This window comes from Macaca mulatta, chromosome 2 (assembly GCF_049350105.2).
Source record: "Macaca mulatta isolate MMU2019108-1 chromosome 2, T2T-MMU8v2.0, whole genome shotgun sequence".
Taxonomy (NCBI): domain Eukaryota; kingdom Metazoa; phylum Chordata; class Mammalia; order Primates; family Cercopithecidae; genus Macaca; species Macaca mulatta.
Genome location: NC_133407.1, coordinates 61,065,328 through 61,137,416, shown reverse-complemented (window position 1 = coordinate 61,137,416; position 72,089 = coordinate 61,065,328).

Here is a 72,089-nt window from a genome sequence, read left to right as displayed (position 1 = left end):
ATTATGACATAAATAACTCAGGTTGTATCTCAGATCCTTGGATAATGAACTGACAAGCCTGGTTCTTCAGTATGGTGCTCCATCCTGAGTTCAGATACAGATAAATACTGCAAATAACAACTATCATGCATAGCATGTAGTGTGTTGGGCATGACACTAGGTACTTTACAAGACTTATGTTAATTTAATCTGTACCACAACTCTATGAGGTAGTTACTATTATTGGTTCCCTTTTACAAATGGGGATACTGAGATTAGAGAGAGTAAGTAACTTAATCAAAGCTATCTAGCTAGTAATTGACAGAGTTGGGATTTAAATCCATGCTTTGAGACTTAAATAGAGCTAAGTATGCTTAATTATTGTGCCACTGTGTAGTGCCAAATGCTGGTGGCAAATCTGTTGGAGGGGCATTTATATTGGCTTCCATAGACACCTGTCAGAATCAGAACTAGGATCAAGCCCTGTGGGTCACAACTGCAGGCCAACCATTCACACACTAAATGAGTCATCAAAGGAAGAGGAAGATGGCAAGGAATTTCCATTTTGGCAGTACCAAAAAGCACAAATTAAATATCAATGAATTAGTGTGTTTTCTTTTACATTAATCCTGACTATACATATTTTAGTGGATAGATTGTTATAATTACAGTTCTCAGTGAATCAGGCCTCCCTGGGTCTATGCCCCTTTCCTATGGAACTTTGACTCTTCTGTCACCATGATGTGGAATCTATTTCTCTACTCCCTTGAATCTGGGCTGGCTTTGGGCCTTTGTTTGACCAATAGAGTATGGTGGAAGTGATGTATGTTGTGTGCTCCAGAGTCTATGCCATAAGCAGAGTTTTGGTATCTGTTCTCACCATCTTGAAACCCTGAGATGATGCAAAGAAGTCCATTTTGGTTTATTAGAGGATGAGAGACTAGACTAGCTGTCATTGAACACCAAGGGCTTTTGTGTTTTTGTTTTTAATCATCTGATGCCATTAAGTTTTGCATATTTTTTGTTGTCAGAAAAACTGAGGAATAGACTAGAATCCTTGTTAACAGTTGGCACCAACTGCCAGACATGTAAATAGGGCCATATTAGACCCCCTATCTCAGTCAAGCCATCAGAGAGATGATAGTAGCCTCAGGAATGATCCCAGGCAAGATCAGCAGGAGAAATGCTCAAACCGCCACCTTGCAGAATCCTGCATGGTGACAAATCATTGTGGTGTTAAGCCACTGCATTTTGGGGTTGCTTGTTAGGCAACAAGAGATAACTGAAGCAGTTTTGGTAATCCTAATTGTACCAAATTATGTAATATTTTGCAGCTATTTTCATAAAAACCTTGTCAGGTAGACCAATCTGAAATGGCAAGTGATTGGCCCAGCGATACACAGCCAAAAAATAACAGAGTTGGTATTGGAACTTAGATCTTGACATTTGTCTAGCATGAACTCCAGTGCTCCTTATTTCCTTTGATTAAAGGAAAACATAATGTTGGTTCATTTCAAAGTTAACTTAATTATGTACATAATAGATTTGGATGACGGGTATAAATACAACTATTGGTAATCATTTAAATGTCTCAGGAAGGTGAATTGAAGACTGTCTATGCAGTCTCTCAAAAGCATGAATGTCCTCAGGCACTGAAGTCATCCACAATTCTTTCTTTTTGCTGTAAATCTTGATTCATGAGTTTATTTCTTACACAGAATAGAGATTTCTGAGCAAGGCATAATTCTTAGGAAGTTACTTCTTCCATTTAGAGCTTTTTAAAGTAGCAAAAATAAATTTTGTTCTTAAAGATCAATGCAAGCCAAGTTAACCATTTATTATAAAAATGCCATGGAACATTTCTGGAGTGTTATCTTGTAGTACCACAGGAACCATTCTATGGGCTTGTTTTAAAAACCAAGCAAAAGCAAAACAAAATAAAACTGAACTTGCTTTCTCTAGAAATAGAGCCTAACTTTTAACCAATGTAACACTCATTTCTAGCTGTCACTGAACACCAGGGGCGTTAGTGTTTTGTTTTTAAACATCCTATGTCATTAAATTTTGTATGTTTTTCGTTGTCAGAAAGATAGGCTGTCATTTTCCTTTAAAGTAAATCATAACACAATTGGCAAAAGTACAAGAAAAGGTTGCTCAAGTAGTATCCCACTCCTAAATGGGAAAGAAAAAGGTCCCTGAAATTTATACACAACCTCACTTCTGGTCAAGTCATTTGTTGTTGCATTTGTAGCAGTGTGGACATTTCCTTTTAGAAAATGGAAGTGATTTGTAGTAGAACTGTTTGCTATTAACTTGAGCATCTGCTTGTGCTGGAATACTTGCCTGATGTGAAAAGTAAGCACTTGTTTTAACAATGAACTGACACAAAATCAATAAAAAAGTAGAAAAGCTGATAATTTTATAAGCTGGTTCACCAAAATTGCATCCTATAGTATTGGTTGGCAGAATTGTTTACAATAATTTTGAACACAAACATTTGCATATTCTTAGGGCTTACTGAAGTTGTATGAATATCTTTTCTTGGCAACTCAAAATGGCATCTCGTGTGTAAAGCCAATTATTTAAACATGGCCTAGATATTGCATAATGTGTGGTATTATGATGACCATAATGTGATTTCCTAGTCTTCAAAAAAGCTACTTAAAATAATTCCACTGTTTGGCTCTGATTATGCAAATGAAAACAGATACGGACATTAGCTCCATCTCTTACTTATTAGGTGATGGTAGAAAATATGAAGATTTTCAAAAAATGTCCAATGTCTATTTGTTTCTAATTTTCCTTCTCCTAATGTCACTGTAAATTTCAATGTCATATTCCCTCACGTTGCTGCCCCTAATCTGACAGTGTCAGAGGATCTATCTTCATTTTCTCACTCGTTTCATAATCTAATCCTCAGCTCTAACATGCAATTAGTGCCCTCTTCGCCCCCTGCATACCAAACAGGCCGACTGCTACAGCTTTCCCTGTGCAATCCGTTTAGCGAGGCTGCCCGTAATGAATATGTACATTTAGAAGACCTCAGCGCAGAGGGTCACAGGCAATCAACCTTGAATTCAATTATGCGAGTCAAGGTTAATGACTCGCTGCAGTGGTCAGAGGCATTCAGAATCCTGCAGATTAAATCAGCCTGTCAGAGCTGACAATGTAGAAAGGACGGAATTACTTGTGTGAGAAACAGGGTATCGTGCAAAGATAAAATGGTGTCAGTCCTCGATGAAGATTACATGGACTTCTCTGTGGCAAATCAGATTGTAAATCTCCTCTGGACCTGCAATATGATTAGGCTACATAAAGATGTTTCTAGATTGTAATACGGAGCCACTAATAAGACCCCCTGAACTGCACCCTTCGTTACTTCGTTTTTTACCTCATCGTTTACGTCTTCTGATTGTTCTACATAAAAAAGTGAAATTATTATTTTTGTAGTTGTATTCATGAAGTGTACCCTATGTTATCTTCTGTAGCACTGCCCAAGATTTAGTTGGTAAAAAAAAAAAAATTTTGCCAGTTATTCTATACTGCATTTTCTGTGGTTTTCTTTCTTTTTCTAAAATTTTAATTTGTTTAGAGACAGGGTCCTGCTCTGTTGCCCAGGTTGGACTGCAGTGGAGTGATCATAGCTCACTGCAGCCTTGAACTCCTGGGCTATCAAGTGATCCTCCCACCTCAGCCTCCTGAGTAGCTGGGACTGCGGGCACATACCACTGTGCCTGGCTAATTTTAATTTTTTTCTTTTGTAGAGACAGGGTCTCGCTTTGTTGCCCAGGCTGGTCTCGAACTTGTGGCTGGAAGCAATCTGCCCACCTCAGCCTCCCGAAGTGTTGGAATTATAGACATGAGCCACAGTGTCTGGCCTACTTTTTTTTTATGTCCTTGTCTTGATAGTAGTAGATCATAGCTAGCTGGGAAAAACAAAATCAGAAATAGGTTAAAAACAGTATTGATCACAGAAACAGCTACCTAATGATTTAAAATAAAGTTTGTGAATTTTAACAATTTGTTATAATTATTTTGCTAAACACATAAATATTAATTTTATTTGAATTTGTTCAAGAGACTTATCAATTCTTTTGCGTGTTGAGATGTGCATGTGTTCCCCAAATTCATGTGGAAGAGAAACTTTCCTCTTTCCTTCTATAGTCTTATCTATGGCAGAGCTCCTGACTTAGACTCATTTCTCAGTGGAGAATCCCTGACTTGTGAATAATCATTGACAATACATTTCTTGCATATTAAAAATAATATTCATACACTTATACATTCCTTTGAACAACAGGCATGTCTTTAAAAGTTATGCTTCAATAATAATTTTGGAATGTTTAATAATATGTTAAATTCAATCGGAAAGTTATTCTTCCCTCATTTTCATTTTCTCCTTCTTTTCTTCCATTGCATCTTCCGTTCTTCCTGTATGTGTTGAGTATTGCATCTTCCGTTCTTCCTGTATGTGTTGAGTATTGCATCTTCCGTTCTTCCTGTATGTGTTGAGTACATACTATATGTCTTGTTTGTATTAAGGCAGGATCAAGGATAAATTGTCTTAATCTGTAGGGAACTCACAGTTAAGTGAGGGAAGAAGAAAATAAGTAGCTAACTGGGTAATACAGTATGGTAAATGTTTCAGTATAAAATGTGTAAAATACTATACTGGGCCCTAAGGAAGAGGCCATGGAGTGTACTTGTGTACATGTCAGGTCACAGCAGATAGTGTGTTAGTAGGTGGCGTTCAAGCAGCAAAGAAGACTTCACAGAGAAGGGACTATCTGAGTTGAGCTTTGAAGGATGAATAGGAGTCTTCCAGGCAGACATGTGGGAAATGGACTTCTAGGCCTAGCGAGCAGCATGAGTAAGGTGTAAGATGTGTTTGGGACGGTAGCAAGTGATGTGAGCTGGCCAGGGTATGCAGGGTACAGCAGGGACAAAGGGAAGACGTCATCTGGGTGCTTGAGTGCCCCATTCTCTAGTGTCAGTAAAACTGTTGGAAATTCTTAGGCTCATTATCTAAACGAAATCAGATCCCTCTTTCCTATTTATCTGTTCGATACATCTGGGTTTTTAACGCTGGACTTGCTAAAGTAGACTTGTGGCACCTCTCCATTTACATCTCATAGAGTAGTGCAATGGAGGGTCTGCTTCCCAGCTTCATGTGGGTAAGGGCAGATTGTTGGGGAGCGGGGATAGGTGGCTCTACTTTTCTCTCTTCACTTTGGGTATCTATTGGGAACAAGACTCTTGTCAACCTAAATGCTGAGCCATGGTTTTGTGTTGAGTAGAAGGTTTTTTGGGTGTGTTTAGCCCAGAAAAGTGGGAGATCACTCTTCTTTTGGGCCAATGAGACTGGGCTGACACCATTTCCTCTGACTGGGAGCGGTCTCTGTTTTCTCTGCTTATCTTTTTTGCCTGGACGTATCCTTCAAGTCTTGAGTTCTCATCCTCTGGGACAACCTTTCCAAGCCAGGGGGTCAACAGTGAGCTCTTCTGCTTCTGGCCTCAGAGCATTTGCTGCCCCGAATACAAACTTGGCCAATAATCAGGGCTGAGGTAGTCTCATTCCTCTTATGAGTCTTCTCTCTTACTTCCTGAGAGGAGTTTATTTAGCCACTCATTTAAAGCACTCATTGCATGGCCCACAGTGCTTGGTGTGGTGGGGCCTTGTTTGCCCCTATGCAGTGATCTTTAACACTGTGGGAAGAGGGGAAGGTTGGGAGCCCTGGCCTGGTGAGTGATTGCAGTTGAAAGCATATGGGAAAATTTTTTGCTGTCTCAGTGACTCGGAGGTGCTATAATGTACAGGGCAGTCCTGCAATGTACAGGAAACAAATGCAGATTGTATGACACTGAATTTTGGTACAGTGAGCCTTATTCTACATCACAGCCCTCATGCATGAAGTTGGCTGCCTGGAAGTCTTTATTTCCAATCCTCTCCTGGCTAGCAAATTTTCATCTCGCAGGTGACCACGTTGTACAGTATTGATGTTCACAACTCCATTAGTATTCACCATACAGCTCCCTTTCCATAGTATAAGTTTGTAATACGTATCATGTATTTATGATTACCTCTTTATTTTCGTATTTATTATTAGTCTCAAAGTCCATTAAAGCAGAGATTTTTGTCTGTCTTATTAACCTTTCTGATTCAAGAACAGTATCACTAGTACACAGTTGGCACTTAGTAACTATTTGTTAAATGATTCTTCTGCTCTAGGAAGAGTTTTCAGATTTAGAAAATAAAAATACAAGATGTTCAGTTAAATTTGGATTTCATTTAAATGATGAACAACGTTTAAAGTATAAGTATGTCCCAGATATTGTATAGGACATACTTATACTAAAGAGATATAGTAAAAATGATTCGTTGCTTATCTGAAATTCAAGTTTAACTTGGCATCCTATATTTTATTTATCAACAGCCTGAGGGCAGGCACCATATATTAGTATATATCTTACTGTTATTTCCACTGCCTCAGCTAAGTACCTTCCAGAAGTAGGCACTCAAACATGCACTGATTTGATTTGACTGAAAATATATACAATTTCGGAATAACTGAAAATTGACTCACTTTACTATTAATATTCTTAAGTGAAATCCCAGGACAGTACATTTCCTTAGGTTGAAACAAGGATGGAAAATATCTCTTTTTGTTTAGATGTCATTATTGGAGTTGCTTCCTGTAAAATTTTCCCCAACCTTATAGGTAAAACAAGGCCTATAGTTAAAAGCATGAACCGTGTTACGAGACATTTTAACTGCTAATCCAAAACTAAGCTCTATAAGTCACCCTCATTTTAAATGAACTTGTTACTACCAATAGACACTATTTTCTAGAAGGTCATTCTGAGTTATGTTGAAAAATGTCCTCCAAACAGACTTCAGTGATGGGAAGGGGCCAAGGAACTGGCAGTGGTTATATGGGCTCTGGGATTCTTCTCATTCAATTCAATCAGAATTGAAAGCAAGAAGATGAATAGCGTGGTGCTGGTTTTGTGAACCATGTAGCTCAGAAATGACAGAAATAACAAGAAGGCTATAGCTGGGTTCCCAGTCCTAAGTTTGGCAGGGTTCAGCCATTCTTGTACCCATATTGGATTGGAGAACAGAGCGTGACACCTTCTAACTCCTCCCTTCTTTTCTACTGTAGATGGATTTGTCTGAAGGAAGCGTGGGTGTCTGGAAGAAGACCCTGGCTTCAGGCATGTAATGCTCCAGGTCATTTGGCAGGAGGAGTGGCAGGTGAAGTGTGTGAATGCATTTGTCTGCTATATTCCCAACAGGAAATATAGTTGAGGGGCAAAACATATAATGGATGGAAGAATGAATGAAAAAAAGAAGGAAACATGAATGAAATTATTCTAGCTGAGGAGATATGGGTTAAATTAGAGATTCTGTTGAGTGGTCTGATGTACATCAATAAAAGGAATTGGAGTTATGTAAAGTTATATACTGACAGAAATTGTTATTATCTTTGTTACTATCACCATTGACATCCTCTTTTAACATAATTCGGTAGCACCAAAAGTAAACAAAATTCATAGCATCTGAAATTTAATCTGATTCTGCCCAGATATTCCAAGCAAAAGAATATCTATCTCTTTAAAAAAAGTGATTTTCTGTTCTTATTTAGATGTACACAGTTAAAGAACAGTTAACATTGCAGAAGATTTTTATATCCTTTATTCTGTATAAACAGTATTAATATTTCCAGGTTAATGCATGTATAATAAGCCAAAATTGTTCTGGGAGAGCTACCAAGTTGTCTTCGGGCTGTGTATGCTCCACTTATGTGATTCCTTGCCATGTCTTCGTGTTTTCCTTCTTTTCCCATGTCTTTAATATTATTCACCAAAAATCATTTTTTCTCTCCTTATTCATCCCCTGATCCTCTTAGGATTTCAATTTTTCAAGAAAGCCATCTGATTCTATTAAAAAGCAGACAATGAAACAAATACTTTCAAGCCCATCCTCGGCTGGGAGATCTGGCCGGCATAGCTACCACGGGACTCATGGAAGACCCTCGTGATATACGGGTCACATGCCCATTTTAATTTTATTTATGCTAAGTCAAGCCAATGTTGAATTAACTATAATGTCCTATTATTATTCCCCAGCTCCCTTCCTGATTGGTGTAGGTGATGGAGTTTCTAGTTCAGTCTTTCTCAAATTGTGGGAAAGACTTTCTGCTGTTGCCACATGAATGAACTCTGTTCTTTATGGTATTGTAGAAGCTTCTCTAAAGGACAATTGAAATTGGTTTTCTGTTTGTGCTCATAGTATAAAATTACCTTTACAAGTAAGCTAAGAAATTGTTTGATTTTTTTTTTTCAAATTAAGAAGAAAATAGTACAAAAGGTAAGTGGATATAGCCAAAGTAGTAAAGTTGTCCAATAATGACCTAAGTTTGAGAAACACTGGGTGAGGGTCCACTGGTTTGTCCATTCGGAGGACAACGCGCAGTTTGAGCCACATAGCACCAACTGATCAATCTCAAATTGTACTAGCAGAGCTGCCCTTGATAGAGGAGAGGAAGCAATGGAATTTTCAGGATCCATTACTATATGAATTATGGATTAAATCAGTAAAGGTTCTGAGCTATAGATTGACATGATGCATCCTGTCAAAGGACCACTTACAAAGTTGGAAGGTTCATTTATGATGTAACATGTCAAAAGCCCATTTATTAAAATCTCTATGCCCTGGATTGATGATATTGTCTTTTCTCAAAGTATATTTTAGTCTTAAGTGAAGGCAAGAGGAAAGAAAAGACAACTTTCTTTTTAAAGTGACAGGAGACTATTGCAATAGTCCAGTTAAGTAATGGTGAGGGTCTGAATTGGGTCAGTAGCTATGGAGATGGTTTGGAGAAGTACTAATGGATAGATTCAACAGGGTTTAGTTGCCAACTGGGTTGTCTCCCAGTTTAAAGGCCTTTGAAAATAGGTCTCCAACCTTGTTCACTCTTAGAGCTCTCCTCAGGGCTTCAAATGTATTTTGCACATTTTCAGGCTTTGCACAAATAAAGGTTTTGAAATGAAATCAGTGTCAGCCAGTTTTCCAAGGGGCTTCCTAAGTGAATGTTGATGTATATATAATAAAATACAATATATAAATTAAAAGCTGCGATATGAAAAATGCCATATTGAGTGTACAATGATATTAAAGATGACAAATTGGTGCATAGTTACCATGAAATAAAAGTTATGAAATACAAAGGGGTACCAATGGTGTTAATTAAATAGCATAACAGACAGTGAAGCAAGTTCTGTATTGGGTTAATTCTTCTGGTAAATAGAAAGATTATAAGGATTTACTCATTCCCCCGTGGAGTCTATAAATATTTATTAAACCCATTGCTTATGGTTTTATGGATCAGCAGCACCAAGCATGGAGGTGGCCAGAACAGGTGTGGACCCTGTATTTCAGAAGTAAATGCTCTGCCCAGTTACTGCTTGCTAAGTGGGATGTTATTTACTGATGTAGACAAATTAAAAACATAAATAACATTCCAATGTCTAAATGTTTTCTATAAACATAAATTATGAGTTTTGTATATGGAAAACACAATCTCCCAGTAGAAAAACACTTTATTGATGATTTATGTTGTACCGAGTATGGGGCAATTGCTAAAGTCAAAACCATTTCCCAATTCTGTGTGCATTTATAGCCCTTCCTCTCCCTCCAACAGCCAACACAAATATATTCAGAGATTAATTTGCGGATAATAAAGGAGTATCTGTTTGGTCAGCTCTCATTCATTCATTTCTAAATGGGTGGCTTTGGCATTGCATTCTGTGTTTAACTCCAAGTTTGATTCCAAGTATACCCTTAGAAATAACAACAAATAAAGGAGCTACCTCTGGTCTTACTCACACTCCTTCAAGTGTGACCAACCTCAGGCAAATGAATGAAGCAGGGATAAATTGTCTTTGATGGCTCTAGACTTGGATGGTAGTGCAGTGTGTGTGTGTGTGTGTGTGTGTGTGTGTGTGTGTGTGTGTGTAGAGGGGTATACGGTGGAGTTATCTTCCCCTCAAGCCCACTTCTCTCATGCCTACTTGCTACAGTTTGGATGTTTGTCCCTTCAAAATCTGATGTTGAAATTTGATTCCCAGTGTTGGAGGTGGGACCTAATGGGAGATGTTTGGGTCATGGGGTGGTTCCACTCATGAACAGATTAATACCTTCCCTGGTGGGGAGTGCATGAGTTCTTACTCGATTAGTTTCCTCAAGAGCTGGTGGTTAAAAAGTCTGGCACCTCTTCCCTCTTTCTTGCTTCTCTCTCTATGTGATCTCTGTACGTGTCTGCTCCCTCTCACTTCATCATGAGTCTGACACCCTTACCAGAAGCAAATGCTGATGCCATGCTTCTTCTACAGCCTGCAGAACCATGAGCCAAATAAACCTCTTTTCTTTATAAATTACCCAGCCTCAGGTATCCCTTTATAGCAATACAAAACGGACTAAGATACTACTCTTCCCACCTTTCAAATATCTTCTGTGCCCCAAAACCAGAAATATATTTTTAAAAACACACCCAAATTAAATTATCACCATTCTCTTAAAATATCACAATCAGAATAAACCCTGACTCTTTATCACAGCTGATGTGACCTAGGCTGTCTTTTTCTTGTTACAATGCCTTGGCCATGTTGGTCTTTATTCATTCCTATTACACCCTAAGCTCTTTCTTGTTTATGCTTTGCATATGCTATTCATTCTGCATCAAGCCCTTCTCCTAGCTTAATGTCTGGAAGGCTCTTACTGACTTGTCAGGCCTTGGCTAGGAAGGTCTTCCCTGACCACTAAATCTGAAGCAGACTACTTCTTTTTAACCATGATTAATATCACTCATAACATTCTGTACTTTTTCTGCATAACATGAATCATAATTTGTTATCATATCTTTATATGTTTGTCTATTTTTTGTCTCTTGTCTAAAGTCCTTGAGGGCAGGTAATATACCTCTTTTGTTGACCACTAAATATTAAATAATTAGCACAGAGAAAATAGCAGGTTATCAATAAATGTTTGTTGAAAATGTTGACTGTAAACATCTGTTCATTCATATTTAATAAGACCCTTTGTGTTGAGGCGTACACTTCAAGTTGTGCATCAGTGGATGGAGGAATTGTGAAATTCAGGGTACAGTTTGTGGTCACAGAGAAGGTATTTTTCTGTACTCCTGAAATTTTGCCATGTGGTGGGGCCTTTGGTGTCTAGGCAGTGTGTGGTTTTTGGCTCTGACATTTTTCTTTGTGACTTTTATACTTGCTGAGGGACAGCCTGAATAACGTGTTGTTTGGAATTTGGTATCTATTATGGGTAAAGGCACAGATGCCTTGTTTGCCCCCAAATCTCTGAAGACATACCATATCTGTGTGCTGTCTGCTTTCAGCTGGAATCCTGGCTGACACAGGGTGTGAGCTAATAAACTAAGATTAGGGAGAGTTCAATAGTTAAAGAAAGAACTCAAAGGAGACCGATTTTAGTTTAAACCACGAACCAGAGCAGGAGAAAGAATCTTTGCAATTTCCATATGTTCCAGTCTAGCTCTTTCCTATTTGGGGGCAATAGAGAAGTACTGGGGTTTACCTTTTCGTGGTTCTCCTGATTCCCACTTTACCTTAAGGTTTGGAGGTCTCTATGTTATCACCAGAGCTCAAGGAAGAAGAGAAAGAAGAAGGAAGGAGGAAAAAGCAATATAATACAGGGAAGAACTTTAAGAAAAGAAATGACCAAGAGATAGATTCCCACAATGGCATTATTATTACTATTTTAAACAGAATTAAATTCAATAACAGCATTTAATCTCTTTCCACATTCCACTGAGTGCTTTGTCCCCTACTATCAGGGCCCCAAAGTACCCTTGACCTTAACTCATGCTGCCTTTCTCTTTTGCATGGCTGAACTGAGGATGAACTGAGACCTGTGTTCCCATTAGAAGTTGAGGGTATGCTACAGTATTAACCATTATACTGCACACCTATCTGTCCATGCTTCCAAAAGATGCCATGTGTGTGCTTTGGATTTTAGATGGATTTGGATGGCATTTCTTTCCCTCTCTTATCTGCTCCTGGAGAGAATAATCTGGCTCATGAACTCTTACTCATCTTTCAGACCTAGTTAAGAAGCCAACCCCTCTGTGATGCCTTCTTTGACTCTCAGTCACTCTTTGCTTCCCTTTTGTCCTTCTCAACAAAATATCACATGTTGGTTTACTTGTCTGTCTCTCGCACTGAATTGTGAATGCTTTAGGTAAATGGACTGTGTGTTATTTATCTCTGTGTCATTAGCACCTAGCACTGAATGAACTCATTACTGAATGAGCAAAATATAGAAAATTATAAACTTTTTGAAGCAGTAACTTGCCTGGAGCTTTCTTGTTTCATAGCAAATACTGTTGGCCTCTGGCCCACACCCTCTTAGCTCTCTTTTATTATTTCCCTGTATTTCTCCCTGACTTCAATGTGCTTTTGCATCTGATGACTTGAACCTGTGACTCATTGAAAGTCTGCCCCTCAACTACTAGAGTCATTTTGTTTGCCAGCTCAAAAGACTGGAAGTGTCTATGAGTTTATAGTTCAGCTTTAGGGACTCACTTATAGCAGTTTCTTTCAGGATTGTGCTGGGATAATTTCATTAATAAGTTATTATTTGCATGTGAATCTTCATCTTAACGTCTATTTTTAGGGAGCCCAATGTAAGACAGATTCTTTCCTTCTTGTCTAGCTTTTCAGAAAGTACACTATGATTGGGTCACAGTTGTTCTTTTAAGTGACCACAGCTGAAGAATGGTTGTAGAACCACCCAGGAGGCAGGTCTTTGTTGGCAGACACAATTCTCCCTGAGTCTCTTGCATTTGTATATATCTTGCAAGAAAGACACTGATTGTCTTTTGTTCCTATCTTTTCAACATATTTGTATGGTGACCATCCTTGGAAGACAAAGATAGTGTCTTCCTCCAGAGCAAAGAGCCAGCAAGCTTGCAGCCCATTATAAGAGATTCATGTTCCCTAAGCTCAGATTTCCCTTCCCATAATGTAACTCATGCATGTGCAGACACTTCTGAGGGTCTATCTACATTGCCCCTGGGAACTTGGAAGCAAGATAAATTGATGTAAATATGCTGATGCTAATGTTGCTTGCTGTGCTCTGCATATAAAGTCTTTTGTTTCTGACCTAGGAGTCTCGTGTCTTCTGCCAGCATCCATAAAGCTGTGGCAGACTAATTTCCTAGCTTGAAAATAGGATGAAATCTGTACTCTTTCACTTTTTAAAATTCCTTTTGCTCAAGAATTGCTAGTGGTTTCCCTGTGCTGTCTGTTTCATTTTACTCCTCATTCATTTGCTACTTTTGCCAAAACAGACTTTTCTGACTGAAAGAACTATTGCGTGTGATCTCTTCTCCCTCAGATTTCCACTTTTGGGCTTTGTTGGTTGGTTAAATGCCACCTGGATCTTCGCCCTCAAAACAAAAAACACAAAACAACAAAAATGTACTGTCTCAGGGACATTCTGCCTCAACCACCCAGGCTTTCCTGACTGTATGTGACCATGAAGCTTCAGCTCCCCTGGGAGCTCCTGAGGGCAATGCTGGCCCTTCGTCCCTCCCTGACCTGCTGCCCTGGGCTGCCTTGTGCTGCAGAGCAGGGAAGGCTGCAGGGAGGCCTGGCCAGCATAGCTCTTAGTGCACCTCCTTCTCATATTTCCCTATAGTTCATCCTGTATGTGAAAGCCTATGTTTTCAAGACAGAATATGAACTGTTCATTTACATGTTAAAATGAGCCCAGAAAACATACATTGGCATGTTATTATTTTAAGAGACAGGAAAAATAACACTGAGATGTAAAACCCAAAGCTTCTTGATGGCTTATCTGTGAAATCAGAAAATCCTATTTTTTTAAGTTTCGATTTCTATTTTACTTACTGTTAGAGCAGTAATTTTGTTTTTATTACTGTCCAAAGAGCCCATTATCTCTTTCATCACATGAGACTGCCCAAAATAACATGTCTCACTTAGAAATGGACAACTCACAAAACCATGATATAAAGGGTTGTGGTTTTGTTATGGAACCTTTCAGGCTTTGATTGGTTGAAAGAAACATGGAAAATCTAAATTATTGTGACTTAAAATCTGGTGAAGATTTTATTTTGGGACATAGTAGTTAACATAGTTTTAAGCAAGATATCCAATTCCATGGGAAAACTGTGGGTTAAGAATGAGCTCCATTTCTTATTTACTGATCTCAGGCACTTAAATTCTGTAAACCTCCATTTATTTGACTGTAAAATGGAAATAATAATAATTGTAGTCCCAAAGGGCTGTTAGGAGGATCAAGGGAGACGATGCATTTGTAGGCATTATAAAACCTTATACAAAGCCAAGCATGCTGCCTAACACAGAAGAGGAATATAATAAATGTTTGTGAAATGAAGGAAGAAAATGTTATGTAGCAACTTTAAATTTACTCAGTTCCATTAGAGGAGATTTTTTGAATCCTTATTAAAGATGCAATTATTTTTCATGAAATATAATTTATAAAAATTGTTTTCCTGGATTCAAACTTAGTTTAGGACTTTACGACACGAAGAGTTGTTTAATAGAAACCTCTACGACATTAGTTTCAAAAGTTTAGGGGTTTATCCCCCAATCTATAACTAATCAAAATCCCTATTCAACCTAATATTTTCAGGTGATACTTTCTGCAGGTGTGGCAAGTTCTATGAGTTTTTCTATAAGAATGTAAAGCAACCCTCTTTAAAATTTGTCCTGAACTTCTTTTTTCATTTTATTTTTATTTTCAAAATTTTTGTAGAGACGGGGTCTTGCTTTGTTGCCCAGGCTGGTCTCAAACTCCTGGGCTTAACGATTCTCCTGCCTTTGTCTCCGAAAGTGCTGGGATTACAGGCATAAGCCACCATGCATGGCCTGTCCCGAAACTTCTGACTTCAGTTATTTCTAATAATTTATCAGTGAATAACCACCAGAAGAAGGGTTTCCATTCTAAAGTAGAATGAGTTGAAATATGGTAATGAAAGTACAAGTTTGGAATTTAAGCTCGTATTTAGCTTTTGGCTTAGATTGATGATGACTGCTTCAGATGCAGCTTCGGAGTTTCACAACTGCTGGGCCTTAGTAGAAGCTACATCTTCTTGTCTCTCACTTTTTGTCTTTAAAAGATTTTCGTGGCCAGGCATGGTAGCTCATGCCTATATCCCCAGAACTCTGTGAGACGAAGGTGGGAGGATCACTTGAGCCTAGGAGTTTGAGGCCAGCATGGGCAATATGGTGAATCTCTGCTTCTAAAATAAACAAATACATACATACATACATATATACAGAAAATAAACATAAAAGTGTCTGGTTCTAGTGCTTACAATGTGACTAATACAGTTATTGCACAGTAGACTACAATAAAATGTTGTTGAAATGAATTAGCCATTTAAAAGAGACACTGGTTAATGACTGCTGGCTTTCATTTGGTTCAGTGAGTTTATCTATTAAAAATTCTTCACTTTGCAAAGATGTTCTCTAAGATCTGATTTTGTTATTCCACTTTGACAAAAGAGCTTCTGTCAACCTCACTAATTTTTATGCACCCATTTATATATTTATTTAACATCTACTGAGTACAAACTAATATGTACAAATTTACCTAAAATCATTAATGTACATGATCACAAGTGGGGGGATTTGTTGGGAAAGTTAGTTATCTTTATAAGATGCTAAATCCTTCTTTTCATCTAGAAATTTAACAATTTTACTAGCTCATGCTATGTTGAAATGATGAAGAAAGAGAAAATGGAACATATTCAGAGGAATTGCAATAAATAATTTCCTTCTTTTTTCATTCTAGCTTTTCTTCCTGACATATTTATCCTGTAAACATTGGTGAGAGGAGGAGGGGAGGAACTATGTGAACGGCAGACTTCTGTCTCTCATCACTCTCAACAATCTTTGCTAATCATTCAGATTCTCACCTCAATTTAGTAAAGATCACCTAGATTTACCCACAACTAGTGGTTGAGGCAATAGAAGGTGAACTTTCTCTGCACTGATTTCTTAGAAATTTTTTACTTCTTGATTGCTTTCAAACCAGACTTTTTATATTTGTGGGAGATAAAGGACCAAGAAGGTGCTGATTTACCACTGATTGAAAAATGGGTTTATATATAGGATGATTCTTTTTCTCAAGGTTCCAGACTCACTTTTTTTGTGGTTCAGGAGGAGCAGAAGGTCCAGAAGTCATCCACTGTTCCAAGTGAGTAGAAATTTTACTGATATTGAGCCAATAATGTTAGGCAATTAGAGGAAGAGGGACAGAAATCTTGAGGAAGGACAAGAGAAAGAGGTGGTGGTGTATTTAAAAGGTCCCAGAGTTGTACCAGGGAAAGAAGCCTGTTTAAGAGCATGTCGAATACTGGTCTGAGCTGACTGTACAACATCTGAAGCCAGCACAGGTCGATGGGATATCAGCCATGTCTCCCAGACAAACCTTCACATCCCCTAACACATTCCCAAGTGAAGTGAGGCAAAGAATCACCTCTCAAATTAATTTTCAGCCCCCACCAGGACATTTTGTGGTTCATCAAGGAAAATATTTAATATTCACCTACTGAACAAGTTTATGTTGCAGGCATTGCTCTAGATGCAAGGATAGAGAAACAAACAAGAAACTTAATGTTTTAATGGGGAGTCAGGCAAGGAAATGTAAGCAAATATCTGAATTATATAGTGGTGAGAACAAGAAAATAAAACTGAGCATGGTGATAGTGATGTTGGTCAGTGTAGGCAGTGAGGGGTAATTTGGAAGGCCTTCTTGAGGGCCAGTGGGTGACATTTGATTTCAGGCCTAAATGTCTAGAAGTCAGCCACATAGATAATAGAATAGACCATCCAAGGAAAAGGGAACAGTAAGTGCAAAGGCCTTGAGGTAAAAATGGGCTTGGCATGTTGGAAGAAATGAGAGAGCCCATGCAGAGTAAAGTTGGTAAGGGGGTAGTGTCTATAAGAAAATGTAGAATCTTTATTGATTATAGTGAGGCGTTCTGAGTTATCTTGGGTGAAATTGAAAACTTTTGTCGTATTCTAAGCAGAGAAATATCTAAATTTGATTGCCATCTGAAATTGATCACATTGTGTGGAGAATGGACCTCAGAGGGACGGGAGTGGAGGCCAACATACCAGCTGGGTGTGTGGAATAATCCATGAGAGAAATGATGGTAGCCTAGACTAGTGGTGACTGTAGAGACTGATCTGATATGGGATATATTTTGAAAGAACAAAGGAGAGAGTTTGGTGATAAATTGGATGAGAGGTTTGAGAGTAAGGGAGGTCAAGATGATGTCAAGATTTTAAGACCTGGTATATTCCATATACTGAAATGAAGAAGCATGACAAAAGAACCAGCTTGAGGGGTGGTGGAAATCAAGTGAAGATGTTAACTAGGTAGTTGAAGTTCTGATGAGAAATCAGGGCTGGAGACACACATCTGGGAATCATCAGCTTACAGATGGTTGTTTAAAGCCACAGCACCAGAGGAGTTCACCCAGGCAGGAGCCTGAGGCATTCTGATACTTAGGTGTTGGGAAGGGGAGGAGGAGACAAAAAAGGAGGCTGAGAACAAGTAGGCAGCTAGACTGTAGGGAAACCAGATAGTATGATTGTGAAGACAGCATTGAAAGAAAGAGGGAGTGATCAATTGCATCAAGTGTAACAGAGAGGTTAGAGTAGATGAGAATTGATTATGGCTTTTAACAGTATGGAGGGAGAAGCTTTGGTAGTATGGTAGATGTGAAACTCTGGAGACAGTTTAAGAGGGAAAGGGAAGAAAGGCCATGGAGTAACCTGTATGGAGGAGTTTCCTCCATTTCTTAGTTTCCTATAAAAGGAAAACAAAGAAATGAAGAACTAGAGCAGGGGGTATAGAATCATGAGATTCCATGATTCCTCTCTCCCTCTCTTCTCCCCTTTTTGCTTTCCTCCCTCCCCCTCTTCTCATACTGTAAGAAAAAGAGGATGAGATCTTGATTACACTGAATGCAAAGATTATGGATTTTAGGCACAGCAATCCCTAAATCTCCCCAGCCTCACATGGCTCCATGCTTATTGTACATATGAAATTATTATGACTTAAGTGAATGAGACTATAACTAGAGTTATCTAACCAACCATGACACCTAGAGAGAGAATTATATGATCTGATTCAGCAATTGTAAAGCACTATGTAAATAATCCATGAGCTTGGAGACTGGCAGGGCAAAAATAATTGTCAAACATGACCTCTTCGGTGTCTACATCACTTCCAAGCAGTCCTTGCACCATCCTGCTCCTCTGAAGCCACAATGAGACAGGAGTTTCCAGGAGAGTATGGGCTTAGGTGGGTGCTGAGCAGCATGGAATATAGGAAATTGACACTCTAGTGGCAAATATGAAATGAAGAACAGAGGACAAATTTTAAAATAAAAACAAAGATTTGTTTGTAAAAAAAAAGATTTAACAATTCTTCTTGGTTATTTAAATTGAACAAATTAGCCAGATAATTAATTACTCAATTTTCAAATTTCAGATATAATCTGATAGCTTGTGCTGCGAGCTATCTCTTTTTCTTCCATGTGAACTCCTTCTTTCTTTTCTTTTTATTTCTTTTTTCTTTTCTTCTTCTATCTTTCTCTCTTTCTCTTTCTTTCTTTCCCTTCCTTCCTTCCTTCCTTCCTTCCTTCCTTCCTTCCTTCCTTCCTTCCTTCCTTCCTTCCTTCTTCCTTCTTCCTTCTTCCTTCTTCCTTTCCTTTCCTTTCCTTTCCTTTCCTTTCCTTTCCTTTCCTTTCCTTTCCTTTCTTTCATTTTCTTTTTTTTTTTTTTTTGACAGAGTCTTGTTCTGTTGCCCAGGCTGGAGTGCAGTGGCACGATCTTGGCTCACTGCAACCTCCAACTCCCTGGTTCAAGTAATTATCCTGCCTCAGCTTCCCAAGTTACTGGAACTATAGGTGTGCACCATCACACCTGGCTAATTTTTGCCTTTTTAGTAGAGACGGGGTTTTGCCATGTGAGCAGGCTGGTTTCAAACTCCTGACCTCAAGTGATCCACCCATCTCAGCCTCCCAAAGTGCTGTGATTACAGGTGTAAGCCAGTGCACCCGGCCTCTTCCATGTGAATTCTTGATTTGGGTGTGTTGCAACTTAAGTATTTGCAGAAATCCTTTATGTTTCCATTAAAGAGGGGAGTCACTTTATATTGAGAATGCAATAATAATAAACAAATTTTGAGAACTTTTCACCAGGAAGGCTCTGTCTCAAGAACTTTATATTATCACGTTTAATCCTCACAACAGCATACTGTATTTGCTATTATTACCTGCATTTATGGATAAGGAAACTAAGGCTCAGAGACCTTAAGTAACTTGTCCTTAGAAATGTCAGACACAGGATTTGAATCCAGTAAGCCTGGCTCCAATATCTCTGCTTTCAATGACTAGGTTATAATTATTATGCGCCTAAAGGTATAGAACTATTATTCCATGGGTGCCCAGATCAAGAATAAATAAAATGAGAAAACATGAATCTCACTCATTTTAATTATGCCTCTGCTCTGCTCTTTTTATATTTTGAGGCTGGCCTTAGCATTCAAGACAAACTTGAACTCAAACAAAAATGACACCATGACCCTCTTGGCTCTTAGAAATAGTTTAATAATTTTAAATTGATTTCCATTTCTAGTGTGGAGCAACTGGAGACAGGAGGTAACCAGCCCTTTCTCACCTTTTCTGAGCAAACAGCCAGAGGAAATGTCCTTAAATTGTAGCTGGGAAACTTCAGGTTAAAAAGCCTTCATTTCTTGCCTATGAATGCTTTGAACAACTTTAATGCCTGCAATGGTTTAGGTGCCTTTGTTCAGGAGGCTTGTAATGGGGTCAGATGGGTGTTTTTTTTGTTTTTGTTTTTGTTTTTTAAAGAGACAAGGTCTAGCTTTGTTGCCCAGGCTGGAGTGCAGTGGCCTTATCATAGCTCATTGCAGCCTTGAATTCTTGGACTCAAGAGATCCTCCTGCCTTAGCCTCCCAGGTAGCTAAGATTACATGTGTGCACCACCATGCCTGGCTAATTAAAAAAAAATTTTTGTAGAGATCAGGGTGGGGGGGTGGGGGGGGTGGTCTCACTATGTTACCCAGGCTGGTATTGAACTCCTGGCTTCAAATGATCCTCCCACCTTGGCCTCCCAAAGTGCTGGGATTACAGGCTGAGCCACCATGCCCAGCTGATCGGTGATGTTTTCTGACTTCTTCCAGGCTTTAACCTCTGTATTGGCAGAGTATGTGCCTATCTTGATACATGTGTTCTCAAACATCGGGCCTGGTGTATAGAGTAAATGTTTAGTTAATTAATGAGCAAATGACTCTGCCATTCACAGGTAATTCTTCCTCTTTAAAGTGTGCTCTTCTGGACTTTTCTTCAGTGCATATTAACAAAGTGAAATCCTGTCTTGTCTACTTATGTTTAATGACTTGCTTTTTCTTGCGCATAACAAAGTATGAACATTGTAGCTTTATTCACGGTATCCAAGATATAGAATCAACCTAAAGTGTCCATCAATGAATGAATGGATAAAGAATACGTGGCGTATATACACAATGGAATACCACTCAGTGTTAAAAAAGGAGGAAATTTTCATTTGTGGCAACATGAACAAACTTGGAGGGCATTATGCTAAGTGAAATAAGCTAGGCACAGAAAGAAAAAGACCATGTGATTTCACTTATACATGGAATCTATAAAAAGTTGAATTTAGAAAAAGTAGAGAGTAGAATAATGGTTACCAGAGGCTGGGAGTGGGGAGATGGGCAACGAGAAGAAGTTGACCAAAGACTGCAAAGTTCCAGTTACACAGGGGGAATATAGTTTGAAGACTTATTGCACAGCAACGTGACCATAGTTAATAATAATGTATGGTACACTTCAAAATTGTTTTAAAAATAGATTTTAAATGTTCTTACTAAAAAATGGTATGTGAGGTGATAGATATGTTAATTGGCTTAATATAACCATTCCATAATGTGTACATATATCGAGCTATCACATAATACTCCATTAATATAAACAACTACTTGTCAAGTAAAAATAATGAAAAATACATATGAACATCATGCTTTCTCAATAGAGATTTTTCTACAATTTTATATATAAATGCGGCATAATTTTTTTACTCTTGAACAGATTTTTTTTCTACATTTCTTTATATTTTAAAAAGAATATTGCAAAGAAAGCTTTGTGAGTAAATCCCTGCACAGATCTTCTTTCCTTTAAGTCAGATTCCCAGGAAGGCCATTGTTAGGTCAAATAGTATGCATTTTCAAGTTTTTTTTTTTTTTTCTTTTCCAAATTGTCCTCCAGAATGCATGTACCAATACTATATAGAATGTCTATATTCAAACATCCTCATTACCACAAAGCATATCCTCTCAAAGATATTTTTGCCATTATCTTGAAGAATTATATTACAGTTTTAATTTACACCTGTTTCTGTTCTTTTGATTCTAGGCTTTATGAAAAGTGTAACAGGGATAATATTTTTGAATTATATTAACGTTCTTTTCCTTTTTGTACTTCCTTTTACATGATTCTTCTATCCAGCCAGAGGCAGAATAAGAAGAGAGAAAGATTCAATGATGAAATAGAACTTCTGATCTGCACTAAGATAATTGTCTCAAAAGATAGGCTCTTTTTTTTTTTTTAAAGTAAACTTTTCAATTGAATAGAACATAGTGACAAAAAGTGCACAAATCATGAGTGTCCAGCTTGATGAATTTCTGCAAAGTGAATGCACTTGGGTAACCACTATTCACATCAAGATAAAGAGTTTTACCAGTGGTCCAGAAGTTTCTCTGCTCCCTCCCTCTCGTTATGTCCCAGCGAAGTAACCACTGATCTAACTTCTATCACCATAGTTTTGTTTTGCCTATATTTGAACTTTGTTTAAAATGACTCATCCAGTATTTGGTAATTTTTATCTGAATTCTTTCTCTCAAAATTAGGTTTGTGAGATTTAGCCATACTGTTGTGTGCAGACTAGTTTCTTCAATTTCACTGATGTATAGTATTTCATTTTACGACCATACCACAATTTATTTTTCAGTACAGTAAGTGAAAATTCTGGGTGCCAATACTTGCTACTGTGACTTGTCTGCCCTATTTTAACTATTTTTTGTGTGTCTGGTAGGATCTCATGGTGGTTTTAAACTGTATTTTCCTAGTGGCTAATTATTTTGACCACCTTTTCATATTTTACTGGCCATTTATCTGTCTTCTTTTGTAAGATGCTTATTCAAGTGGTCTTTTTGGTTTGTTTATTTTTCTCATTAAAATTGTTTTGGCAGTTTTTTCTTGTTGACTTACAGATCTCTATACCTTTGTAAATAAATTTTTTTTGTCGGAAATATACCTTCTTCCACTATTAGCTTACCTTTTTATGCTTTTAAAGGTGTCTTTTCATAAAAAGCATTCTTAATTTTAAAGTGGTCTTATTTATCAATCTTTTCCTTTATGATTGATTTTAAAGCTTTTGTATTTTGTCTGAGAAATCCTTGCCCACCTATAGGTCATGAGGACATTCTCCTATGTCATCCCCTAAAAGCTTTGATGTTTTACTTTTCCCATATATGTCTACAATCTATCTGGAGTTAATTTCTGTGTATTTGTACAAGGTAGAGGGTCAAGATTAATTTTTTCTCCATATGGATACTTAATTCACCCCTCTGTATTTATTGACACGAGTGCTGAGCTGCCACTTTCTTTAAAGCCTCTTATCTGAACCTCTTACAAATTGGCAAATGCTTTATGAGGAGAGAAGGCGGAGAAAGTCAAGCTCACTCTCAGTATCTTTCACTGTTCTCTGAGATCTTGGCTCCTCAAGTCTGGGATGCTTTGGTTGCTCTTTGATGGCTTCAAGTACCTTCTTAACAACAACAACAACAACAAAGCACTATATACAGTTTTTAAGATGTTTTGATGTGAAGGTTGGATTGATGCAAGGTAAACTGCCTTATCTGGAAATAGAAGTCCAAAAGCTAAGCTTTCTTGGAAAAGAGTGAGATTTCCTAAATTTATAATTTTATAAAGTTTCCATTTGCATACAAACAGCCTGGTTTGACTAATGGATATATAACAGAGTTTTACTCTAAATAATTGTGCAGAGAGGACAGAATATGATGAAAGAGATGTTCTCACCAGATAGGAGGAGGATGTAGAAACCTCAGCACAGTGGGAGGAAGGGGAATGTTTTTGAGGAGCAAAGGCAAGATGAAAATGCAATGTGGGTTCCTTGGAGACTCTGTTCTCATCAACTGGGACTTTGGCTTAAGAATTCACAGAGATAAGAATAGATGAATCCGAGAATCTTGAGTAAAAGAGAGTAAGCCGTAAAGCATGCGTACACTATGAACCACAGTATGATATTCAAAGACAAGCAAAACAAAAAGCTATACTTTTTGAGCACGTAAGTCCATATTATAAATTTGTAGAGATAAGGGAAAGGAATGATAAACAGAAAACTTAAGAAGAGTGATTACACCTGGGTGGAAGCAGATTGGGGGGACTGGGAAGAGACTGATAGGAGATTTCAGTGGCACTGATTATTTCTTATGTTGGTGGTGGATTCATGAGTGTTTATTATTATACTTTCTAACTCATATATATATTATGCTGATTATTTTGCAGATATCAAATGTGCCCAAATAAAATTTGCAAAAGAAAAAGTACTAGGCAGGGGGAGCTGTGCCTTAGTAGTGAACAGTACAGAGCTCCAAGGAATCAGATCCGCCACCCCCGGCAGACTTTAGTGAATTTCAGTAGACAGGCAAAAGCCCACACAGATCCAAATCTCTCCTCTCTCACTCCCATGGGGTCGCATAAGCCTCTCATAAGTCCCTCATGCAGTCTCGACGGGGAGCAAGAGAGGAGGAAGAAATGATTTTCCAAAGATTTTCCAAATCAAGCATGTACCTAAAAGAGACTGAGGTAACCTCAAACGGAGATCTTTCTTTCATTGGCAAGATCTCCTCACCTTGCCCCCACATTGCCAGTGGAAATTGCAGGGATGTTGGAGCAAACTGAGAACTGTCTAAGAATATAAAAGAAATTTTATTTTTATTGCATATCATGGCCATTGACTATATGAGTACATTTTTGACCCTACTTCAAAATAATGCTTACCTACTCTTTACATGACAAGAAAGAGCAGCAGTTGCAACAGACCGAGATCCCCAAGCCAGTCCTGCCCTCTGGCTAGCTGTATGACAATCATAAGTCTTTTAAACTATAGGAGAGCAAGAGGGAGAGTTCATAATCTCATAATCTTCAGGTCTGTGAGTCTAAGTATTAGAGATAGTCTTCATTCTCTTGAGCACTCACGGTAAGTTTTCTTTATTCTTCATCCTGTGATGTGATATGGAGTTGAAACCATTATTTCCAAACATGTAGCCATCAGTGATGGTGCCATTAGATCCCTTACTTCATAAAGACAAATCACTTTAGAATAATTTTTACCTCCCTCAACAAGTTGTGTGCTTTAAGACATTCAGAGGGGGAAACAAGTCCAGGATAGTAAAAATTAAATACAGCTTCCGAAGGATTTATCAGGTAAATGTTATGGATTGTTGTGATTTAATTTATGGGATTAGTTTGACTTTCAATTACCGAGCATCACATTGAATCACTTTGTACTTTGAACTCTGTAACTGGGACTCCTTACACTCGATCTTTCATTTGGAGAGGGATTATCAATAATTAGACACTGTGGCCTTATTGATCAGCTAATCAATACCCACATTAATCACCAGTGGTCTAAAAACAATTCAGTCTTTGCATTAAAAGGAATCAGTGTGATCAAATTAGCATCTTTTACTACAAGCTGAGCAAAGATATGGCTTTCCAAAGGGAAGGCAATGCTGATAGGATGTACTTACAGAATTCTGAGCTGTTACTACATGGAAGTGATCATATGAGAGTCAAGTTCTGATTATGGCCAGGTGTGGTGGCTCATACTTGTAATCTCAGCATTTGGGAGGCCAAGGTGGGCAGATCATGAAGTCGGGAGATCGAGACCATCCTGGCTAACACGGTGAAACCCCGTCTCTACCAAAAACACAAAAAATTAGCCTGGCATGGTGGCACGCACCTGTAGTCCCAGCTACTTGGGAGGCTGAGGCAGGAGAATCACTTGAATCTGGGAGGCGGAGGCTGCAGTGAGCCGAGATCGCACCACTGCACTCCAGCCTGGGGGACAGAGCGAGACTCCATCTCAAGAAACAAACAAACAAACAAAAAAGTATGTGTTTTCGGTTTTATGCTCTGCTATATGTATCATTTAGCAAAATGCTATTCACTACAAAAGTATGACAAAATGAATAGTTCTTTCTCATACTACATTGTAAGTAAATGTTCTTCGTTCTTGCATTTATACCAGAAGTTATTTTGTATCACCAAAAAAATCCAGATATCTCAGCAATTCTTAAAAAAAAGGCAAGTGTTTAGGTTTAATAATGTGAAAGTGATTTGTTAACTATTAAGAATTAAGAGTATTCCTATTTCCCAAGGTACACTTATCACCCCAAACAGAGCTCCAGAATGGAAAAATACTTTTTCTCTTCCAGAATCGTAGTTCATCTGGCTTCAAACCAAAGTCACTTGGTGAGTAAGAGGAAGAGCTTGTCTTGGCTAGTCCATACCGGCTTTGACCACACCGACTTGCAGGCTGTCACTCAAAACAGTGGCTGTCAAAGGAGGTCACAGATTCATCCAAATGGCTTTTAATAATTTGGCATTACTTTCATGTGAATAATTTATAATCCCCAAAGTATGAGACTGTTATTTATGGTTAGTAGCTGTGAAATAATGAGGCACATGGTTTTAAGGCTGTTTTTATTACCAAGTGGAGTCTGTACAGTTGAACGGAGTTAAAGGGAAGTGGAATTGGATTTTTTTTTCTTTTTAAAGATTATATCAGAGGCAGAAATGATATATCACAGATGAGAATAATACTGGCTGTCTCTTCAAATTTATCCATTACAAACACCATACCATTTCTTTGAAATGGGAGCTTACAGCAGCATTCTGGCAGTTTCTTGAAGTTGGTTGTTTTCACTCTCTGAGGAAATAAAAAACCGACTTGTTTGGTCGTCGAGTTTTGGTTCCTACTGGGAATAAGACAATTAAGTATCGCTTTTTATTTTCATTTTGGGTTTAAAGAATAAAAACTATTTTGTCTGTGTAAAAACTTGGACAAAGTAGATGTGTATAAAGAAAAAAATTACCTGTTATCTCACCAAACAATTTTAACAAAAATAGGATCATAATGTATAATTATTTTATCCTGTTACTTTTGGTCATTTCACACATTATTAAATAGGTTTTGAAAATGTTATTTTTAATGATTGCAAAATATTCCACTCTATAGATGTTATATAATTTTTCTTATTATTTAATAATTTAGATTTTCCATTTTTTTATTGTTATGAATAACTCTGTGATGATAATTTTTTAACAGAAATCTTTACCTACATTTCTGATTTTTTTCTCTTGATAGATTTCCAGGAGAGCAGATATTGGGCCAAATAGTAAGAATCTTTTAAATCTCTTGATACATATCACCAAAATACATTCTAGAGAGTTTATAACAATTTAGAAGAGAGAATGGTCATGAGCTTTGAAAAATTTAGCCAAGTTGATAGATTTTAAAAAGATGCACCATTATTTTAACTTGCAGTTTGTGATTACTAGTAAGCGATTTTAATGTCTATTAGTCATTTATATTCACTTTTTGAAAAGTGGCTGTTAGCACCGTTTGCCTGTTTTATTGTTTTGTGCAATTAGCACTTTCCTTCCTATTTGTAACAGCTCTTTATATATTAAAAGATATACACTTCATTTCACATTTTAAATGTATTCATTTTGTAATTGAAGAGAACCATGTAAGTTCTATAACTATCTCATTACATAATGATGGGTGGATGCCCAAATCTCGAGTATGAAAGTGTGGTTTATAAAATTTTATAATTAGCTATTTACGCTCAACACTTTTAGTTTATTTAATTGATAGACATTTATTAGTTTTTACTATTAGTCATAGTTATATATACATATGTAACTATATATAACTGCATATAAATATTTATAGCAAATATATGTAATTAAGATATATATCTGCTATCTCATTACTTTTACCTATTACAGACAAATAAAAGATCATCTTACTATAACCACAAACTTTCCTACCAATAACTGGAGACTCGGTTCAACATCTGCCTGTAAGGAAACAAAGGTGTTTAAGATGGCTATCACTTCTCAAGCATTCACAATCTAGTGGGAGAGTTGGAGGTGTGCACAGTTAGCTTTCACGCGTGGCAGAATTTGATAAGCACAGCTACAGAATCATAAAGAGAATGAAACAGGCTTATCTAGGAAAGAGAGATTAAACCTGACTAAGGCAGCCCCTTTTTGAACAAGGAGTTTTGAAGTATTTCTTACATAATAGATAATTTGTAGCCTGGTTTTGACTCTTTTAAGCCTGGCCTTGCCCTCACTATGCATGTAGGTCTTTGACAGGAAGAAATGAGACCAACAGCAGGAGTGAGGATTGTGGACTGAAGGGAAGAGTGGAAGAAGAAGGATGTTCCAGGTAGAGGGACAGCTGGAATGTGGAGGGATGGCTTAGGAAATTGCAAGTATGGCAGTGCATATGGAGTGAAGGTGGAGGGCCTGGAGTGGGGACTAGTAAACTGGTGAGGCAGGTAAGGACCAAATGTCAGGCATCTCCGAATGCCACGCTGACAAGAAATCATGTTGCAAGCAAGTCTTTTTGTGTTTCGGAGAAGGTGAACGTCATGATCCAGGCTGTTTGAGACAACTTTGCTGTTGCGAGTATAAAGATTGAAGGGGAGGACCAAAGAGGAAATAGAGAGCCCAGCAGGGAGGTGAATAGTGAGTGGGGTAACTAGCAGCGGGTCAGTGGAAAGGAGAGAACGGATCTGACTGTTTGGAGGCAGACTTGCTAGGATTTGACACCTAATTGGATATGGTGAGGAGGAAGGGAAAGAGAGGGAGAAAGAGGAGTCCAAGATAAAATTGAGGTTGAGAACCTGAGCAGTTCAGGCAGTCCAGCTTAGATCCCCATCCTGGGGAAGGATATTCCAGGGGAACCAATCCTGGGGAGTGAGTTTTCTTGAGTATGGCTCAAGAGGTATAACATCGTGTGGCGGACTGGGATCAAGGATTCTGGTTTTGTTCTCAGACGAAGAACCCCTCCTTCTTCACCTCTGGCAGGGGCATTACAGCACCTTGGAGACTCTGGAGAGACTGGCTGGAGCTTTCTCACAATTACTTGTCCAAAACATATCAGACACCTGTCAGACACTGGACAGGTGCCTCAGCCCTTTACAGCCTCAACATCCTCATCTGAATTTATTTCCTTGTGCGGTTTAAGAACTAAGTGAAATAATGAATGCAAATGCTTTGCGGTGTGACTGGGAAATAGTAAGTGCTCAGTAAATGCTAGCTCTTTAGTTGATAGTGGTAAGCATTTTGGTGCTACTTTTGAGAAATAAAAATAGCAATATCTCCATGTTAAGTTCAAGCACTGAACATACGATAACATTGAAACAAAATCAGAGGGCTGCAAATTCATAAGTTAGAGAACATCTGATCTAGAAGTAAGGGATAGAACCCTAAGCTATACTATGTTCATTAAAAGGAAATACTTTTTAAAAAGACTACATTTGATTTTTTTTTTGTTCATGAAGGGAAGGCTTTTGATCATCTAAAATGTCTTTCTGTATTAAATTAAACTAACCAACAGTGATTATAACTACGTGATCTCAAACAGCAATTCAGTAAATGTACATAGCACCTGGTCTGTGGGAGATTGATGGATTTGATAAAAAGTCTGTGTATGCACCCTAAGCCTCCTTGAAACAAGGCCCAGAAAGATGAAAGGCAAAAGATGTGAAAGTTTTTATGAAGGCAGTCATGGCCACTTGACTATAATTTCAAGGCTTGCCCCTTTCATATCAATATCCAATTTTATGATGAATTTTTATTTTCTTATTTTTTAACATTTCCACTAAGCTTTCTTTTTTTAACATCTGACTCTTTTAGGAAGGTAGGAAATAAAGAACAAATTTGTTTGATTTCTTAGCAATTTATTTTACATTCAAAGCTGTCGAAGTTTTTTCACATTTGAGACATGGTCCTTGTTTCTACCATCATATTTAAAGTATTTGTGGATTTGATCATCAAAAAACAAAACATTAATGGATAATAACACATTGAACAAAACAAAAATTCATCAGTCTATATTAATAATAAATAAACAAACAAATAAATGAGGGGAGGAGGAGAAAGCTCTTTCTTACAGAAGAAATCAAACTAATAAATGTAGACAAAATGAGGACTGATGAAGTCAAAAAAAAAAAAAAGCCACCATTTTGTAATCACCAGGAAAGGATCATTAATAGATGCTAAAAGTAGTGGGTAAAAATTTGATAAGGAACAGTTTTCAAAGTTTCAAAAGATAGTTTCAAAATATCTCCCCAAATTATTTATCAATTAGTTAAAGAAAAATGATAACATTACACTGAAACACCTGGCAGATGCCACCTTTACCAAGTGATCAAAGTGAGCATCACCGTTCATGGGATAACCAATATTATAAGCCTCCTGATATGGTCTCATGGGAAGGGCACAGTATCATTTTTATGCCTTTCCTGCTAAGAAAATGTATAACCTGAATTTAATCTGCTTACTAGAAAACGCCAGACAAATCCAAGTTGAGGGGTATACTACAACATAATCGGCCTGTTATTTTGTAAAAATGTCAAGATCAGGGAAAGACAAAGAAAGGCTGAGTAACCGATTTGGATTAAATGAGACTGAAGATACATGACAACTAAATGCAACGTGTGATCCTGGTTTGGATCCTGAAGAAAAGGGAGAAAATTACTATAAAAGACGTTATTCAGACAATTGGTGAAACTGGAATATGGCATGAAGACAATAGTATTGTATCAATGTTCCCAATTTTGAAAATTTTACTGTGGTTATGTATGATAACATTCTCGTTTGTGTAAAATATACACTGAAGTTTTAACAAGTAAAGAAGAATTATGTATACAACTTACTCTCAAATGATTTAGAAAGAATATGTGTATATATCTGTATGTATGTATGTGTATACATACACACACACAACGAAGCAGGGAGAAGGAAATGCAGCTTACTCAAATTAACAGCCCATTTCTCAGAAGAGAGTGATTTACCACTCTTAAAAGGAAAACATTATTTAAGCAACAAGAAGAATGTGAAGAAAGATTGTCATTATCTTCTCTCTGATTCTCATTGGCTGAGTGTACTTGTGTAGGCATAGGTAGGCAGTCACCTTGCCATTGGTTTTGGGACTGTCTTTGGCTAAATGATTGGATAGCTATTTAAGGGGGTGACAATTTTTCCCTTTCGGGAAAATCAGAATGTAACTTCTTTTCACATAAGTGTTTCTTGAACACTTAGCTTTGGACAGGTGTTATTACATGTGTGCTTTTATAGTTTGTTATTAAAACTATAAAATTAGACTTCCAAATTTGAAGTCCTCAATTTTTTTTGGTGGGGGGGCAGGAGGAATTTCACTTAGTTTGCTTGATCATAATTGTTTATTGGTCATTCAACTAGTTATACTCCTCAGTAGAAGGAAGCTGTCAAAAAACTTCGATCTCATTTTTTTTTCACCTTGATCTTTGACTGTTATTTGCTAAATGTGGTAGGAAAATAGGGGTTGGAAACCCATCCCAACAGATTTCATAATTGAAAGTATGTGTTTTATATTACCAGTATTATTGGAGAGATTGCACTTCAAAAACTCTGAAGTCGAATGAGATGTTATAATACATCAAAAGACAAAACCAGTTCAGAAATTTCTTCTGTGGCATCATCAAAAGAGCATGGTCTTGGGGATAGAAGACTTTGGCTTCAGTTCCAGCTTGATCACCAATTGTGTCCTTGGACAAACTACTTAGTCATGCTTCCCTTAATCATCCAAAATATCTCAAATCTATTCTGCAGAAGGGTAGTAAGCATTAAATGTAAGAAGGTATCTGAAAAGTACATCACATAGATTTGACCTAGAGCAGGGACCCAATAAATGCTTTGTCTTTGTTAATGCTTTCATTCAACAATTTTTTTTTTTTTTTCACAGCTGAACAAGCCAAAGACCCTGCACTCATGGTCTTGCCCATTGAATGATGGGCACACCCTGGCTACCCAAGCAAGCTGTTTGATCCAGACGGTGGACATTTAAAGGTGATACACAGATGTCTTTTTAGGGCTCATAATGTCTGTACAATTGGGGAGTGTTTCTAGGTTTGGACTTAATCTTCGGCGTCCCATCACCTGCCAAAATCAAGCACGGTTTACAACTTCATCTCAAAATTCAGGGACTCAGTTTAGATCTCAGAACTTTCAGAAAAAGACCAGGTGCCATGGTCTTAGGATAAAGTAAGTGGTAGGTTTTACATTTAAAGTCTAAAGTTTGAGGAATTGCAGCCAGAGAGAGAAAACTCTTTGAGATTGGTTTTAAGTACCCTTATACAAGGACTTCATGAGGCAGCCTTGGCCAAGGGTATCAGCATTTCCTAGTCTGAAGGCATTAGGAGTTAAACACATGGTAAATTATTATTCTTGGCATGTTGTACAAACATCGAACTGAACTTACATAGAAGGTATTATTTCCTATTCCTTTACTTTATTATACTGAACTTATGTAATTTACCTCTCCTTAATTTAGTAGAACATCTCCATTTTCAGAATAACCATATTGGAAATAAAAGTTCTTCAAACAAATCAGGTAAAGATATTTGCTCTTGAATCAGTTTAGATTTCATATAATGCACGTTTTTGTCATTTGTATATATCACTTGTTTTCATGACTCAGAATAACTTTATTTAAGATTTAAATTCAGCTCGCTTTTACTAATTTTTCAGCATCTTCCTGTATGTTGACTGGGGAATTTCACTGAATGTGAATTTTGCATATATCTCCTCAAAGCAAACATTAATAGTCACATCTCCCATAAGTTAGATTAGACTATTAGGAATACTGTATACCTAATCACCTACTCACCAATTATAATAAAATCTTGATAATTGATGTAGTCATTTTGCTAATTGGGCCTTAAATCACTTGGGCCTTAACTTCAGTCTTACAGGTATTTTGGATATTCATTTTGGCTAAAGTCATGAAATTCCTTCAGTGACTTTTTTTTGTGTGTGTCAGTTTTACAGTGTTTTCCTAAATAGGTAAAATGGTATTTGCTATACTCATATATCATTTTATTCTGAGACTGAAAGCATTAGAATTCCTGTCTAGGTAGAAATTAGGATGAGACAATTTCAGTTAATCTTAGCTTGATTTAATTCCGAACTAAAGCCAGTTTCACTGTGGCCAAAGGCAATGTTTCTAGTTTATTGTTAGTGCTTTAGCAGTTGACAATAGGAGAATGTGTTCCACTTGCTGCATCCTCCTACTGGTCTGCAGCACGAACCGTCTTTCGATGTGCAGGCCCACCACGAGGCTCAGGGCCACGTGTGAGTGTGCATCCAGGGCTGGTTTCAAGGACGTGCGGCCTATACAGTTGCACAGGGCTCTGAGTTGGGCATAATGGTCTTTTGTTGTTTTGAAATTTGTAATAAGTTTTGAACAAGGAGATCTGCATTTTCATTTTGCACTGTACTCTCAAAATTACATAGGTGCTCTTGAGTGCATCCACAGTGCCTCCGCTCACATGTACCTTTACATAACCAATTTAACCACTGTTTTGGTGTGGTGTGAGATTTTCTTTCCCTCTTTTTCTTTGGCAGATGTGTCTTCTAAAAGTGGACTTCCTTTTTTTACAATATTATATGTGGTGGGGCTTACATACCGAAGGCAGTAATATAAAGGTAAAAAAAAATCACAAAAAGTTTACTGGTATTAAACCTGAACATTTTGTTAGAATTGGTCAGAGTTGACACAGAGTTTAAACACAAAGTGATTAGCCTTTTGATTTTTGTGCAGCATAAAATGAGGCCTCTCTTGAGCTCCCTGTATCCGGGCTGCTTGCTTGTTATCTGTGAAAACTATAGTTCTACGTTAAAGTTTTGAGGACATAGCATAAAAGAAAGACTAAATAATTCTTAAGGCCCTTTCAATTCTGAGATCCTATCATTCCTTTAGAAACAGACTTAAGAGCAATAGAGATTTACTTTTTCATGAAAATGATTAAGACAAATCTTACTTGAGAAACACAGTAATAGCTACCATTTATTGAGTACTTACTATGTGCCAGGCATTTAGCATAAATGTTTTTTTTCTCTGAATCTTTCAATAGCCCTATGAGAGAGGGGTATTATCTTTGCTGCTCTGATGAATAAATGGAAGTTTGGAGAAGTTAAGTAGGGCACCCAGGACTCAAGCTGGCTGGCTGATTCCCAAGCCCTTATGCACATCCACTGCCTTCTCTGGCTTCTCATCAATTAAGTAAGCATGGGGCTAACCTTTAAGTCAAGGAGGGACTTGCCTAGGGAGTTGAATGTGAGGGTGACCTGGCTGTGACCCTGCCACCCCATTGATTGCCAGAGCCCATTAGACTGATGTGGTGGCCCGGTGTCTTCTTTCTCCCTCACCTCTGTCTACGTCAGCCTTCAAGTCTCAGGCTCATACAACAGGAATGGCATAACCCTGTTAAAGGAGCATTCATCCTCTGTAAGTCCAGGCAATGTGAACACTGCTCAGTGAGGCTTCAAGACAGGGCTTTTCTGTGACCCTGCAATGCCTCCCAAAGTGTTGACATGAACACTGCGGGAAGGTGTTTACTGGGTCTCTCTCTGCAGGTCACCTACCTCTCCTCCAATATCACTCAGGCAAACTTTTAGGGGAGTTTTAGGATTGATACTTTTAACTTGCTCCTCCACTGTTGCGCTCTCTTTCTCTCTTTTTTTTTTTCAAATAAGATACATGGAGAGTTGAGGATGGATCATCTATTTCAAAGAAAGTCCTTTGCATTTCAACTCATTGCCCATTTAATTAAAGGAATGGAGAAAATATGCTGTCATGGAAGCATTTACTCAATACATTAGAGAAATAGCTCATTCTTACATAGGAATTACCCCTGTCAAATCAATGAAGTGGGGTCACTGAGCACATAAATTCTGTTTACATAATCTTAAACCAACAGAGATAAAGAATGCATTTCCTCTTAAAAAAAAAAAGTTTGATTTAAAATTTGAAATGGGCCTAAATTGCTCTTGGTTTGGATCTGGCAAGAACCCCTCAATAAAGTTGGTATCTATCTGCTGTCCCATAAATTACTTTCAGCAATTTTGAAGGTAAAGGGAATCAAGTCTTCCTCTTTTCAAATAAAAGGAAAAAATGAGACAATGTGTGTAAAACACTTGGGGCCGCAATATGATGAATGCTCCTCAGCTGTTAGTTGATCTTCTGGTGGTGGTGGTTGTTGCTTTATTTGGACTCAGTTTCCTCACCTGTAATAGTAGAATCATAACAATGCCATTGTGTATTAGGTTTTCTCAGCCATATCATACTTGACTAAACTAATAACACAAGCCTTCAAATTCTTGAAATCTCTGATAAAATGCACAGTTCTTTTGTTTTTCCTTTAACATCTCAATTTCTTCTAGAAGTTTTGCTGGGATGCATTTTAATTTTAAAAATGAGTTTGTATTCCTAAATTAATTTATACATTTACTGTAATTTATGTCAAAACCTAAATGGGGCTTTTTAAAAAAGGCACCGAATTGAAAAATCATTCTGAGGTTCTTCTGAGAAAAAAAAAAAAAAAGCCAAAATAGGAAAAATTGTTTAAGAAAAGAACAGGGTACTAATCTGGAATCACTATAAATTATAATATCTCAGTAAATTAAAACTGAAGGGTCGGCCAGGCGCTGTGGCTCACGCCTGTAATCCCAGCACTTTGGGAGGCTGAGGCGGGTGGATCACGCCGTCAGGAAATCGCGACCATCCTGGCTAATGTGGTGAAACCCCGTCTCTAGTCTCTACCAAAAATACAAAAAATTAGCTGGGCGTGTTGGCGGGCGCCTGTAGTCCCAGCTACTCGAGAGGCTGAGGCAGGAGAATGACGTGAACCCGGGAGGCGGAGCTTGCAGTGAGCCGAGATCTCGCCACTGCACTCCACCCTGCGGGGCAGAGCAAGACTCCGTCTCAAAAACAAAAACAAAAACAAAAAGCAAAAAACTGAAGGGTCTTGGCACAATAGCAAACAGACAATGGGATAGATTAGAAAGTTTAAAAACAGACTCAGTTATGTCTAATAATATGACAGAACGGATATTGTCTCAAGTCAGTGGGAGAATATATTACTAAATAAATGTGTTGGGAAAATCGACTTACTCTTTTTGCAAAACATAAAGTTATATTCCTAACTCATATTTTATATAAAAATAAATTCCATGTGTATTAAAGACTTAAAAGTAAAAGATAAAATGTTCAAAACATTTAGAGGAAATTATAGGTGAAAACCATGAAATCTCAGGGTGAAGAAGAACTTTTGAAGCATGACTGAAGGCAGAAACCATGAAGGAAAGGTGGATGTTGGTATATTTAAAACTGAGGCATGGAAAAATAGAGCATAAACCAAGGTAAAACACCATCAGCTGCAACAAGTGTTGCTACATATGACAAAATGTAAAGAGAAGAGCTCTTTCAAGTAAATGATAGAATGATTATCTCTCCTACAGAAAAATTTGCTAGGGCAGGAAATTCAATAAAGCAATAAAATGGCCAATAAACAATTTAAAAATGCTTCATTATTACTTCTAAAGAAAGTAATACAAATTAAAAACAAAACAAATCAATTCTATTGTGGAATTGCCAATGGCCAGTATAACCAAGGAATAGGGAAAAAGGCATTATCAGACCCAAATTATTGGAGGCCATACCTTTTGTTTGGTAGATCTATTTTTTAGAAATGTACCTTAAAGAAAACAATTGGATATGTGTGCAATGTGTGTATAAACATGTTTATTTTGGATTTAAAAAAGTCATAGTGATCAATTGAAAACAGCTTAAACGCTTGGCAATACAAGGGGATAGGGAATTGCTGCAGTCTTACAATGGAATACTCTGCAAACATTTAAGAATGTTAATGTGACTATATATTTATTGAACCGAGATATTATTATTGAGCAAAAAATAAGCAAATGTTACACAATACATAAAGTATGATACCATTATTTTTTGTAAAAAATAGATTTGTATAAACTTGGAAAGAAGTTCGGAAGAATAAGAATCTAATTATGAACAGGGATTACTCCTGGAGGTGAAATTAGATTAGGGATAATTTTTCCTTTTCTGAGTTTTCAGCATTTTAAAATAAAAATAGAAGTCTTGCTATCACCATAAAGTCAAAAGATTACAAATGTTAGCGAGGGTATGGAAGAAAGGTGAGAGGTGAAGCCGGCTGGGCTTCTAGGTGGGGTGGGGACTTGGAGAACTTTTTCTTCTAGTTAATGGATTGTAAACACACCAATCAGCGCTCTGTGTCTAGCTAAAGGTTTGTAAATGCACCAATCAGCAGTCTGTAAAAACACACCAATCAGGGCTCTGTGTCTAGTTAAACGTTTGTAAACGCACCAGTTAGCCCTCTGTAAAAACGGACTAATCAGCACTCCATAAAATGGACCAATCAGCAGGAATTGGGCAAGGCCAAATAAGGGAATAAAAGCTGGCCACCCAGGCCAGCAGGGCAACCCAGTTGGGTCCCCTTTCGTGCTGTGGAAGCTTTGTTCTTTTGCTCTTCACAATAAATCTTGCTGCTGCTCACTCTTTGGGTCCACACTACCTTTATGAGCTGTAACACTCACCAGGAGGGTCTGTAGCTTCATTCCTGAAGTCAGTGAGACCACGATCCCACCGGGAGGAACAAACAATTCCAGATGCACCACCTTTAAGAGCCGTAACATTCACTGCCAAGGTCTGCAGCTTCACTCCTGAAGTCAGCAAGACCACGAACCCACCAGAAGGAAGAAACTCTAGACACATCTGAACATCTGAAGGAACAAACTCTGGACACACCATCTTTAAGAACTGTAACACTCACCAGGAGGGTCTGCAGCTCCATTCTTGAAGTCAGCAAGACCAAGAACCCACCAGAAGGAACCAATTCCGGACACAAAGGGAACTCTTGTTTACTGTTAGTGGGAATGTAGATTGGCACAGCAATTATGGAAAACAGTATGGCGATTTCTAGGGAAATTAAAAATAGAATTACTGTATGACCCAACAATCCCTTTGCTGGGCATATACCCCAAGGAAATGAAATCACTACCTCGTAAAGGTATCTGTACGTCCATGTTCCAATAGCCAAGACATAATAACCTCAGTATCTGTTCATGGATAAATGGATAAACGGTATTTGTGTGTATACAACAGAATATTATTTCACCTTAAAAAAAGAGATTCTTCCATTTTCTATACCATAGATGATCCTGGAGGACATTATGCTAAGTGAAATAAGTTAGACACCAAAAGAAAAATATTGCATAATTTCACCTGTATGTGAAATCTAAAAAAAGTTCAAATATATAGAATAGAGAATAAAACAGTGGTTACCAGGGATGATATGGTGGGTGGATATCATTGTGGTAGAAAATGGGAAGATGTAAGTCAGAGAATACAAAGCAGCAGTTACATCGCATGAACAAGTCTGGAGATCTAATGTAGAACTTGAGGACTATAGTTAATACAATTGTACTGTATTTGGGATTCCTGCTAAATGAGTAGATTTTAGCTGCTTTTGCCACACACTCACAAAAGGGGTAACTATATGAGATAATGGCTTTGTTAATTTGCTTCACTATTGTAACCATTTTACTGTTTGTATGAACTCCATAACATAAATATCACAATTAAATTTATTTAAAAAATAAAAAAGTATAACAGTAAATGTAGTAAGTTAGAAGTAACAGTCTATCTGTGACAAACCTACAACCAACATCATGCTGAAAAGGCAAAAGCTGGAAGCATTCCCCTTGAAAACTGGTACAAGACAAAGATGCTCTCTCACCACTCCTATTCAACACAGTATTGGAAGTCCTGGCCGGAGCAATCAGGCCAGACACAGAAATAAAGGGCATCCAAATAGGAAGACAGGAAGTCAAACTATCCCTATTGGCAGATGACATAATTCTATACCTAGAAAATCCCATAGTCTCAGTCCAAAATCTCTATAAGCTGATAAACAACTTCAGTGAAGTATCAGGATACAAAATCGCCATACAAAAATTGAGGCAGGAGAATAGGATCTGGAGACAGGGAGACGTCAGCCTCTGATCGGTCATGGGCCAAGTCTTCATTTGCATAGGGTGTAACTTCAGCCTCTGATTGGTCACAGGTTAAGCCTTCATTTCAACCTCCGATTTGTCGTGGGCCAAGTCTTCATTTACGTAAGGTATAACCAATAGGAAACCTCTAAGTGGTGCTTAAACCCCAGAAGATTTTGCAACCAGATCTCTTGAGTCACTTGCTCAAGCCCACTCCCACCCTGTGTAGTGTATTTTTGCTTCAATACATCGATGCTTTCACCTTCCATTGCTTTGTTCATAAGTTTCATCCAATTTTTTGTTCAGCACACCAAGAACCTAGATAACTCATAGTCAAGACCCTCAACTGGTAACAAAATCACTAGCATTCCTGTACCCAACAACCATCAAACTGAGGCCAAGTCAGGAATGCACTCCCATTCACAGTTGCCACAAAATGAGTAAAATACCTAGGAATACAGCTAACCAGGAAGGTGAAAGATCTCTGCAGTGAGAACTACAAAACACTGCTCAAAGAAATCAGAGATGACACAAACAAATGGAAAAACATTCCATGCTCATGGATAGGAAGAATCAATATCATTAAAATGGTCATACTGCCCAAAGCAATGTACAGATTCAATGCTATTCTTATCAAATTGCCAAAGATAGTTTTCACAGAACTAGAAAAAACTATTTTAAAATTTACTGTAACCAAAAAAGAGCCCAAATAGCCAAGTCTATCCTGAGCACAAAGAACAAAGCCCGAGACATCACGTTACCACACTTCAAATGACACTACAGGGCTACAGTAACCAAAACAGCATGGTACTGGTACAAAAACAGACACATAGATCAATGAAACAGGATAGAGAGCCTAGAAATAAGGTCACACACCTATGACCATCTGATTTTCGACAAAGCTGGCAAAAACAATCATTGGGAAAAGGACTTTCTATTCAATAAAGAGTGCTGGGATAAATGGCTAGCCATATGCAATCTATTGAAAGATTGAAACTGGACACCTTCCTTACACCTTATACAAAAATCAACTCATGATGGATCAAGGACTTAAATGTAAAACCCAAAACTATAAAAACCCTGGGACACAACCTAGACAATACCATTCTGGACATAGAAACAGGCAAAGATTTCGTGATGAAGATGCCAAAAGCAATTGCAACGAAAGCAAAAATTGACAAATGGGATCTAATTAAACTAAGGAGCTTCTGCACAGCAAAAGAAACTATCAACAGAATAAACAGACAACCTACAGAATGGGAGAAAATATATAAAAACTATGCATCTGACAAAGGTCTAATATCCAGCATCCATAAGGAACTTGAACAAATTTATAAGACAAAAACAACCTCATTAAAAAGTGCGCAAAGGACATGAACACTTTTCTAAAGAAGACATACATGCAGCCAACAAGCATATGAAAAAAAACTGAACATGACTAATCATTGCAGAAATGCAAATCAAAACCAAAATGAGATATCATCTCACACCAGTCTGAATGACTATTATGAAAAAGTCAAAAAATGACAATTGCTGGAGACATTGCAGAGAAAAAGGAAACGCTTATATACTGTCGATGGCAGTGTAAATTAGTCCAACCATTGTAGAAAGCAGTGTGGAAGTTTCTAAAATACCTAAAAACAGAATTACCATTCAAACCCAGCAATCCCATTACTGGGCATGTACTAGAAGGAAGACAGATCATTCTATCATAAAGACACATGCACGAATATGTTCATTGCAGCACTATTCACAACAGCAAAGACATGGAATTAGCTTAAATGCCCATCAATGTGAGAGTATATGAAGAAAATATGCTATCAATATGTCTACACCATGGAATACTATGTAGCTATAAAAAAGAACGAGATCATGTCCTTTGCAGGAACATGGATGGAGCTGGAGTTCATTATCCTTAGTAAACTAATGCAGGAACAGAAAACCAAATATCACATGTTCTTACTTGTAATTGGGAGCTAAATAATGAGAACACATGGACACATAGAAGAGAACAACACAAACTGGGTCCTACCAGAGGGCAGAGAGTAGAAGGAGGGAGAGGATTAGAAAAAATAACTAATGAGTAGTGGACTTAATAACTGGGTGACAAAATAATCTATACAACAAACCCCCATGACACAAGTTTACCTATATAACAAACCTGCACATGTACAGCTGAACTTAAAGTAAAAGTTATAAAAAGAAGAAACATTCCAAAAAAATAAAAATGGTTATAGTAAGGTAGTAGGATTACAAATGATTTTAAAATTCTTTCTCTATTTTATACAACCCATGTACTCAAAAATCATTATATTGTTATATTAAGAAATAATATTGGAAAGGAAGTAAGTAAAATCTATGTTTGAATACATGCACACACACAAATGAAAAGTCTGGAACATTATACATCAAATTCTTAATAGCGTTTACTTTTGGATAGTGATAACAAATGACTGATAAGTTTTTCCTTTGTTTATCTGTACTAATTTTCAAAAGTATACATGTATTACTTGTGTAGTGAATAATACAATTATTAAATAAAGGTTAAAAATTTTTCTTTTTTAATGCTACTGGCAGGATCAATCAGGCAACTTTTAAAATTCTATATCATTAGATTTACCTTTGTCAGAAAGAAAAACTCACAAGCAAGCCCTACATATAAATGAAAATCTGGAACAAAAACGCAAAATGTTGTCTTAAATGGTTTTTAGAAAGGAAAATTAATCATGAAGATTTCTCAGTACTCCTTGACATAAGTTGGTGACAACACAGAGTGAAGAAGTTACTGAGCCTGGGCATTCCTGTTGCTGATGAAAATGTGAATTTTGTTTCTGGCTCATTACCTTGGTTTGCTTTCGCCAACACAGGCTCACATGTATCAACATTTGGAATTGCAAAGCAAGTGTTGACTGATGGATCTAATGGGTTTTAAAAATCTAAGATCCTGGGGACTACATAGCACAGGATTTCATCTTTGCAAGCATTTCTGTGTCTTTCCATGGCGAAGCTGAGCTTCATCCAGGACCTGGGCCGTGATGCTTTTATCACAAGAGTATCTCCTTAGGCCTGGGTCCCTAATGTTATCTTTTCCTGAGATGCATGGTGTGTTTGGTTTCTGCACGTGGCCACTGAGAAGCTCTTACTTCTGTCAGAATGATTGGCATTTCAGCCAATACCAAAGTTTTAATTTTCCTTCCACTCTCAAATCAAAAAGGTAAGGGAAAACCCCCAGTTGCACTCTGAACTCTCTTAGCTCTCTGTCTCCCTTCTCTCTCTTGCTAGTTTTCACACCTCTCTTGATGCCTATAGTATGTATATAATTACAACAAACTATCTATCAATGGTATATGCATACATTGGGTTGTCTTGTGATTCTTTTGTATTTTTCAATGTGTGCATCCTGAGCCTCCTAGAGTGTAGGAGTCACATCTTTTACTTCTCAGGATTCTGTATTCTTGTATGACAGAAGTAACCTTGTACAGAGGGACAATCATTGTTGGAGGCCCTGAATTCTAGTCTTTGCTCACCTTACCTCTCTGGGCCTCAATGTCATTCATTCTTTCTTTTTTTGAAAAATGAGTAGGACTGCATTCAGAATCACAAACTGAAAGGCTGCAGAAGCCAGGTAGGTAATATCAATGAGTAAATCAGGCCAGCTATACGATACATTTTTCTCGGAAGATTTATGGTCTTCCTGACCAATTTTCCCCACGTTTTAGGAAAATAAGAGTATTAAGAATGAGTATTTTTATAAGAAAAAAATAGTGCAGAAAAACTAATACATGGCAACTAGCACTCTGCCTCAGTATTGGATACATAGCGCATGGTGGGGACTGTGGCATATTGAAAGCTCATTACCAGTGCTGTCCTGTTAATTATTACCACACTGGAATGGAGGTCAGTGGTTTCAGGTCCTCAGGAAGGTTAAGAAAAGCCCAATATGTAGCTGTTTGAGTGTCCTGATTTTTAAATGTTGGCAAGTAGCATAAACAGATGTTCAAAACACTAGAAAGCAAACATGTCTGCAAGCCCCATCCAGTGTGAGGGCTGGAGGTTTGCATTTCTGGACTTTAGGCAGTCCAGGTGTCTTACTGCTCAATTATTCTACTCATTGGACAGGGGTTGCTGCTATGTAAGCACAGAGAGACTCCTGATCAATTTCCCTGAATTCATTTTTAGGAAAATGCCAATTTTAGCAAAAGCAAGATTTAGGATATTGAAGCTTCTTTCAAGGATGAAAATGATAATACCTACAAAAGAAGCTTGACATTAGAAAACCAGTCTGTGCTCTCTTATCTTCTTAGACACATAGCCTATCTGAGCTGGTATGACAGTAAAGGGAAAGTGGAAAGTGTGTAATAGATAATATCGGCTGGCTGGAGGACACGTGAAAACAACTGGAGACGTGAAATCTGAAGAAATGAAGGGGATTCGAAGGAGGCTTGCTGGTGAACAAAAGGGCTTCTCTTTGATCTTCTGTCCGAAGCCAGGCAATCAGAACAATGCTGTTTCTCTCATACACATTTCTGCCTTTAGGACTGAACATTTGTTTTCAATTTTAACAGTTACATCGCATGCTTTCATTACACCATTGTCTAAAATATCGCTGAGGCCCTAACCGTTGTAATTTATCTTTTGTACTATATAATTTGGATCCGTTCAGGCCAGAAAGGAACATCTGTACTGAAAGGTTGAACTCGACACAGTTTAGAGTTCTACACCAAGCCTGTTCTAAGGTCAGGTTGCTCATAAACTTCGTTATCACTCTTGGTTTTATTCATTCTATTTGACATATTAAGCTTCTGTATCTTGGCATAAAGGACACAATATTGCAGCATATTGGCAAGCTCATTTGCTTTTCCCAGCTACTGTTGTGTCCAAATATCAATCCCCAGGGATAAACACGTGTATATCGACTGCAGGAAAATGAAGCTTAGCAGCAGGTGGCCTTTTGCCGCCTAATGAACATGGCAATCTGTTACTATCACCGCGGCGCTTTTCACCAGACAATTAGGCAACTAAGCATGTAATTATTCAGGCCAACGAGAAGAGGCTCTCCTCTAATTTCATCTTTTCATTGCTGTTTACTCACCCACACTCCCCTCATTAGTGAGAGATTTTCCAGTCTATGCTAATTGGTTTCAATAACATTCATTTCAGTTGAAAGAGAACGATTCCGTTAATTGAGAATCGAAAGAATCTTTTCATTTTAAGTGCGTCCTGCTATGGAAATCTGAATACTCTCAACAGGTTCGAGCTAATGAAATTAAGTCACACAGCCATTAGTGGTGTAATAGAAATAAAGTAATTTATTTTCATTGAAGCATGTGCTATAGGTCCAGAACAATTAATACAGCTTGAAGAGGATGGTAACTTAGAAAAAATAGGTTGAGGATAAACGGGATGATTTCCCTTAGAAAGGCTTGTTTAATTCCTGGCTTAAACCCCTTGTCCATTTGGTACCACTTTCCAAGTGTTTAAAGTCACACTTATAATAATTGTATATGAAAAGCAGCACTATTTCCTACAGCAGCCACTTAAATGTATCAAGATGACTCAATTGGTTAGCTGTATTGGATATTTTAACCTGAACATGCTTATAAAACTTTTACAGCAAAGCAATTAGTCAACCTATGGGTATTTTGGTCTTCTTTATGTAGTCTCAGCATATATACGTGTGTGTGTGTGATTTAGAATTGTACTGAGCCTTATGTCAGAGCTCTTATCATTTCACGGAATTCGGAATCCATCACAGGCATTAGGATATTCAGGTACCTGTACTGTCAGTTCCAGGAATGGATGTAGGGACAGAATTTTTAAAATGTGCTAATAAGTGTGTTTTTATAAAATACCCTCCAAACAAGCTAAATTATCAAAGACAAAAATCTGAAATATAAATGAAATAAAAGTCTTTATTTTGAGTTACATGCTACAAACTCTATATTGACAAGATACTCCTGATTTGACTAGTATATTTTCTTGCCAGCAAGAATTTGTTTTTAAAGCAAATCTCTTCCAGTTTCAGAGAGAAATATTGAATGTATTACTTTCACACACACAAAAATGTACCTATATCATGACACTTTTACCAAAATTCTCATATCATATTTAGTTGTTATTTTTTTTAATGGAGTAATCAATATGAAAACATTTCGGTGGCTGTTAGACTAGCTGCCTGTGTATAAAATTCCCTTTCCTTCTCACACATAAGAACCAGAGTTCTGCAGTGGCCATTAGTATATAGTGCAGGTCTGCCTGTTTCCAGAAGCTCGTGAGGATGTCTGTTGGTTGGTGGGTGGGTGGATGGGGGTGGTACATTATGCAAATGTTATGTCTATTTTTTTTTTTTAGCTAGATTCAAAAATGCATAATGGGGACAGACTTACAAAATAATACACTGCATAGTGTTATGAATATTTCAAAGAATTATTTCTTTATTTTGTGCATAGCTCAGAGTGCTGACATTTGATTTATAGCTGCATGGATGTACCTGGGGTTGCTAAGGTTACCCAATTTCATTCACCCATAGATATTTGAGATCTACATAATGCCATCACATCCTCCACTGCATTTCAAAGTGATGTTGATAAATGGTGCTTCCTTAGATGATATTTCCATTTAGATGTGATATATCTCATGATTTCTGTCTTTTAAAATATTGTGGTTGATGAAATTTTACATTATGTGCATATACAGAAAGCAGGGATACATATTTTTTCAGTTTTAAAGGTTCGAAAAACTATGGGTGGGTTCCCCTCCCCCTTCCCCGCCCTGCACCTATTCCCATATGTTGAGGCTCACTGTGACTAATATTGAGGTTTTTTTTTTCTTTTAAGAAGAAAACCCCACTTTATTGTTTGTCTTACGTTTAGAGATATAACAAAAGACTGGCTAGTCACCTGCAATCGTTTTTATGATGTTTCATATCTTTGCAAGAAAAGCTCAAGGTTTTTTTAAAAATGAAAACATCTTTTGAGATTTTGATCACAAACCTATGGAAGTTATTCTTCCCCACAGATCTTTTTTAGAAGTAACACTTAGAAAATATATACATATATATGTATATAGAATTTATAATATATATTTTCTTATTGCTTACAAATGATCACTAACATTTTAGCTTGTAATGTATCCCAGTCCTCGAAAGAAGTCTGATTCAGAGTCTCCTAACTTCAAAGGAATAAGGGATTCAATGTATGGAAGAAAACAGTTAAAAACTCAAAATATCCATAAATTTTTGTGAGAAGAATAGATCTGGCTCCATGGGGCAATAAAGTTGCTGGTGGGAAGAGAGGAACACATACCAAAAGCCACAGGCCCCATCTTAAGGAGGACTAGTCTATGGATTGTATGGTTTCGTTTCTTCCTAACCAGCTGGTGTGAGTTGTGCAAAATTAGTTTTTTGCTTCCCTCTTCTGAGTGAGAGAACAGTTATGAAAATGGCTGGCATGATGAAATGCAGGAAGGATTTATAAGGGGCCATGGTTAAGGCCTTTGGACCGTGCTCTTTGGAAGGAAACAGACAGGCTGGCTAGGAGTAAAGGATGGGGAGTGAAAGAGGGAGAAGCGTGTAGGTGGTCAGGAGAAAGAGACCACTGGACTGGGAAAAGCTGCTGGGGAGGGGCCGGGGAGGGACAAGGGGCTGAGAGTGGAAAGTGAAGGAAGAGGCGGACTTTCCTGTGGACTGAGGGAATGTTGTTGCAATGAGTGAGAGTGTCAGTTGCACTTAGTGGGCTTCTGTGTTATGAATATTTTCAGAAGGTTACAACAAGGTGGCCAGTAGACCTGCTTCATTAGGCTGTATGATGTTAAAACTATTTTGAATTTGTGCCAACATGTAAACATTGGAAGATTTCACAGAAAATTTCTGGTGTTTGGATACCTCTGCAAACTCAGATGATCTGGTGAGGTTGGGCCTGCATTCCCGGATAAAGCCATTGGAAGGACCTGAGTAGCATTGGCCCTTTACAAGACAATGCCTTTCCAGGTTGTCACAGTGCTCCTCTCTCCAACCCAATTCCTTCAATAAGCATACCTGGTCCTTTGGGAAGGTGAGCTCATTCTGCTTGACTTCTGTCCTTATGTGACTTTTCTACTCCCGGTTCTGCTCTGTGCCTAACGCATGGCAGAGAGTAGATGGTCAATAAATATTTGTTGAGTGTATGGAAGATAACATTCACTCAATAAATATTTTTGTTGTTAAATTATTGTTTTATGTATGTACAGCTCTGTTCTCCATGGGAGACTGTTAGATCTTGTAGGGTGAGAACTGTCTTGCTTCATTTTTGTATCTTTAGTGCCAGCACAGCTCAGCAGATAGTTAATAAACAATGGTTCAATGTTCCACACAGATTGTGAGGCTGAGCAGTTGCTCCCCTCATATAGGGAAAGAATCATACAATTAGGTGATAGAAGACAGTGGATCTGTCGGCTAAGCTGGTAACAACAAACAGCCAGCAAGATCATGGCAGCCCAGGCCAGTATGACAGAAGGGCTGCGCATCTCCCAGACTGCCAGAAAACAGCTTCTGGAAGCCCTGCCCTTTGCTCCTCCTGGCTGCCCCTCCAACTTTTGGTCTCATTTTTCTTGGCTCTACTTCTTTTGCCTCTGGGATCCTTCTGTTTTCCTTTTGGATTATGATTCGCTTTTTGCCCTGCCCCGTCTCTCTGTTTGCGTCTCCCCAGGGTCTGATTACTCATCCCTTCATTTTCTACGTAGCCGTCTCCAAACGGATGATGCCCAGTGTTGTCCTTTTCAGTTGCATGTTTGGGTAGGATATAAGGTACAAAGAGATAGATACAACAGGGCTGCAGAAGGAGAAGTAACTAATTGTGCACTCACTTTTGTGTTTAATTCATGATTCCTGAGCAAACTCACTCACCAGTAAAACTGTTTGGGGAGGTAATCAGGTCGCAGGTTCTGGTGCCAGATTTCTCTGGTTTGTGTTCTGACCCTGCCTCTTATTACCTCTGTAACCTTGGATGATCTATTTAATCCACCTGGCCTCAGAGTCCTCATTTGTAAAGTGAAAATAATAGTAGTGCCTACTCATAGCATTGATATGCAGATTGAGTGAGTAAACACAAAAGCAGTGCTTAGAACAGGGCTGGCATATGGTAAATGTTCAATAAATGTGAGCTACTACTATCTTAGTCACTTGTTTATCCTGATCCCCAAAACACTTTGGGTGCTTCCATGATCACCAAATCACCAGTTACACAAATATTTTCTTTTCCAAATATGTTTGGATTGGAGGAATATTAAAATGTATTATTTGAAGACAAAGTAATCATTAGGTTGGATTAAGTAAGACAAATGAAAGATTGCTATGCATTTATAATATTTATGTTCAAAGGGTATCCAGGCATCACTGGTGATGTATCAAGGTTTTCTAGATGACCTCTCCAGTGATGCTTTAAGTACAGGTCCAAAGTTCCTTATTTGCAATTCTGAAATTCAAAAAGCTCTGAAAATTAAATATTTTTTTTCTCTATACTTGTTGGCTGGAAACTATGACCTGCATTTGACAGCTAAACCTATCATGAACTAGCAAAAGGCTATTTACAGTCTTTATAATAGTTAGTGTGAATATTTCATGTTTTCTGGAAAAATATTAACATGCTTTCTTGTGGGGTACTATCTCAAACCCTACTTAAGGTGCTATATGATATGTGGTATAGGCACTAATTTATCTTTCTAAAATTTGAAAAATTCTAAATTCCAAAGTAATCTATATCCAAGAGTTTGTGTACCTGTATAACCATATCTATGTTCTTGTTTGGACCAGAAGGACTCTTTTACTTCTTTTTTATCCATCCTTCCCTCCCCCATTTCGAGCACAGTGCTTTGAACCACTTGTTCATTTAATCGATATTTACTGAATGCTCACTTATTTGTCAGATACCATTCTGGCCTCTCAGAAACAGTGAAGAAAAACGTGGTCTTTGTTCTCATGCGCTTTATACTACACTGGGAGAAGACACTAGGTAAAGGAATAAGATCATATCAGGGTTTTGAAGAAGATAAACTGATGGGAAATCAGTTTGTATGGTATACGTGTGTGTGTGTGTGTGTGTGCGCGCATGCGTCTGTGTTGTAGTTACTTTAAACAGGTTGGTGAAGAAAGACTTCTCTGAGGGGTAGCTTTGGGCAATAATGATTAGAGAAAATCAGCCATGCAAAGAAAGAAGTGGGCAAGAGTGTTTCAGGAAGAGCAAACAGCAACTATAAAAGCCCCAAAGCCAGAATGAGCGTGACAGTTCACCGAAGTGGAAAGAAGACATGTCTGCTTTGGGCAGCACTGGTCATGATGAAGAAAGGTGCAGGATGTGGTCAGACAGAGGCCTGGTGAAGGAGGGCCTTGAGGGCATAGAAGGTATTTGGATTTTATCCCTTATAGGTAATGGGAGCTGCTGAAGGCTTTTAAGCATGAAGTGATAGAATGTGTTTTGTGTTTTCAAAAGATCACTTTGCTGAATGACAACTATACATATGCATTGTCAATATTTGTGGAATGAATAATTTAGTTATAGTTACATGTTGCATATAATGCATAGATAATCTTCAAGTAACAGAGGGCCAAATAACATGACTTAAATAAGATGCTTCACTTCTAAACTATCTTGTTCAAAGTAGTGTAAGTGGGCAATCCAGGACTGATATGGAGGTTCAGCTAGATGAAGAACTCAGGGTACAGGAACTCTTTCAGCTCCTTGGTCCACTATCCCTAGGTGTAGCTCTCATCCTTATGGTCCAAGATAGTAGCAAGAGCTCTAGCTATTGCATCTATCTTTCAGGCAGCATGATAGATCAAGTGGGAAAGATTATGTGAGAACTGCCTTTTAAGGAAGGTTCCTGGGGAAGTTGACATATGAAACCTCTGCATCTATTTCATTGGTCAGAACTTGGTAACATACCCTCACTTAACTGCAAGAAAGACTGGGAAATGTAGTCTTTATTCTGTTCGGCTATGTGCTCTTCCAAAACTCAGGAGTTTTTACTAGGATGAAAGAAAAGGGAGGGTAGATACTGCCATTTAGTGGTTTCGCTGGCATATAATTTTGTCATTCTATTTAGTCATAGTTTATTAAAACTGGAAGTGACTCAGAGATCTGGAGGGTCAACTCACTCCTGTGGTACCACTTTTACAAGCCCCGTTTCTCACAGGTGCTTTAACTGAGGTCCAGAGAGGTGATGTGAGACACCCAGCATCATGCAGACAGCACCAGCCGCTCTAAGGGGAACCATTCTGCCTCCCAGAGTCTTCTCAGCAGGGGTTAGGCTGCTCCTCTAACCAGTTGTGCAGTTTACCAGACCCCCACCTCCACATACAACAGCAAACAAGAGCAAGTAGAATTGGGCAGAATGGGTGGATTTGAGCGCTGTTTAAAATGCCAACCTCAAGGCCTAAGAAGCACCAGTCTCAAAGGTTATTATTGAGGAAGCTCATCTCTTAGTTCCTCCAAAGAAGGATCTTAGAGGTCAGTCAGCAAGTATTAGGTTTAGACCAGGGACGGGCCTTGAACAGGTGGGGCCTTCCAGATCCCAGAATCAGTTTTCATTTTTCTCCTTTTCTTTCTTATTTTTTAAAAAATATTCATGCCCTTATGAGCAACGAATTCCCCAGAGCAGAATGGAGATGACCCCACGGAGCACTGGGCTCTGTTGATGAGAATTGCTTTTACCTTCTGGAAAGAGAATAGGCCACAAAGGATCAATCTTTTCTCTGTTGTATCTCTTTCAAGTTGAACTGCATCGGACAATGAGTGGATTAAAAAAAAAATCCTGTTGCCTGGTGTGCCTCAGATGCATTTGCCAATTTTAACATCATTCTCCAAGTTATATAAAACTGGAGAATAAATGCCGGAGCCTTCTGTATGGTGAGCAGTTTACTTCCCAGGCAGGGATCACATTTGTAACAAATCTCCTCAGAGATGCATTTTGTAAGTGAAGTGAAGAAATCATTAGTGAAGCAATATTTGAAGAAGAAGACTGGCCCAGTTCTGAAAGCAACTCTATTTAAACCTTTAAAAGATATCATTTTACTTACCAGGCTGCTTATTACAATGACACAGTGTTTTCTTTGGCCCCTGGCTCCATTAAACATATGTTTTATAGCAAGTTCTCAATTACATTATCCTGACAGGCTGGCTCATAAGGGCATGTTATAAAGTAGAGAGACTGCAAAACTGTAAACTGGCCCTCATTAAGTTTATAGTTTTATTACCTTGTTTAGGGCACTTTTTCTTCCCTTCTTCTCACCGGCTTTCTTTTGTGATGTTTAATTTATAAGAAGCAAGGGGACATTCTTGTCCCTCTTTTCCTCATGGCTGGTGAACTTGCCTGCTAGGGGCATTTAAGAAATGTGAATTTGGTTGTGCTCGTTCCTCCTCCCCGCCATTCACCCTTAATGTAAATTCTCCCCCTCCCCCAAAGGCTATCTGTACATTAGTACCCTTTGGTGTTAAACATCAGAAGTCTGTACCTTTTTAAAAGTTTTATTTTATCTTTGATTGACAAATAGTTTATATATTTATGGGGTAAAATGTAGTATTTTCATACATGCATACATTTTGTAATGATCAAATCAGGGTAACTAGCACACCCACCACCTTAACTATATATCATTTCTTTGTGTTGAGAACATTCAAAATCCTCTCTTCCAGCTATTGGAAATATACAGTCTGTTATTGTTAACTATAGTCACCCTGGTGCAATAGAACACCAGAACTTATTCTTCCTAACTAACGATAACATTGAGAATGTACATTTTGGCCTAAGACTGGTTGCTCTTAGATCAAGTTGAGATCATCATAACCTTGCAAAATCTACTTAGATCAACAAACCCTTAAAAAATGAAGTGCATGACCTCTTCTAGCTAACTATCTTTGCTGATCTGTTTGAGACAGTTCTTTTGCACCAGCCCATAGTCAGTCTCCTGGAGAGGTAGAATGGGATTCTCTTACCACAGTACTCAGGTCAGCTGAACTATTTTGATTTACAGACTATTACACATGCCTAAATATATTTATGTCCCCATACTCTGACAAGAGAATTAAATCAGCTTGAATTTATATAAAATGTGTTATCATTATTGGATGGGGAAGGAGTGTTATGCTAAGCTACACAAACATCATCTGGCCACTGCTAATTTTAGGCATGTAAAAAATGGCTGGTGGTTGCTTCTGAGTCCAGACAAAATCTGTGGATGTTGATGATGAAGAGCTATTATATATTGATAGGTTAGGATTTATTACTGAAAGTATAAACCAATAGCTCTGGATTGGATGGTAGTCGGACACTGGGGAATCGGTCTTGGAGCTGTTAGACCAGGGTAATCTATCAGGAGGAGGAGAGTATATTCTATCAATTAAGGAACAAGCAATTCTACTGATTTGCTATTGGCAGACTAATAGAGGTAATGGGTTTTTCTAGACAGTCCTGGTACTGTATAGCCGAGTTGGGGAAAACAGTGACATTAGACAAATAGAAGAGCAGTTCATTAAACCTGAATGAAGGCTGTGATGGGATGAGAGAGCTGGAGGACCCTAGGCTCTGGCATGTCCCTCATGGGAGCCTCATGCAAGTCAACAAAAATGTGAATGCCTTTTGTCTTTGAATGTATGCTGGAAACTGATATTCATGAGATACTCCCCAGAATCCTTTGATGATGAAGTGTCTTCACACTGTGTATCAGTTTTCTTATGCTACAACGATGTTGTATTAAAAATAACCTTGAAATCGCAGTGGATTAAACTACAAATATTTTTCTTTCTTGTTTGTGGTTCAATGGGTCATTTGGCTAATCTTATCTCCGATTGTAGGTCAGGTCTGGTGTTAGAAAGAATGGGGAGAGCCAGGATGATGGCCAACAGGTCACCACACTCAGAGTAGATAGTAAGTGAATGTTGCAGGTGGATCTTGGAGTCCCATTGGGTCCCAGTGTATGTGCCTATATTAGTGTCATTCTACCGGGCTGGCACTAGAGTTTGCCACAGTATAAACTCCATGAAGGCAGGAATTTCCTTCTGCCTTGTTCACTGCCATATCCCCTGCAATATAACTAGATGCTGGTACATAGTGGGCTCTCAGTATGTGATAGTTGAATGACTGAATAAAGGTGAACAGAGCTTTCTAGTTTGGGGGCTACCATGCTCTCTAATGATGTCCGAGATAGGATGTAAATAGAAATTTTATAGCTCCTTTGCATTTAAGGGATGGTAGGGGTAACTTGCAGGGTGAGGGAGCAGAAAGGAGAAGAAGCAGCCATAAAAACTCAGCGTTGAGGCAGGGAGACAGAGAGGCTAAAGAGTGGGCTAAGAATATATCTTTGTTCTGCCGTTAAGTAGAAAGTGCCTTGTAGCTCACTGTCTCACCTCCCCACAGTCTTCTCAAAGGGCCCTTCTGAACATCCTGTAGAAACTTCCAAGCCACAAATACAAAGCACAAGACATTTGGGATAAAGAAGCCAAATGAGAGGGCATCTTGATTCTGCAGGCTGGGCAAAATTATGACTTGTTTGTAGGGGTTAAGAAAATAAAGGACTTAGGTCTAACCCGGCTGTAGGGAACATGTAAGCAAGGGGACAGAACAGCAACAGTCAACAAGAGAAAGCTGGGCCACACCATAGTGTTCTCCCAGGCAGGGATCATCCTTTGTTCATCTGGTAACTTTAGAGCCCACCCCAGTGCCTGGCAATGGTAATTGCTTCATAAAGAACGAAAAAATTCAACTGCCATTGTTGTATCATCTGTAGGGTGATCAGAGAACGGGAGAAGGGCAACTGGGAGGAAAAGGCATGGTAAGATTGAATTTGCCGTCTGACCTGAGACACCAAAATTTCTCTGGTTAGAATGTAATTTTCTCCTTTTACCCGATAAATAGCACAAGCTGTTCAGTACCAGGTTTTTAAATATAGACAACATCCTAAAACAACCACACAATTGTAACCCGTGTTACTTGAACAAAGCTCCTGGTTTAAATACTGTTTTCTGCCTCACCCACTGATTTTCTCACCCTATACCATGGGAAATTTTTGTTCATCCGGAATTCTAATTCCTAAGACCCTTTATCTCCTCCTGACCTCACTCCACAGCTGTGAACTTTGAGCTTTGGGCTTGTCTGCTTGGCAACTCCCAGATTTCTTATCATCAACATTTTGCAAACCAACTTCTTCAAATTTCCCCAAGTCTTGCTCCTCCTTCTATGGCCCTGTCTAAATTAATTCCAACAACTCCCTGAGATACTGTTTTCTTTCTTTTCCCATCCCACACCTAATTAAAAACATCCTGCCAATTTTTCACCCTAAATATTTTCTGAATCCATTTCCTCTTCTCTACCCCTGCAAACACTGCCCTTGCTTGGGCCTTGTCATCTCTTGCGGGTACTATCACACTAGCCTACCACCTGGTCCCCTGCCTCAGGTCTTACCCTCCTCCTCTCTGTCCTGCTACCAAGGGACACTATTTAAAATGCAAATCTTACCTCTTGAGTCCCCTCTCTGTCACCTCCGGGTAAGTGTAAGCTCCTTACAAGCACACAAGGTCTTTCCTGCCCTGTCTACCTCCCCAGTTTCATCTCCTGCTGCTCCTTGACTAACATGTAATGTCCTGGAGTCTTTGAATAGTTTAGAGTTTGTGTTCTGTGCATACTTTGCTTGTTTCATGCCTCTTGGCCTATTCTGACACTGGATTGTCCCCTTGTCAGCTGCTTTATTTGCCTGAGTATTTTTATTTATTCTGCAGCTCTCAGCTCTCATGCCATCTCCTCTGGGTGGAGTTCAGTGCTCCTTCTCTAGGTTTCATAGCACCTTGTGCATGCCTGGACAATTAAAAAATATCATCTTTCCCTGTCTGCCAGCCTTCCCAGGCTATACACCATGTCACGACAGGGATCTTTTTCTATTCACCTTATTATCTGCAGCATCCAGCATAGTGTCTGATGCATAACAGACACTCAGTAAATATTTGTTGGGTTGAACAGATTTTTGACAGTGCAGTTTCCTTGTCTTTCTTTTCTTTGCCCATAGTTTCCTTGTCTCTGATTTACCAGCCTTCAATGATGAGAAGTCAGTGTGAGGTTGAGGTTTTCTTTTGGAGCCTAAAATTGGTACATTTGTCATTGTACACTTAGCCAAAAAAGAAAAAAAAATCAACTTTGATTTTTTTTTGGAGGCTACTTTTGAAGTTGAAAGGTTGACGTATGCATCATGATATAAAGTAGTAGTCTTTTCAAATGATTTTGCTTCAACCTTCCCAATAAAACAAATGAACTGTGTTCATGGGATTTCGACTTGCTGGTTTCTCTTTGACACTAAAATGAAATGAATGTGCAAAGGCACAAAAACAGTATGTATCTTCAATTGGATAAAAGCTCACCTTTATCTCCCTTTGACCCTTTTATTTTCACAATACTAAAGAAATATTAAAAATGGTAGGGGCTGGCGAATTTTTAGAAAAGGTATCAGTTCCCACTCCCTTTCCATCCTGTTGCCCTGGTGTAACCTTGACCTCCTCTTCCTCTCACCTCTGCAAACACTTCCCAGAATTGGCTTCCTTCCACTTTCTGAAGCCCACAATAGACATCTACACAATGGAAAACCCTCTGCTACAGCATCTTTTCTTGGAATCCAGTCCCCAGGGGCTCGTGTGGGGCTTGATGTAATCGTTGATCAATGTCTCTGTGGGGAAAGCTGCCACCAGATATGGTCTCCAGGAACCCTGGTCTGCCTCTACCCACCCCCAGACAAGTGGGGCTTTGAGCAGCAGCATAGCCAGGTTCTAACGGTAGGAAGGTGGGACTGGGGGATGTGGTGGGGGTGCCTATTTGGTGGTGTGGAAGTAAGCACAAAGAAAGTGCCCTTCTCTGCTTACATTCTCTTCACTGTGTTTCTGTCATACTGTTTCATCTCAGGATCACAGTCGGTAAGCACTATGGCCACATATTACCTGAAAATTGTTGAAAATATACCACTTTTGGAGAATGAGTTCAAGCAAAATCACTGACCTCTTTGCTCCTTTCTAGATTTGCAGAGGGACTAGAGATTGGACTTCTGGCATGAGTTTATGTGAGTGTGTGGATGTGTGGGTCTGTGTTTGTATGTGAGTGTGTCAGATAGTGTGTGTTATATGTTCATGAGTGTGTGTTTATGTGAATGTATGTGTGAATGTGTATTTACATTTGTGTGAATGTTATGTGCTCATGAGTGTGAATGTGTGGTTCTGTGAGGATATATATGCGAATATGTGTAGGTTTGCACATTTGGAGATACAGTACCTTGAGAAAAAGCTTCCTTCCTCCACCTCCAACTTTTCCTGACACATTGTTCTACAGTGGCAGCACCATGGGTGACTTTAACTCCTTCGTGACCTGTATCATCCCCTACCATCACCCACATAAGCTTGCAGCCCACGTACAAACAACACACTATTGGCTTTTTGCAACTGTGTTTGCAGTCTCCAAGCTCCTCTTGAGGAGATATGCTAAAATGGCCTCTGCTACTATAATGAGTAATTAATTACAGGGACCTGGAAAAGAATTATCTAGGTACCAGCCTGGAAAGCCTTGCTGAAGAGAGAGATGACTTGAAATAGAAGGTAGGATGTAGGGCTTGCAGAAAGTCTCTGGCACAAGGGGTGGTAGCTGTAATTTTTGATAGTTGCTTGTAGCCATAGGCCTAAGTGGGGAGGGAGTTCTTTAAAAGCACTGACTATAGGGTATACCTGCTAAACTGAGATGGTGAAGTGAATTTACAAAGATGACTACAGCAATGTCATCCCATCTGTGTTCTTTGGTGATGTGACATTGCCAACTGTCTATTTTTCCTTCCATTGAATCTAGGCTGACGCGTGATCTATTTTAATCAAAAGAATGTGGCAAAAATGATACTTCTGAGTGTGGGTCTTAAGAAATCTATAGCTCACACCTGCACCTCTTTAAAGAGCTCCCTCTTGGAGCTCAGCCTCTGCGCTGTGAGAGGCTCAAACCATGTGGAGAGGCTTCTGTGGAAGAGAATCAAGAGGCTCCATTAAGAGCTCAAACTGAGCTAGCTGATGTCCAACAATAGGTGCCAACATGTGAGTTCAGCCACTTAGATGCTCCATCCAGATCACCTGAGTCTATAAAACTGTAGCCACAGCCCACACCACCTGGAACAGAAAAATTGCCCAATCCACACAATTGTGAGTAATAAGAAATGGTTGTTGTTGCTTGAAGATGCTAATTTTTAAGATGGTTTTTTAAATGCAGTGTTATATTACCAATAGACCAAGTGGAATTACTGCTGTAGAAGTGAGCCGTGTAGAGAATAGGCTTCCTTCACAATTGCCAGAGAGTGAGAAAACATTTAAGTTATGCAGAGGTAAATGATAGGAAAAGGTGCCTTTTATTCATATTTTTCTTAATGGAGAAGCGGCCTTGATTTAGCTTTCATATAATATGAAATAGTTAAGGGAAAATGTTGAGTAATGTCTGCTTATCTATATTAAACATTTCTACAATGAACATTTATTAATGCCATAACAAGATAAAATGTTATTAAAAACATTTAATAGGCTTCTTAGTTAGCTTCTCTATAAATGAAATAGTACCTTAAGGTATGCTTCACCTCATGCTGTGAGGAAGGTAGGGGATTTTTTCCTGAGAGCATTAGCTTTTCCTTAATTATTAGAAAGTTCTAATGAGGATCATTTCATTTGCCTACTTTCCCGTATTTAAATTCTTTTTATTTAGAGGGAATAGATTTAAATTACACTTTGTCAATTTGAAATGTAAAATCCTCCTCTTAGTTGGTCTTAGTTAAGTCGAATCATAGACATAGATGGGTTCAGAGAGAATAGTCCTTGGGCTGCCAGGGTTCAAGGCACACTATAGAACCTTCTTTCTACTTTTAGTCAACTGCCAACAATATCTTGTGTCAGAGAATGCCAATATATGTGCTCCTCTTCTCTTTCTGGGAACTTGCCTACTTTGCCCACCCCAGTGGGTATGTTGGGCCCAGGTATTGGGTTCTGGCTGATGAGATGATTCATTAAAAAATGTCTATGCACTCCTCCATTCTCTTCTCCAGTTCCACAATCTATTGAAGGTCACCAGATGGAGACAGTAGCACACAGGATGGAAGCAGCACACTGAATGGCTAAGTACAGCAAACCAACACAACTACACATTTCAGTGACCTGCTGCAAAGGACTGTGACTTAAGCATGAAGTAGATGTTTGATAAATTGGGCCACTGAGATTTTCTTACAGTTGTTAGCATTCATGACTAATCCATATTTATAACTGTAAAGTGCTTTACATTTACAAGATATTTTTATAAACATTATCTCATTTGATACCTACAACATCCCTGTGCTGTAGACAGGATAAGTATTATCCCCATTTTATAGGAGAGAAAATTGAAACACAAAGAGGTAGATTCTTTGCTTGAACAATGTTCTATGGTCAGTAAGTAGCAGAGCATTGACATGCCTTTAATTCTTTTTCCCCTTTCTCCTACTGACTTTCTCTAACTCAGGTCTGGTTTCCTATTTGAATTTCATTTTGACTGTACTCTCAGGAGCTAAATATTACAAAGGAGCACTTTACCTTCCTCTTTTCCAGTGACAAAAGTCAAATGAAAGCAATTCCTGTTTGTAAAGTCAAGTTAAATTTGGCAATCATTTCCGTGTGCTCTATAGTGGGTCAAACAATAAAATGGATGGTTTATGCCAGCATTTCACAGAAGTGCCCTTAACTCTGATCCTGAGAGATGGTTTGTGTAAAAAGGGTTACTTATCAAATACATCTGTTCAATTCAGAATGCCATATCCATTTTGGGAATTAACAGTATACATTAGCATGTTAAAGGCACTGAGAAGTCCTGCCGTTAAAACACCTATTCTATAGCATGACACTTCTAAATATTCTGATCTGCAGAACATAGTTTTGGTAACTCTGGTTTAGGTATTTAATTTTTTGATTGTAGGAAATGGGATTAACACATATTTTTGCAGTTCCCTTTTGTTCTACAGCTGCATTGTATTATCAGTTTCTCCATTCTCTATTTTTCTTATTTAGTCTTTATCCAAATTCCTATGTTCTCCTCCTTTCTTCTTCCTGCTCCCCTTGTCCTTCTTATTCTCTTCATCTTCTTCTTCCTTATCTTCATCTTCATTATCTTCCAAAACTATTAGCTTCCTACCCTAGATGATCAAAGAATGCTGCAGACATAAAGCATCTGAATTTCAGTAACCATTGGGAAAAATTTACCACATTTATCCATCTTGGACACAATATGTATATTTTTGTATATGAGTGTATAATTCCACTGGACACAAGATGGATAAATGTAGGTTAAGTGGACCATAATGAGTGACAGACTGTGAGGGAGGAAGGAATGGCTGCCTTTAGCCCTACCCCATTCACAGTTTTAGCAGTGATTGGATGAGCACATTAACAGTAAGCTGATTGAATTTATGAATGATGTGAAGATGAAAGGGCTGGATAAATATACTGGATGCCAGGAAAAGATCTTTCAAAATCTCAGACAGGGCTGAATTTAACAAGACATTATTTAACAGGGATAAATTTAGAATTACGCTCTTAAGTCTAGAAGTAAAACTGTATAACTATAGTATCGGATGACATGACACAAAAAAACCCCCAGGGTTTCTAATTTGATTGTACATTCAGTATATAATCTTGTGGTTTTCATTTAAAATGGCAAAATAAAACATTTTAACCCTCAAAATCCACAAAACTTTTTTTTTTTAAAAAAGAGAAAAGATATAGCAAAAATCTCTTTATTCAACGAAACCAGAAAAATGATATAGTCCAGGCGACAAAGCAATAAGTACACATGGTAAATGTGAGATATAGGAGCCTGCTGGTCATGGAAATATAGATCCTATAGTTAGGATTCATTCCCATAAGTCTGATGGATATAAACAATGGCACTGTTGGGGGCAAAGACAGGTCAAAGGAAAGGTTGAAAAGGTCCCTAGGAAGACCTCATTTCACATCACTGAAAGGTGGAGAAAGTAGATTTCAAGTCGAAACCGTGCTCTTTCTACTGTCTACCGTGATGCAGTTTGTTGAGAGAGAGAATGTTAGAAGTGAAGGATGAAGGGTAAAATGAGAAGATAAAAGAAGAAAACAGTAATTACCTGGTCAGGACCCAGGGATATCGTCATCTAATGGTTTTACTATGAAGCTCAAAACAGTGAAATGAAATGGCCCCAGGACAGCAGAAATAACACATTTCTTCAACAAAGTTTACCACAGGTTAGTTAAAGGCAACTATGGTATTTTGTACTTTCACCTTCACTTTTTTATTTTTATTTATTTTTAATTTTTGAGATGGAGTCTTGTTCTGTCACTCAGGCTGGAGTACAGTGGCATAATCTTGGCTCACTGCACCCTCCACCTCCCAGGTTCATGTGATTCTCCTACCTCAGCCTCCCAAGTAGCTGGGACTACAGGCATGTGCCACCATGCCCAGATAATTTTTGTATTTTTTACTAGAGATGGGGTTTCATCATGTTGGCCAGCCTGGTCAACTCCTGACCTCAGGCAATCTGCCTGCCTTGGCCTCCCAAAGTGCTGGGATTACAGGCATGAGCCACTATGCCTGGCCTGTACTTTCACCTTTAACGGAATTATACACTCATGTTTAATGGTTGCATTAGTCCATTTGCATTGCTATAAAGAAAATTCTGAGGCAGGTAATTTATAAAGAAAATAGGTTTATTTTGGCTCAGGGTTCTGCAGACTGTACAGGAAACATGGTGCTGGTATCTCCTTCTAATGAGTCCTTAGGAAGCTTACAATCATGGTGGAAGGTGAAGAGGAAGCAGGCATATCACATGGCAAGAGAGGGAGCAAGACAGAGAGAAGGGAGGTGCCAGGCCCTTTGAAACCAGATCTCACATGAACTCACAGAGTGTGAACTCACTCCTTACCATGGGGATGGTGCCAAGCCATTCAAGAAGGATCTGCCCCCATGACCCAAATACCTCCCACAAGCCCCGCCTTCAACATTGGAGATCACATTTCAACATGAGATTTGGAGAGGATAAAACATCTAAACCATATCAATAGTGACACAGTTTACTTCCCATTCCTTGAATTTGGGTTTGATTTTGTGACTTGCTTTGGCCAATGGGATGTTAGCAGGTATGCAGACAGTCTTGAGATATGCTTGCATAGTTTGGCTAGCCCTTTTGTGTTCCTGTGATTGGCATGAGAAGAGCACACCCCAGGTATCTCCTTCCTTTTCAACTGACCCCAGAGTGAGATGGAGAAGACATTAGCCTTATGGGAACCATTAATCCAAGCCTAGTAAAAGCAGAGCTATCCTAGCCAACCCACAAACGAATGAACAAGTGTTCGGTAAGACACTTACCGAACTTACCGAGTTTTGGGATAGCTTGTTAAGGAGCTTTAATGCTGCAATAGCTCAGTAATACAACCATAACATTAAGTGAGGATTCTGAACTCTCTAGTTTTGTCCTGTGTCTTCCATCAATTCAATCCTGTGACACTCTCAAGTAGGTAATGACTTCAAAACTAAGCAGAAAGATAGAAACTATGTGTGAAAATTTGCAAAAGCAAATGAGAAAAGGAACACAAAAGGAAGATGAAGAGTATATATCCACATAAGTATTCATTCACAGAAAATAAATAAAGATTTGAAATAGTTCTCTGTATTTCAAAGAAACTGTAGACAATATAATCTCTTTATAAAAGTAAATTATGAGAAGTGATACAATGATTGCAAGAAAAGATCATGGGCCATTTCAACAGGCGATAAAAAGAAAAACAACTAAATAATAAAAGTAGAACATAAAGAAAAATTAAAAAATTATGAAATGAAAATCACAATACATGCTACATAAAGTAGAATGAAATTGACCAAAAAGTGAGTAAAAATATGTATAGGCTTGAGAAAATTAGCTATAAAGGAAATAAGTAGAAAATGAATTACAGAGAAAATAATAAATGGAAAGTCAATATGTACATATTTGATATTCCTAAAGAGACAGAAAAAATGGAACAGAAAACATATTTAAAGATATTGTAGAAGAAAACTTTCTTTAACTAAAGGAAGACTGAAGTCAGTATACCAAAGAGCACAGTATGTACCAGAAAAAATCAATACAGAATATTTCAAACCAATAAATTATAGTGAATTTACCACGATTCAGGAATAAAGAATCATATGAAAAATGAAGCTTAAAAAACAAAAAGGAAATATATAAAATATATTAAATAAGTGCTGGCTAGATGATATCTAATAGTTCTGCTAAATTCATAGCTTAATTTTTGAGTTCCTGGAGAGTAAATTGCTGTCTAATAAGATATATTAGCAAGTCCTAATCAAAATCCTCTTGGAAGTCATAGAAATAATTACAGTGTTTGTATTATAAAAATGAAAGTGGAAAAATAAGGAAACATTTGAAAAAGAAGAGTATCAGGGAAAACTTGCCTACCAGATATTAAAATATAAATAACAATAGTCAAAACAGTGAGATACTGATGTCAGAACTCCTGTATAGAAGAGAAATGCCTGGAATTCCTTTTCCACTGCTATCTGCCTAAAGATAGGCTAATCATCCTTTGAGTTTTGGCTCAAAGTTTATTTACGCTGAAAAGTCTCCCTTCTTTTCCTACATTTTCATTGCACCTTGTACACACATTTATATTTGCTTCTGTCATTTGTCTACGCTGTAAGGATACTGAAAAAAAGGAGTCATGCCTTTTGACTTATATCACCAATGCCTATATTAATTCAATGACTGGCACATGGTAGATATCTAGTATTTATTAAATGAATGACAGAAAAAAACAGATGGAAGAAAATAATCTTGAATTATGTAGCCTTACTTAGAAGAGTAAGAGTGAGATTAATTAATCCCTAATTTCACATTTATTTTGCAGCACCTGACAGCTCCTGAAAGAAAAAAAAAATCAAATAATTATTTGTTAAGTTTGTTGGATTGTCCATTGGAAACTCAGCTTTGCTTTCCTGATTTAGTGCACTTTCCTAAATTGCCGGGGATGAGAGTCTGGGAACTACTTTTCTCAGAATCACTGTTAGAGTTCATCAATGGAGGTATGAAATTTGGAAGGCAGAAGAGATGTAGAAACCACCATTGCACCTGTGACAGAAATAGGTAGGTCTCAGGCCTTGGCGGATGACAGACATGAGGTTTTGCCATTGACTTCCAGATGTCCTCCTGTAAATTACCCACTTTGGTGTTGTAAGCTGCTGATATTTGTGCTGGCAGTTTCCTGCATCTTCAGTACTGATTTTCTATGTGCCCATGGTTTAGTAAGGTCTATTTCTCAGAATTAAATTCCTTTCTGCTTGAAACACCCAGAATAACTTCTTTTTACTGACTGGATTTAGACTGATACATTACAGGATGAAATAGACTACAAAATCCTTGGAACAAATGTTAATTAATGGACATCTTTAGTTTTTATGTAGATTATAATAGATACTCGGTGTTTCTTTATTAGCTAACTACTCAGCAGTCACTTTCCCTGTTAAGAGCACTTTAATTTTCTTTTGGGAATAAGTTTTCTTCTGTTGAGTGTGGTTTTGTTAGGCTACTAAATTGATGGTCCTGCTCTTTCACTTGGCAGGCTGAAGGAAACTCTGGAGTTTCTTTCCCTCAGATTCTTCCTTCTACCACCTGGTATGAACCTGGTATGAACATGTGACTTAAGCTTAGCAACCAGATTTTCTCTTTGGACTTTAAAACTTGAAGAGAATAGCTAAATGCCCAACACATCCTGGAAATGCCTTCATTTCAGCAGAAGTGCCTCCTGAGGCTGCCTAGCCATTTTTTTCCCCCAAGATCCTCTAGAACTGCTTGATTTCTGTATGTTTTTAGCTGTGTTACTCAGCCTTCTTTTAGATCCTGTGAGTTTTTCATGTCATTACAATAGCATCCATTTTTGCTTGTTATCCAGACCTGGACTCTGTTGTTTCTAATCAAGGAAATCTGATATATACATAATCCAGGAAGAGCTTTAAATAGGCTTTAAAGGAATTTTCTAGAACACTGAGTAAATTATTTCATTGATGAGAGGAATAAAATATTTATTTAGCCATAATCACATTTCTCTTTCCTATACCATGCTTATAATACCAGTAAAATGTTAGCCAAATTAGTGATCTAAATTAGATTCAAACTCAGTAATCTAAATTTAATAAAATGTGCTACCACTGCTATTAGAAATGGCAAGGGATTTTGAGAGGTACAAGAGAATGTATTTTATTTTCACAATTAGTGGTCTCACAATTAGTGAGACCTTGATCCTGATAATTAATGTCTGGTAATGCCACAGGTGAATTATGAAGGCCCCATTTCATACACACAGATAAATGAATAATCCTACTCTAAACCCATTAAAAATGCACAGGCTGCAAAGAGTGTAGGTTAATAAAGTACTCAATAAATAAATTAAGATACTAGCCATAAATTATTGTGTTCTGTCAACAACAAATTTGTTAACCACAGTACAGGAGGGAAGACTTTTAAATTGAATTAATGCTGGGGCTGAATTAATAGTAGGGAAGAGAGAGAGTATAAGAGTGAAAAGCCCATGAATGAGGAAAGTTACCTCAGTGAGTTAGAGCTTGTATAGTTACAAAAAGTAGTATATTAACCAGGTTGGGTTAGGCTATGCTGCTGTAACAAAAACCCCAAACTTCAGTGGCCTAAACCAACAGAGTTTTATTTCTCTCATATGCCACATGCTCATCACTAGTTAGCAGGATGCTCCTTGTCATTGTTGTCCTCATTTCTGGATCTAGGATGACAGAGCGATCATCTGGGGTATTGCCAGTTATCATAGCAGAAAGAAAATAAAATCTCTGGACCACCTGACTCCATTAATTAAATGTATAACTCAGAAATGATATACGTCACTTCTGCTTAGAAGTTGTTGGTCAGAACTAGTCACTACCTCCAAATCACACAAGGGGCCTGGAAGTAAAATCCTACCACATGCTCAGATGTTAGCTCAAAATATTTGATAAATAGATGATAACTATAGCTTAATTTAAATTACTTTTAAAATACGTGATTGAAATCTAAGCACTTCAGAATGTTAACTCCTAGCAACAAAGAGCTTAACTTAGAATTGGTACGAGGTAGATAAGGGAGTGGAAGGATGAGTGGGTAAAAATAAAACCAAAGTCCCAAAATAGCACTGTGTTCTTCTTACAAAATGTTTTGTGAAGGTTCTTCTTACCAATTTTTTCTCTCTCCTAATAATCATTTATAGTTCTCTTTTCTACCAACAATATCCTAACACCCTTTTCTGCAGAATCCTAAAAATAAAACCCAATAACCTTAGGTGGTGGAGCATCTTTGTATTTTGGTGGATAGATGAGTAATTAGGGAACTGTTTAAAATCTTCTTATAAATATTAAGCAGAAATCCAACAGTAAATATTGGGTTGGTGCAAAAGTAAAAAAATTAAAAGTAATGACAAAAACTGCAATTACTTTTGCACCAACCTAATAAATTGTTCTGTGTCTTCTTTAGGTTCTGGGTCACATGGGTGGCATTTACACCTCTTTTTCAATTTAGAATGTTTCAGATCATTTGAATAACACAGTGCTATTTTGGGTCTTTGGTTTACCTACTCATCCCTCCATTCCTCTTTGATTTTATTTGTTTTTTACCTCCAGGAAGGAAATGTTGACAAACCCTGTGTTGCTCTTCTGGTTTCTAGACTATAGAAGGTCTCTAGCAAAAAGCCACATGAAAAGAGCACTTGGTACTTTTCCTTGAAACAACAGCAACAGAAAGATTTGCATGATGATATTACAGTTCACTCTTGGTTCTTTGAACACAAAGGCAAGCCAGCTTGCTAAAGTTGTCATCAAAGTTCATAAAAGGTGTGATGCTGCTTGTTAGATGCCTTCATGGAAATATGCATTAAGAAATGCACTGAATTTTAACCTTAAAGTCTACATGCTTGAGAAAACATATAGAGTACATTATAGACTAGGGTAATAAACAGAATAATTCATGACTCCCTAAGGGGATTGTTTTTGTTTTTCTTTTTTTCCAGGGGGCAAGTGAGCAGGAACAGAATGCCTCTTTAACCCTTGAGGGAAGAATGTATTGTATAGCTAATTCTCTTGGGCACAACTTCTACTTTATTCAATGGGAAATTGTATCTTTTATTCAACATCTGTTTTATCACTTTTCTCCCCTTTATTATCCCTTTTTCAACATTGCAGACCATTGAATCATATCCTAAGCATGGGAAAACAATTGCTGGTGATCATTGATTTGTATCCTTTCTGTCTTGATAAACAGAGGGAAATTAATAAAATAGTTCATGGAGGCATTAGGACATTATTCCAACCAGTTACTGGGTGCTCGTAGGGCACAGATGCATCACTGTGCAGCCCAAAGTGAGCTTCTGATATTTTGAAACCTTTTAAAGTGTATATAGGGCAAAGCTTTCTGTAGATTTGCTGAAAGAGTTTCAGTCTTATCCTTTGGAACAAAGGGTATAAATTGGTACAGAATAATGGTCATATTGGTGATAGCAACTATTGGTTTTCTACATACTGACTACCAGATACACTGCTAAAATGCTTTCTTTCTACTACTTTTAATTCTTTTTGGAGAATATTTTGTTACTCCCAATTTGCCCATGAGAAAACTGAGACTTAAAAGCATTAGGTAACTTGCAGTTAGTAAGTAACTAATTTTTAAGTTCTGGTCTTTGTGACTTTCCTCTATTCCCCTCATGTTGCTCTGGAATCTCTACACTGTTTTGTGTGTGGACTCTATGTTCCTGAAGCCAGATAGAATAATTGAGCCAACACTGTTCAGTCTTTCTTTTCATAAGTCATTTATTATTTCAGGCACTGTTGCTGAGAAGCCCCTAGATCTGAGGTTGAAAGGTAGGACTCTACTACTGATTGGTTGGATGACCTAGAGCAAGGAAGGGATGTGTTGTTACATGGTAATGGGGCAAACAATCCTATCTATCTCCATTGCCAGAACAGATGAGAGAGTCCATGAAAGTTTGAGAAGAACAAATTGCTACATAATTGGAAGGGATTAAGTTACGAATATTGATTTGTTAAGGTAGGTAAGCACAGGCTAATTAGAAATTTCAGAATGATCCTTTATCTTACGTTAATTCAAAACAAGCAAAAAACAAGCCAACAATTATTAGTAACTCCCTACAGAGGAAAGAAGCTGATCTTAAGGGGTTGCCTCTTTTGACTCCAGTGAGTCTACGTCACCATTTTTCACTACCCAGACCAAGATTAATTGTCCAGTTTCCATCTTCCCTTTTGGCTTCATCTGGTGTCTTAGGCACTTTTGGACTCTGGTTGATTTGTAAGCACTCGGGGCTGTAGCTACATCTAAGTGGGTAAATTTGATCAGTATTTTCCCTCCTTTGCTGTTTTTGCTGGTGGAAATGGAATCTTCCAGCATCTTATAGACTTCCCAAATAATAGTGGCCTTTGGCCCTTTATGTGGTCAATAAACTTCTCTCAGGGAAGCCCTGTTTCCCCCTTAACATGGCCCTCTCTGATTTGGGCCTTCTGGACGCACTGTCCTCCCTTTCTCACTGCTCGATTTATACTCCAGAAGCACTGAACTGACCTGGTTCTCTCTCTGCATCTATCACAGGGTGGGTCACCTCCATGCCTTTGCTCAGTCTGTTTCCCCTGCCTGGAGGGCCATTTTCCCACCATATGCCCCTTCTTCCCCTGATTTGCTCCAGGTTACTCTTCAGAATTTGGCCTAGGCCTCACTTCTCCCAAGAAGTTGCTCTTGATTTCCCACTTCTCTGTGCCCCCATATCTCTTTGAGCATGCCTCCTATATCCATTACCACCATACATTGAAATGATCTCTTTACCTTCTTTATCCTCCTGTCTATACTATGTATTCCCTCAAGGGGGTAACATTATTTACCCAACCTATGCCCTTCATTTCTAATATAGTATACCACATATAGTAAGTATTAAAAATGTTTCTCAAATTAATTGATTTCTTCATTTAATTTTATATGTTGAAATTAGAAAAATCTGTTTTTGAATGCTAGTTATGAGGTGCTCATATGCTTGGCCAGAGAAAAGACTTGTGCAAAGGCAGTTATTTTTGATGATTTTTTTTCCTCTTCAGAAGAATCCTTCCTCTTCTCACTGCCCTGCTAAAGAAAAGACTGTTAAAAGCCTCTTCATGAGTTGGGAGAGATGGAAGTACAGACCTTTGAAATTATCTGATTTAAGAAAATCATATAACCATAGAAATTGATCTAGGTTGAGTTTAAAATTGAGCATTCCGGCCAGACACAGTGGCTCATGCCTGTAATCCCAGCACTTTGGGAGGCCGAGGTGGGTGGATCATGAGGTCAGGATTTCAAGACCAGCCTGGCCAACATGGTGGAACCCCATCTCTACTAAAAATACAAAAATTAGCCGGGTGTGGTGGCACGCTCCTGTAGTCCCAGCTACTTGGGAGGCTAGGTGGGAGAATCACTTGAACCCAGGAGGCGGAGGTTGCAGTGAGCCGAGACCATGCCATTGCACTCCAGCCTGGTTGTCACAGTGAGACTCCGTAAAAAAAAAAAAAAAAAAAAAAAAAAAAAAGAGCATTCCTTGAGATTGAGAAAATGGGATCTTGTTACAACTTGCACTTGTCTATTATGGGACAGAGGATGAGGAACATGAAGGCTCAGTGAACTTTGGTTACCACCCTGATGTGGGTCCCCAGGATGGTTTCAATAGTTCAGAGCTTTTAGTTGATCTTTGAGTTACAAATTACAACTGTGTGTAAATCAAACCTTATGTGTATCTTTCCTATTTACTTCTAAATATAACAACATTTTCTTCCTCTAATACTTGGGTTCATAAATCCTCCTTTAGGCTTCCTTGGGTTTAAAGCCGTATATAGATAGAAAACGAAAACAAATGAAAATGATCAGTTGGATAAGCAAGACCTCAAGTCTCTTTTTGGCTGACCCTGAACCATGAGTTGAAATGAAAATGTTGGGTTGAAGAAGGGCTAGAATGATACTGCTACTTGTTTTGACTCCTCATCACACTCCATGTCCAAGAAAATACCACCTACATTTTCTGTCTTAGATGTTCATCCCTCCCTCTTCTTGCTGTTTGATTTTTGCTTCTTGTTCTGTGCGAAAGCTGCCTGCCACCTCCTTTCTTCAAAACTATATTTTACACTTGAATATACTGTCTTCTCTGCTTTAAAAGTTTTTGATAATCAGATGATGATTTTATAGTCCTGATTTATGTTTTAGAAGTTACTTTTCGTAAATATCCCAAATGAGATCTATTTGGCCCTTGCTGCAGACCAGATGCTGGTCAGATCTGGCAGAGCAATTGATTTAATCCTGTACATTTTCATAATTGGTAGGAATCAGTTTTCCCTTTATTCTAACATTACATATTTTTAACAATATGTGAAACAGGCTTCATGCTTTTCCTCTTCACTTTCATGTATGGTATGGCCTTAATAAACATTTAGTAGTTTCCTGCAAGAGCATCACACACATCAGGATACTGGGCTTTCATTCTATTTGCTGTTTTTAGTAAGTCAATTGGGTTAATAGGAAAGATTATTAAAAAGGAGGAAGGGTATAGGGAAACAAGAATGTATATTTTTCTTATTGAGTCTTTTCATTCTTGATATTCTTGGTATCTGATTGTCTTTCTTCCTATCTTTGAAATCCTAAGATTCCATTCTCTTGGGAAACTATTCGTGGGCCTGATTAGGAATTTACTAAGCTGTTCGGGCAAAGCCAATTTGTGCTTAATTTTAAATCAGACAATTATTCCAACTCTCAAGCCCACTTAGACAGAGCAAGCTTGATAATGAGGGTGGAGACAGACTCTTCGTATGAGAAATTTTACCCTGTGTGTTAGGCAGGGCCCTGACCTTGCAGAGAGAAGACCCGGATTGAATCTTCGTTCTATCATTCACTCGCTGCATGAACTTAAACAGATACCAGAACGGCTTTGCATCTCAATTTCCTCATCTGTACAATGAAAATAATAATTATTACCTCTGGGCTATTCTGAAGATTAAAATGAGGTAATTTATATACATGGCAGTGCCTAACGCAGTGCTTATTTAATGGACATTCAGATATATTAATTTCTCCTACCTCATTTGTCTTCTATAGTGATATGGTACCCGTCCTTGCTGGGAACAATGTTGGCCCAATGCATTGTTCACACTGCCTGTTGAGTAAGAGGGATAATGGTGATGTCACAGAAACATGATTATTTCCAGGAGTTAAATTGAACTTGGAAACATGGTGTGTGCTTTTTTTCTTTTCCACATTGCAGGACCTCTGAAAGCTGGTCTGTGAATTGCCCTGAAAGTCACTCTGAAAAATTAGCTTGCAATATTAAGTAAGTACATATTTTTGGGACAAGGAAGCACTTTCGAGGTGGTTTAGCTGAAAGCCCTCATTTTCAGCTGAGGAAATTCAGGGTCATGGAGGTGGATGACTTGACCAAGGCCAAATCACTAGTTGGTTATATCTGTTAATCAGTTAGTTTTCCTAGCTGCAAAAAGCAGAATCATCATTATATAGTTTAAGTAGAAAAGGAATTTTCTACATAATGTTAAGCAGCAGAGAGCACCTCCAGAAGGACTGGAGACTCAGGGCTGGAGTCTGCACAATCAGAAGCCATTCCCAAATTACACTTGTGGAGAGCTCTACTGGAGAGCCAGCTGATATTGCCATTGGCCACAGGCACTCCAGATCAGCACGCAGGATGCTAGGACTGGGCCTGTCCTACTGCTATCTCTGGTAGCTGGATGACTTTCTGCCATGCTTCCATCCCCTGTCAGTATAGATTCCACAGGGAGACTTCCTTCTGCTCATCTCTGTCTTCTCACTTGAAATATATGTCATTGGACAAAGGAATCTAATGGCCTAAGTCTGGGCTGTGGGCCTAGACCTAGCACCAAGGGGGCCAAGAAATTAAGTTTATGTCTTCTGCCTTGGCAAGGTGGGCCTCCTGAGGCCAGGAAATTCCTCGATTGGAAAGGGTGCTGGATAACACAAATGCATGTCAAATTTCCACCACCTTAGAAGATCCACACAGCCATACGGTGCTGCTTTTACTGCTCTATAACTCTTCTTTGTTAGTATAAAGCAAACCCTGGTTTCAAATGTGAGACATATTTCAGTACAAATATTATGTTTGTCAGAATTCTGCAGGGCTCTTCTGTGGGCATCCTTGGAAATGTGGAGTCTCAGAGAGAAAAGTACATTAATCTTCTTAGACAACATGTGTTTTTCTAGGACTTTAAACTGCAAATAGATTTGGATGCATAGCCAATGATTTATATGATATATGTTTGGGCTTCTATATAATCTTTCATATATACAAGCTTTTATATAGTCTAACCTTCCGATTCATATGGGTTAAAGGTAGGATTTAAGTAGCATTCTTTGTCTCAAGTGGCCCTGAAATTTTGGGAACTCAAGGAGAAGAAGAGGAGTCCATAAACTCTGGACCATCAAATCAGATGTTACTCAAGGTAGGTTATTAAATGCATAGTTTGCTAACACTTAGAGAACAGGAAGTGCTCACTAGGACCTGAATGAATTTACAAAGTAGATTCTGACCTACTGAGTGTGTTCTGATCTATTGAGAACCACCTTGTGGTTTAAGCCAGACACGTGCCATTCATATTCTACGTTAGTTCCTGTGATGACATAGTCCTAAGGGAGAATAAAGATAAAGAGAGAGAGATAGAAATATAGAGGAAGAGAGAGACTGGTAGATACTCAGGAGTATATTGATCTTTCACATCCATGTGAAATATGACTTAAAAACTTCAGAGTTGTGCTGGGACACAGATGGAATGTCTTCATTCTAAAAACTTATTGAATATTTGTTTTATGCCAGGCATAATAAACATTTATTAATACCTTAATACTTACCAGAGATTATACTAGTTTATCTCATTTAACCATCACAATGAGCTTCCCAGGTAAAAATCACTATACCTTTTCATAAATTGTATTATACTTTTTTTAGATCACTAAATTACAGTGAACTAATTCTTAAAAAGGTTAATAATCTGCTCAAGGTAAATTACAGAGCTAATATCTGTGTCTCTAAACATTGTGATTCTTTTCTTTATCTTCCATGTCACATTGTCTCTCATGAGTCCCACAGAAAGAACCCTATTTAAGTGGCAAGAAGGGGCCACATTGAAAATGGCATTCAGTGGATCTTGAAGGAAGAGTAAGAGGTCACCAAGGAAAAGAAGATGGGAAAGCTAACTGAAGCAGAGAGAACATGAGGTATGAAGCCAGGGCTTTGCATTCCAGGCTGAAGAGCTGAAGCTCTCCCTCAGGCAATGGGATTAATGAGCAAGAAAATAATATGACCATGTATTTTAAGTTGGTATTTTACCTAACAACCAAATGAAATAAAACCAAGGATCGTATCTGGATCATGAATTACAGATTCCAGACTTCAGCTACAAAATCAGTGGCCTGAATTGCCATTGGCTGGGCTCGAGCCCTGTTACCTTCCCAGTGATGGAAGGCTACTTTGCTCTACTCCTACTCTTCTGTCCCCTCTTGAACACCACAACCTATGTGCAAGATGGAAGCTAAGGAAAGAACAGAATTACAAAAGTGAAGTGAGATCTTCCTAGTGTCTTAGCAGAATTATTACTTCGTGCGTTTTGCAA